Source organism: Aythya ferina, assembly GCF_964211825.1.
Source record: "Aythya ferina genome assembly, chromosome: 1".
Lineage (NCBI taxonomy): Eukaryota > Metazoa > Chordata > Aves > Anseriformes > Anatidae > Aythya > Aythya ferina.
In genome coordinates, this window is record NC_140296.1 from 28331371 (window position 1) to 28403459 (window position 72089).

The 72089-nt window shown below is 41.8% G+C and overlaps 1 protein-coding gene and 1 long non-coding RNA gene across 2 annotated transcripts; both read left to right on the plus strand.

Annotated features, from left to right (window-relative positions):
• Positions 1-10216: 10216 nt before the first annotated feature.
• On the plus strand, positions 10217-14257 carry LOC311430091. The gene is made up of 3 exons (XR_014688548.1): positions 10217-10260; positions 10756-10933; positions 13189-14257. It is a non-coding gene; the product is annotated as an uncharacterized lncRNA (long non-coding RNA).
• A 2822-nt stretch (positions 14258-17079) lies between these two features.
• DLEU7 (deleted in lymphocytic leukemia 7) lies at positions 17080-24817 on the plus strand (the record flags this gene model as incomplete). Its single annotated transcript, XM_084506543.1, has 2 exons — positions 17080-17370; positions 24611-24817. The coding sequence occupies 2 exons, from the start codon at positions 17080-17082 to the stop codon at positions 24815-24817; spliced, it is 498 nt and encodes a 165-aa protein (XP_084362669.1).
• Between the last annotated feature and the right edge of the window lie 47272 nt (positions 24818-72089).

Consider the following 72089-nt stretch of genomic DNA (forward strand, 5'->3'; position numbering starts at 1 on the left):
TTTTAAAATGCAATTGGACAGGGTGCTAGGTAACCTCATCAAGGCTCCCTTATCCCACAAAATATTGGGCCTGATGGTCTTCTATTTTTCCTTGCAATCTGGGCCAGTTCAATGAGTCTTACACAACATGATCACAGATACCACGTGCATATAGGCACCTGTGGGAGCCATGGGAAAAAAAAAAAAAAAGAAAAAAAAAAAGAAAAAAAAAAAGAGTTTTGAACATTGTGTTAAGGAATACTGTGTTCATCACCCATCTATATCACACATCCCATACCTCATACCTGCAGTGTTTCAAAGAGCATGATTAAGAGATCACATTGTGTGAGCCTGGACTTTCAGTGAGTCTGTGCAGTAAACTGGGCACACACAGGCTGAAACATCAGAATTTAAGCATCTCTCATATATTTTTCAAGGTTTGTCTGCTATTTAGCTAACACTGAGCTGTATATTCATTGTATTTTTTATTTAAACACTTCATAATATTTGTTAAAGTGTATTTTGTTAATATTTTCCACAACATTTTGTGTAACAGAAGATACTTGAGAGAAACAACAACAACAACAACAAAAAGGTAGCAAAAGTGCATAAAGATGATTAGATATTGCAATTTCCCCTGTTAAAATGACATAATGTATTTTTAGGCTTTTTTGGTGGGAAAACAGGAATGCAATAGGTCGCAAATAAAATGTTGCTCTCAGCGTTCCTGCTTTTATGAACTGCAAACCAGAACCACCAGCCGTTCCAGCAGCGTGTAGATAAGAACCATCAGCATCAAGGCACTGAGCTGACAGATTCTTGTGAAGCACGTAGCCCCTAGGTACGTGACCTGTATGGGATCCTGTGCTGGAAAATATACAATTCCTGCAACATGTCAGTTCCCCTGTTTCCTGGTGATTTTATTTTTTTGTATATATCTCAGTTGAACATGTGTTATTTGCTGTGCTCTGCATTGACTTGGACAAGCTTTTCTCAGTCTGCTTTTGTGTGCTCTTAGCTCCTTTATTTCCACTATTTTGCTCTGTGAAAATAGTTACTGCTGTTTGCAGTATGAGTTCTGGTAACATTGTTCATCTTGGTCCTTTATGAGCTTGAAAGTGAATGAATTCGGGCATTTCTTTCTCACTTTTTCTAATCTAATGCTAAATTCAACTATTCTCTAGAATTTACTGGGTAGAGATTTTCAAAGAACTGGTCTACCATGCTGGTACACACAAAATATTTATTTACTGCCAAGGCAAAGGAGTTTTTCTTCTCTAGGATAAGTGAATTGGAAGATTTAACAGGAAAAATATGAGAATGAAATTGCTCTGCTATTTTTTGAGGGGGGATGAATGAAGCACTATAACTGAAGAGGTAGCTTAGGGATAATGTAATATGTACAAGGGTTCCATACGGATTTTCCTCCCAACTGATTTTCTGTTTAACTTCACTGCAGCTTTGCTTTGCAACTAGACTGCTGAGACAGGTAAACTACTATGGCGAAGAGCCAGTAAGCAAATATTTGCTGCAAATCCACTGACAGATCACATCTTGGTAATGCCACGGGCTCTCTTTGCATGCAGAAGAGTTGTCCTTTGAAATCTTTTTTCTAGGTCCTTAGAAAGCTCAGTGGGAAATTGCATTGCTTTTTCTGAGTGCTGGCTGAGACCCTCTATGCAGAGATTTCTCAGTACCCAGTTCCGATCCTTCTCTGACAAACATGGGTTTGTAAACACTTGGTAGTCTGTAGCGCTCTGCCTTTGTACTTAGCTGTTGCATCCATAGCTGGTCTCTTCCTTGGTGTACACAGCTGCACAGGAACCTGTATTTATCTTCTTATTCATTGTGCTTTCAACTGTGCTCGGCTCTTGCAAGTGTCTTCTATTTATTATTTTTTCTCTTGAAGCCTTTGTTTGCCCAATTCTTTGATCTCACGCACCCGGATATAAATACTCTCTCAGACACCGTGCTTGGATGGCCAGAGGAAGGAACAGTCTTTGCAAATATGTATTGTGTCTATCTCAAAAATCAGGGAAAGTCACATCCATCGTTATCCTCTGTTTATAAGACAGTAAGAAGGGGGGGAGCCTCTTATCGCTGCACAGAGCAGCTCTGCACCGGGGGGAGGCACTGAAATGGGCCAGTCCTGTGCTGTGAGGTGATGGGGAGCGTATTTATGGGGCTACCCCAGCCACATGAACTCTGCTGCTGCACATTTATGGTTTCTAGTAGAGTGTCTCCTATAAAGACGACTTCTCCATTTCTTCAGAACAAACAAAACATCTCATGTGACTAAAGGCCCATCCCCCCAAATATTGTCTAATTAATTCAGATACAATAAAAAATCAAATGTTTATCAGAATCAATATCAAAACCATGTTTCACATATCTGGCTCTTCATGTAGAGAAGCATAAGCTGAGATCTGTTTTGTTTAGGATATCTTTAAAATGGCTCAAGCTGCAGTCCCAGTCCGTTCCCTGGCATGAGTCTCCCCCCAAGCATGTTTGCTTCCATTGTGGATCGGGCCCTGATGTTTTAAAAGATAAATTTTAATTCTGGAGAAATAGGAATATGTGTACTCTCTGGGGAGATCCTAGTTGTTTTATTTGCCAGTATACAAATTTCCTATATATAATTGCTGCAAAAATTACTGTGAGTTATGTCACGAGTCTGTTATGCAAAGTGGGTAAGAAGTTGGATCTTCACTTTGTGTCATTGTCTTGAATGAAATGTCACTCTGTCATTACATAGGGGATCCATAGGGGAATACGTTAGGAAGCTGCATTGCCTGCCCACGGTGCCTCAGCGCCCCTCGAGAATAATTTAATCTCTGTCCTGTCCTTATTCACATGCTGTCATTCAGGCTTTCCCCAAGTACCTCATCAATGAAGAGTAAGTGCAGCACAGGATTTGGTCCTTTCACTTCAATTTTTACGGTTTGTTCTTATATAAACACATTTCAAGGAGTTTTACAAAAGCTGCATAATTCAAGACAGCTTTTGGCATGATGATAAGGACTGAAAAGAGAGTAGAAAAGAACCTTTCACTCTGGTTTCAAAACGAAGGAGAAAAAGTGTCCCAGGCATCTGAGATGGGAAGTTCCAGAAAAGACTTTTTAGCAGTCCCCTATCCACATAAACAACGAGACAAACGAGCCAGCATGAAATGCTACGAAAAGCCATGCTGGTTCCAGCCTGTATTTTTCGGGGTCTTAGATACTGGAAAAAAAAATGATAAAAAAGAGAAAGATTAAAAATAAAATAAAATAAAATAAAATAAAATAAAATAAAATAAAATAAAATAAAATAAAATAAAATAAAATAAAATAAAATAAAATAAAATAAAATAAAATAAACCTAGAGCTTGTTGGGGATTTTCTGATTGGAGTGACCTTCCAGAACAAAAGGTGTTTTCCAAAAAACTGGAAAGCACTGGTTTTGTAGGGGAAAAATAAATCTGTTTGGGAAATTTAATGAAATATTTAACTTGAGGGTATTTATTTAGCTAGTCAAGCAATTTTTAGACTCACCTGGAAAATTTAATTACAAGTCATTGTAAGAAGCCAGCAAGGAGTCCAAATCATTGCCTAAATGCATCCATGCTGTGTTGTTTGAGATGTGGTGCTGTATCTCACCTGGCTTTCAGCTGCTGTCCCAGACAGGCCCTGGTCTGCCACAGTCCTGTGTCTCATCTGTCAGTCCTGCATGGATGTCTTTGGGTACTTTACAGCATCCCGCCATCCTTGGAGGGCACAGCTGACCCAGCCATTCCTTCCCCGCCACCTTTTTGAGGCCCAGAACCGAAACTCATTCACCAACACGTGTTCTCTGGAAGTCAAAGGTGAAGTCAGAGAAATCTGGTGTACATCTGGCTGTTCTGCTGCAGCACGGCCTGTCTGGTTTCCTATTTACCTGCTGAGCTAATGGCCTGGTCTGGTTTGGGAGCCCTGTGTAACTAGCTCGAGCTCTGCCATGAGAATGACCCACAGAATTAGCTTTACATACATTTCACAAGCTCTGGATGGAAAATTCAGAGCAAAAGCAGACAGATACCTGGACAGAGTCCCAGATCTTTGGGGGGGGGCTTGAGGTGGGAGGGAGATTTCTGTGAGTTTTTTCTGCTTGGGAAGAGATAGGCTTGGTATTGTATCCAGTGCACGTCTTTTTTACAAATGTTCTTGCATTAAGTAAGTATAACCATCCATAATATAAACTCTAAATAACCCACCACATGGTATGAATCTATAGGTAAGTAAAATTAGAAATGGTTCAAATGAAGTCTGCCAGAACCTAAAGTTTTTTTTTTTTCTTTTTTTTTTTTATTTTCTTTCTTTCTTCTTTCTTTCTTTCTTTCTTTCTTTCTTTCTTTCTTTCTTTCTTTCTTTCTTTCTTTCTTTCTTTCTTTCTTTCTTTCTTTCTTTCTTTCTTTCTTTCTTTCTTTCTTTCTGTAATGGAAAGTAGAAAATTACACCCCAGGACTTTTTACTTCTTCCACCTAAATTTCAGTTTGACCATGGGGCATTCAGGTGAGTGAAGATACAGAGGATTCATTGTAAGGTCCAATAGCCCATTACAAGTTCAAACACGTGTGAATTAAGATCTGCATAGGAAAACTAACCACTTCCCCCAACTATTTAGGAAAACGATAGTATCTTGCCTATGTTAGAAAGACCAAAGCATGCATATGTGTTTTACAACTCTATTACCACATCTAATACAGCTTGATTCTTTTTAGGCACATTGCTGTAATAAGAAGTCATTGTGTTTTGTCTAAATTTCCACGTTAAGGAACATATTGCTCTTTGGTCAAGGGGTATTCATTAACTGTAGCAGTTTGTTTGAATCATGTTTTTAAAATGCTTGCACAGCCAAAACATTTTACATTAAATTAACAGGGCAGCAAAAGGAATATTAAACTTGTGTTAATTTTCCTGATGTTGTAATGGGATGTTAATTTATAATGACATTAAAAACCAAATCACCTACAGCAAGCACCAGAAAGCTGTCAGTAATTGAGATTTTATTTTTTTTTTCCACTTCAAGGACTGTACGGTGAGGTACTCACAGAGTCAGGTATAGCTCTGATCTGGGTGGAGGCCAGCAGGGTGACTACACTGATATGCCCATGTCATGCTGCCCATTTGGCCCACATCATTGTTACCCTTCCTTCTAAGCATGTGACTGTCTTCTACCCTCCTGCATCAGTTCAACAGATTTTGGGTGTTTTGTTTGTTTGTTTGTTTGTTTGTTTTTGTTTTGTTTTGTTTTGTTTTTGTCTTCTTCAATTTGCCTCTACAAATTACACACCCTGTCCTGCATTTGATTGAAAAACGCAATGTGAAAGCAGCTACCACTAGATATGGGGAAGAGTGTGCACACACTTCCAGGAATATGAGCCAAATCCTGCAAACTGCAGGCTCTTAAGGTCCGAAGCCACATGGAATGTAATAGCAGTCTACAATGATGCTAGCAAGATAAGATCACGCACCACACAGTCCCCTCTTTCTAGAGAAATTACCTTTATATTTAAACCTTTTGCAAAAGAGCTGCAGAGTTTTCTTTTTGCCTTTGGAAGAAATGAAAATGGAAGGAAAAAAAAAAAAGGAAAAAAAAAAAACAAAACAAACAAACCCTGAACTTCAATATTTCCAGCAAATCTCTAAGGAAATTCTCATCTAAATTATGCAAACCATCAAGTTTATGGTTATGGCTGTTAAACTCAGTTGCTGCCTAATTGTGTTCATGCTTCAGCCTGAGCTGTAGGAAAGGGACTGAGCCATATTATAATTGGATTAAAAATATAGTGTGCCCCATGTAGAGATCCCAGTCCTCTCCCAGGACTGGATGACAGAGGGATTTGGATGGAAGTGAGCAGGCTGTCATCACTTCTTCCTACACTGAAAAACTAACTGCAAATATAAGGCTTTTTCTCCCTATTTGTGTCTCTCTACCTCATCCTGGATTCTTCCAGCCATTCGTAAAAGATTCAGCCTTCCTTCTTCTAGGAGTAGGCAGGGTTGAGACCCTGGGGTTCAGAGACTCTTCAAAAGCTTCCTCAGCAGGGGTGGTCAACCTCTACGGACCTATGCTCTGGTCACCAGCCTTGTCACAGCTGTAGGGGCTGTGAGGCAATGCCATCAACGACACCAGCTGCAACCCCAACAAAAACTGGGATTCACTTGAAAGGCAACCTGGGCTAAAGGGCAACATCTGAAAGCTGGAACAGATGTGGTCTTTTCCAATTTCTGTCAATATGGGCCCCAGCCCAAGGTCTAACTGGATCAATACTGCCCATTTTGTAGGCACCACTTGACTTTCATCAACACTGCATGTGCTGAGTTTCTTCCCAAGCAAACTGCGGCCATACCACCTCAGCTGAAGGTCTCCTGCAGGCCTCAGGTTGTGCCCCTTGCCCTCAGGTGTCATTATAATTCTTTGTAACCTTTTCAGCTCAAAGCTTCTAAAATACCACAAAGCAAGGCTGCACCTCACCAGAGTTATGCTGCTACAGCAAGAGAGTGAGGTCTGTGTTTCATGCCCCTGACTGTGATATACAGGTGTATGGGGGTGTTTGGGGATGCCAAGTCTGCTGGTGTAGCATTAGGGAAAGGTATAACATGGGGAGAAGAAAAGCTGGCACAGGTTTATCCAAAACAGTGTCTGGGCACTTTCTTGGAGTGAAGTCTAACACAAAGCCAGGGAGAGAACAAACCATTAGGCAGTGTGGTAAACCAAGGGTCCAGTACTGGAGCTCAGTCCTGGTCCTCCGTCCCTTAGCACCACAGAAATACCAAGAGATGACATTGTTTAATCTGTGTCTGCTGCCAGCACTTAACATTTGCAGGCAAAGAGGACCTGCCTATAAGTTCCACTGGGCCAAATGCTCCACATCAGTGCTAAATTTGAGCTGCACTGCTTGTGCATGGATGGATAAGAAAAGAGCTGTACTGCCTACTGAGCTTCCTGTGCTGCCCTTCCAGCTCACAGCAGATCTCCAGCAGCAGGAGCAGAGGTGGAAGAGGACTTGGTAATGCAGCGTTTCCCTCTGCCTGAAGCTGTGAGCACAAGTAGGGTCAGTCATCCGTCAGGATCCCACTGGTCCAGGGCCAGAAGTTCAGGTCTGAACCCACTGCCTTGCTGCTAAGGCTCCTGCTTCCCCAGGATGTGCTCGCCGTGGGTCTGGAGCCTCCCCATGTCTGGCAGGAGGGATCTGCAGCAGGTGTGGCACAGCCCACATGTATTTGGCCCAGCATTCGATGAGCTGTCGGTGGTTTTGGTTTTCACTTCCCGTGAGGGCAGTGCTAGGGTCAGAGGGAAGGGCATGATGGCATCCAGAGCTTTACGTGTGTGTATGTGGAACTATAATCTGCCCTGAACCCATTTCTGTGGGTTCAAGCCGACACATTGTTTGTGCACTCGCTGCCAACAGCATCATTTTTCTCCTCTCTTCCAGTCCACATTTCTTTCACACATGGCTTTCTGAAGGGGCTGAATAAAATGAGTTATATTACAGTTTTATTAAATAACTTTGCTCTGTGTTAGTCTATGCCTCGGGATTGGCAGCATATGTCCTATTTCTGTGTATTTTTAAGCGGGAGTGAACCAGGCACTATAAAATGCACAGGGGAAACAATCAGAGTCAGCAGAAGAGATGTCCCCCCCCTGAAAAATGGTGACACCAAGTGCTATCAAAACCAGCCTGAGCCATCTTCAATAGGGCCAGGTTTTTACCTCAACAGTTTGAAGAAGCCTTTCCCATTTAAATGTTCTCTGATTCTGTAAATGAACAATATTATTCATCTTAGGTCTGTCACATAAAGAAGAAAAATGAATGTATGAGTTTAATCCCTTCATTGGTTTATAACCTTAGAACTCAGGCAGGAGAGTCACAAATCCATGTAGACATCCTTGAGTGCTGACTATTGCATTTGGATTTCTGATTTAGTTGAAAAATATATAAAAAACTTGTGTAGCCAGACAACTCCCTATTGGCTACACATCTGTATGGGCTCAAGAGCATCGTATATTTCTGCAAAGATCTGGAATAAGTTGTGCTCAATGAATTGGCCCCTCGTATGCCTGTTTCAAACAGCAGACTGATGAACTCATGTGTCGTGGGAGTGTCAATGGCAAAACAATACCTCTTTGGTCAAATCTAGGGGGAGCTGCCATCATAAATGTAGATGTGTGGATCCAGAAATAAATAATTTTGGGAAGATGGAAATATACTTATAGATCAATATTAGTGACTGCAGGTTACATTCAGCTTTTCAGGATGTAAGTTTGGTATTTTGAAAGCTCCACAATGACTGTGAAGAAAAGTAGCTTCACCAACATGATCTCAGCCATCAAGAAGAGAGTTGCCTGCTCTAAGCCATTCGCCTCGAAACTTCACTCATAGGGAACTTCGTGTCAGTTTACAGCAGGGCACACCACCCTGTGAGCTTGCTTCTCTCTCCACTGACAAAATGGAAAACATAGAGGACTCCCTTCAGACCACAACACTTCAGTTTTATCCAGCTAAAATTAGGAATCTACTGCTACTTGTGTACTCCGTAGGCCACTTACCCAACCCATGTGCATAAACAGCAAGCGAGGGCACAATACTGACGGCAGATTTATTGGTGGTTTTGTTTATACGTACCTTCATCCACATCTTGTTCTGAAGGCCTGACTCAGCCTCTTTTGTTAGAAGAACAATGCTTCTTATCCATCTTGTCCATCTGACCTGACCTTTTTCTGTAACGGTAGGACATTTGTATGCCATATTTCTCCAGTAACGTAAACAGCTCTGTTTGCAGCCAGTAACCCTTCAATCAGCATTCAGGTACTCCGCTGAGTGTGCACCCATATAATCAGCTCACATGTTGCTGTGTGGATTTCAAACACAAACTTTTGATTTTCTTTCATGACTGGGGTTCTTCAAGAGTGGGTAAAAACTGCACTCAGATTTATGAATCCTGCTCTTCACCCAGTCTAATTTTTGGCTCTGCTTCAACCTCCTTCTCTTCCTGTTTTCCCAAGGACGTTCCGCCTGGAAGCTGGGTTCATTAATGTAAAGTTCAGAATTATCCAGGGACTCCCTCCCACCTTCCTTGCCAGCTCACATCCGTGCTGGGAGCCTTGCAGGTCTGACCCTACCAAGACAGGCTCTTTTCCAGCCCCTCCGGTCAGAGCCAGTTCCTCCTCCTGCCACCTGATATCCTGTGTGCAGCACAAGCTCAAGTCTCGCAGCTCTTTTAAGCTTGGTTTCCTCTCCCTGAACTCCTTGCTGAATTTAAGTGACCCCATAATGTTTCCCAGAAGGTCCAGTTATGAGTTTCTTGCTCTTAACACATGAACCATCCAACCATCCTTCAGCATGTCTGCAAAGCAAGCTGCAGCTTGCCCAGGTGAGACTGAGCCTGTAGCAACTCCCTTCATGCCACATAACATGCATTTAGATTTTTAGAACTTGTACCATTTTCATATTCCCACTTCTAGAGATACAGGGCTATATTTATTTTATTTTTATTATTATTATTTGTGGCTAAAATTCATACCACTAATGTTGGGTTAGTTATGGCAGCAGCCTCATGAACATTACAGAATGACAAATATATTGCTAAGAAAAATGATCCCCACTCCCCCATCACTTGTTCCTGTGTGAAAACTGCATCTCAGATTTGTATTTATTTATTTATTTATTTTCTGGGGAAGTTTAAACCAAATCAGCTTCTCACTCCAGTTCACTACACAGCTATAGGGGAGGAAGCAATGCAGAAGTGGGAATGCAAGACAATGTTGGGTGTACGTGGGATTGTGTCTTTCAACACTAGTGCCATTTTATGACAACTTGCATTGTCTATTGAACTGCAGCCCCAGTTTATTTACCTGAAGTTGTCCCTAAGGAAAATGCAAATTGAATTTTTTTCAATGACCTAGGAAATTAAAAGGTAAAAATGCTATTCTATGGTGGAAACTCTTCTGAGAACAAAACTGACACTTCATGTAATCATGTTTTCTTCAGTTCCTGCCAGAGTTTACTCCCCAGATTTTACACGGTTTCAGAAATAACAATAAAAAATAAGAAGAAGAAGAAGGAAAAAAGAAAAAACACCTTTATAGCTCAAAACAGAAGAGAGCTTAATATTTTAAAATAGAAGTATACACAGTACCTGAAAGAGTTAATGCAGAATGATAAAGCTGTACTCCGCTCATCCAGGAAAAATACCAGCCCTTCCTTTACTCCAACATCAACATGTTTACCACTGGGATGGAGGGAAGACAACACCCTAGGTATACTCTTAAGAATAAAGTTATTTTGACCTGCGGGAATTTTCACTGCTTTTACTCTCACAAACATGGTACAGATGTGGATATTAGGAGAGAGCATTTGAACAGCCATAAAGCTGCGACTCGTTTTATCATCTACTCGTAGTCTATACGTGATTAGCCTGCCTTTAGCTCCAGCGGTGTGTTACTCAGCTGCGCTCAGCACTGACATGCTGCAGATGAACCGCTCTCTGCGCTGCTCCCGCGGTGCTCTGATAAACCTCGGCAGCTGTTATTTTCACTGGCTTATGCAGCGCATGGTGGGTGTTCTGGTTGCTTTATAAATATCACCTTTGTGCTTCCAAATGCTTATAAGCACATTTGTTTCTAGCAAAGTATCCCCGCTTAGGCAAAATGTGTGCTCAGTCGGTGTTACATAAAGAGGTTGGTTCTGAGGGCAAAACGTCTGCCCCGAATGACACGTAGCAGAGTGAAAATATTTTTGTGTTTGTATCCTAGGAACGCACACTGAAGTCTAGTCAAGTGCTGGACGCAGAAGGAGCCGTGCTGGTGGCAGACGTTGCAGCCAGTGCCCAGCTGGTGTGCCCAGCCCTCGGCTGCAGAGCCCTGAGCCAGCAGAACAGGCCACGAGGGCCGTCTCCGCCACGCCACTGCTAAGCCAGCCATGCTAATTCAGGTATTCATCATTTTATAAGGCTGACTTTATGCTTTCAGGACAAGGGATGGCCCTCTATAGGGGCCACAACCCTAGAAGAAAGGGAAGAGTCTGGAAGGGAGCAGTAACACCAGAAGGGCTCTTTGAACAATGAACATCTTGAAAAACAGGGTTCACTGTCTCCTTGAATCCTTTTTGATCTGGTCTCCTCTTCTCAGAATGGCAAGGGCTCAAAGAAGAGCATGAGGGTTGACTAAGGTTATGAAATGACTTACATGGCTACACAGATTTGGGTTCTCCAGCCTGCAAAAGAGGTGGTATGATAGAGAACTCCAAAGTCCTGGCTCCATGGAGAAGGATTGACTACTCATTTGTCCTTCCAGTACAAGAATGATGGACCATAAAAAAGCCAGGTTGAAAACAAATGTAAAGAAGTGATTCCTCAAGTGGCAAGTGGGCACAAACTTCATTGCCGAAAGACATTGTGGCTGCAACAATTTTACATGGGTTTAAAGGGAGAGTGGACAAGCACTTGGAGTGGTATCCACTATGGATTATTAAAATAAATAAATAAATAAATAAAATTCAGAGACACAGAAAATGCCCCTAGCTGAAAAAGGTCAGAAGCTGTGGAAACACTTCACAGCCTACTCACCTTTTCTTGTTCATCAACAGGCATCTCCTTGTGGCCACTGTTTTCTTTCTCTCTGGGGTATATGGTGAATGTGGCTCTCCCTTGCCACAATTCAGGCAGACAAGTGGCCTGGTTGGGGGGCAGTTGTAGGGCGAACACAATTAAAGTTCTGGGAATAAGCCTCATTCAGAAATAAAATAAAATAAAATATAAACCCAACACCACAACTCAAAGGATATCCCCTGATACTTTGGGAGAATACAGGCTCATAGTACAGCGATCCAAACCAGTACAGCTGTTCTTAGGCTCAACATCCAGCTACAGCAGTTGACACTTAAATGGCAGAATTCACATGCCTGCTCTCAAAACTGCACTCTGAAAGCCTCTGCTGGTTATCCATGAACGTTTTACATGTCTGAAAGTTTTCTGAGCACCTGCAATTGCTCAGGAAACTTTCTCATTGCTTTTCTTATTAAGCTGCATTAATATCCATTATCCAGGAATTCCTCTGCTTAAATACTCCCGGGGCTTATCCCCATGGGCTGTGCACAGCAGCAGAACACCCCCCCAGCAGCTCCATGCTGGGGCAGCACTAGTAGCTTCCACATTGCTTTGTATAATGACGGAGAAAATCGGTAGCTTTTTGGGTGGTTTTACAGAAGAGATGTTAGTGAAGCCCCTGGCAAATGGGATTGTCTCACTTGCTTTGCCCTTGTGGGGGCCCCAAATCCTTGTTCCCATGACACTGTATGTATTCCATAAATACTTGTACAGAATGCTAAAACAGCCCTTGGACACAGCCAGGTGTCCAGCACCCACTTTTCTCAGAATCACAAGGCTACAAAACCATGATGTCTTCTATGAGCTCTTTGCACAATTAGGCACTGGATCCTCTGTTAGCCCAGCTTGAACAGAATGGATACAGCATTTCCCCAAATAACTTTTCATCTTACAGTGAGGCAACACCTTCAAGAGATGAGTTAAAACCCATCCTCCACTATGGTGGGTAAGAGCAGGAGGTGCCCTAAAAACTTTTATTTTAGCTGGGAACTTTATAAAGCTGGATCCTTTATGGGTCTGGCCTGTGCCACAGTGGATCAGACTACACATCTTTCCTCTGCCCATACTGAGTGCCAGCACTCTCCCAAGAAAAGTCAATATGTATGATGTAGGGACACCATGCAATTATCTTCTCACTAAAGACAAATTTCTTCCTAATCCTCATTAGTTACTGTTTGGATTTTGCCTTGAAACTAAAGGGCTCATAACTTTTATAAATGTTTATTCTATCTCCACAACAGTCTGGAGTTCCCCTTAGCAACATTAAAATTAATACAAATAAATAAATAAATAAGGCGTGATTAGGGCAACCCAATCAAGTCCAAATTAGATCAACACATTCTGTGATCATATGTGGCATATTTGCTGACTACACATTTTCTCCTGAGTCTATGTGCTCCCTATGGTCCTGCTCTCCCATGGCCACCCCACTTGCAAAGAACAGCAGCAACCAGCAGCAATGCAGAACCCAACCATTCTTGGTAAATACCACTAAATCCGGCCAGGGACAAAGGCTTATGAACTCATGGTAACAGGATCATTAAAAATGATTATCAGTTTTAATTTCTGTTTGGAACTATAGGGTCTCAGCCTCCTGCTCCCCTCCTGCAGCCCCAATGCTCAACACGACTGCCAGCCCCATCCACTGCAGAGTGTCCCAAAGCTGTGTGACTGAATGCTCCACTGCTGTGTCTGGAAGGCTTCATCGTCCAAACACTGTCAGGAGGTGCCAACTCAAACAAGAGAGAGAGCAAGCAAGGCGCAGCTCAGGGAAATGGGCTTCTCTTCTCCCCCTGCACCGAAGGAAATGGAGCGGCACGTGGCACCGGCCCGATGGCCCCCCTTTCCCGAGAGAGGCACTGAGGCGGGACAGCTGCAGGTGCAGAAAATCCACGGAGCTCGAGTCTCCCCACAGATTTCCTATGCTCCTTCCAAAGTCACAATGTTTTAATTGATATTTCTTGTGAGAATTCAACAGGTGCAACATAAATCCCACGGATTGTGCTGAATCCCACAAAAACTTGACTTTCATTTTGAAAAGGGTTGGGGAGGGGAAGAGGAGTTTTCTTGCTCTTTCGGTTTTTAGCCTTGAGCTATATGAGACAGAAAAAATGCTGTATTTGCTCAAAGTGCTGCCAGATTAAAATAAGCAGCTATTCATCTTATTTTTCTGAAAGGATGGTTAACTCATTCAGAAAAACTCTTTGACTGTAAAAATACATTCGGTTATAGCAAAAGTATAATAGGGACAAACTTGGCTTCTCCTTATATGTATTAGAATCGGGGGGAAGCTTCTACATTCATCTCTGCCCCTTCAGATATACTCTGCAAAGCAGATGGGCCAGCTACAGTGTCAAGAAGAGAACCTCTGGATTTATGGATACACACCAGAACCCTGTTAAAAGCAGATAACAGACCCGTTCTGCCATAGTTTTAGTTATGAGGTGAGAGGTACTAGTGGTAATGAAGGTAGATGTCACAGCATATGATTTCTTTAACATTAAGTTGTGATATATCTCCTCTTGGTTTACTCTCTACTTGATGGATGGCTCAATATCTTCAAGGCTCCACATGGTACATAGATAAACAATGAAATGATAGGGAAGCAGATGTTGGAAATAAAGACAGACTTCCACTTCTCATTTTTGCAATTGCGCCTGTATAATGTTTCTCTAAAAGAATTCCTGATAAGGGCTTGTTGGAGGGTTTGGAGTTACTTCTTGTTTTTCTAGAACAAAACAAAACAAACACACCAAAAAAAAACCAACAGCTTTTTAAAATGTTAATCCACCTCAAAACGTTGTGACACTAAGAAAACCACATTTCTAGAATTTAGGAAGTGAGCAAACTGATAAACAACAGATCTGCCAGTTCTTCTTCATTCTCCTGTACCTTTCACAAGTACTTTCAGTTACCTTTAATTACTTTTACTCTTTTACCTCAGTCACAGTTATTTGGTTTGACTGCCTGACACAGGTATCGGACTGATGTGAATCCAGCCTGACAGTCCCCTATAAGAAGGAATGGGGGTATACTAACTGACAGCTGTCTATTAACTGATGGGTGAAGTGTATACCTTTAGGAAAGAAGCAAAATATCTTTTAAAATCAGTGTTAATGCTAACATAAAACTGTTGGTAGTAGTAATATAATACACTAACAATGATAATAATGACAAAAAACTTTCTTAGAATATATTGAAGGATCTTTAAGCCCTATGATACTAGTTACACTTAACATTGTGATGCATGTGACTTTTAAAGTGGAAATAATACTGAACTAGGTAGAAGGGTCGGTCCTTCCTGTCTTTGTTATATTATCAAAGGCAAGAAATTGTTTTATTTTCCAGATCAATTTTTAAGATTTTCACTGAGAATGAAAAGTTGAAATCTCAAAAATTTCTCTAAAATAAAATCTAAAACAAAACTAAACACCCGAAAACCGAAATATGAACCAAGCAAGAAACACTTACCTAACTCCTTTGTAGTGCCTTTTGTCTATACTTTGGCTTAAATGCAGACTAAAAATTAAATTGCTTTATTTTGACTTTCTAGAAACTTTTTCCTGATTTTTTTTTTTTTAAACAGAATATTGATGAAAATGGATATTTTTCAACATATAGTGTATGTTGATGCATTGGGCTTTTTTGACAAAAAGACTATTTGAGAGAATTTCCTGCTTGATTCTAAGTAGTCTTTGCTCTCCTCTAAAAGCCTGAGGAACTCTAAAATGTGGCTCTTTTACTGTATGGGTCCCCAAGCATGTCACTGCTAGAGTCAGCATCAATATCCTCAGCTCCCACACTGGACGAGTGAGAGACAGGAGAGCCTCAGGACAAGCAACAAACTGGCCGTGGAGTTGAAAAGAGAATTTTTCCCTGCTTGTTCTATGTTGGTGCTGTGATGTCTTCATTGTGTGACCAAAAAAATAAGTCTCCAAACTGATTTACTTTGTCTTTACACTTAATACAGGATTGATATATCTGATTTTGTAAGAGACAGGGACAGTAAAACCCTTCTCTGAGAATCAGGAGTTGTGAGATGATCTGCTGAGGGACTTAGGTGATGTAAGGGGGTCTAGAAAGAGTGGGGTTGAGCACATCCCTCCTTATTTCCCCCCAACAAAACAGATTAATTTAAATTTATAAAGAACACAAAGCTGTGAAAATGCTACCTAAAGTTTAACTCAAGAGCAAATGGAAAGTTTAGATAAAAGTCTTGCAAGGAAAAATAATGATCAGAATTACAGTAGAAACAGTGAAACAGTTGCTATATGGATAAGGCAAAATATTTGACAAGGAAAACATCTCTGAGAAGAAAGCACAAGGGCAGAGCTATTATAGCCTCTGAGGCCTTTTCCCTCAGACTTCTTATCCTATAACATATTTCTAAAACACAACACCCACAACTGTTTTTCTTCATCTATCAAAGCATAAAATTGCCAGTCCTTTGACCTAACTTAAATCAAGGAAGTAGCAATGTTAGGTTTAATTAAAAACAGCAAATATTTGTACAGCTGTCCCTGGTTTCACAGCACAGAAATAGGTTTAGCATCAAATCTTACAGTTTTAAACCCTCTGGGAACCATATACAAAAACATATAGGATCCTTCTGGCGGACTTGCCAAAGCCAGAAATGCCTTTTTTTGGAGTTATTTCAGGTGGGGCTCATTCAGCCTTCCCGTTTCCAACCCACTGTTTTCCTACTTGGGATTTTTTTCTTTTTTTCCCTGTGTGCCAAATGCAGCACTGTCACGCTGACAGGTTTGGATGCATTTGATGCATTTAGGGGTTGTGAGTAATAATAGCAATAAAACCAAGATAGGCTGAAAAGTTTTGATGGAAATCATGTCTGGGCACTTCCAGTGGTCGGTGTCACTTGGAGGCACCTGGTGTGGGACGCAGGAGCCTCCACCAGATCCATGCTGATCATCCCTGAAGCCAGGAGGGGTTTGAAAGGAAATCTTTTCCTTCTGGCCCTTGCTCCCCTTTTAAATTCCTCATTGAAGCACACTGTAAAATCCTTAAGTACCCAGCTTTATAACACTGCCTTCAGAGGGCAGAGGCCGCTCCTTGAACAGGCCGGGCCAGCGGGGAGATTTACGCCACGCCCTGCTCTTCACCCGGCCAGGGATGTGCAAACCTCCCCAAAAACTGCCAAAATGAGCCTAGGGTGGGACAGGGCAAGTGGCCACCCACTGTGGGGTGAGAGATAAGGAGGAGGGAAGAGGACTAGCAGGGTTTAAAAGGTTGCAACCAGGCCTGGAGCTAGGAAGGGAAGCTGATGGCTGGCCCAGCTGCTCTGCTCGAGTCCCTTGAGCACCAGGCAGGGGCTCTCCACACCCTCTGGCTGGTGTGTGGAGGCAGGGAGGCTGCCACAGCCTCACATCTTCCCCTCAGTCCGCCACAACCTTCCCTGCCCCAAACCAGCAGTGCCAGCAGTCCTGGCCCAGCTCGGTACAGCCCAGGAGGGGAGATGGAGGTAGCCAGGCTTGGCCAGGCTTGGGAGCTGGAAGAAGAGAGAAAAGCCCTGGGGAAAACTCCTGAGGAAGATGAAGAGACTGGAGACCTAAATCCCCTCAGCCCAGGTGAGCCCAGGCCACACAGACTGGCCCAGCCTTGGCTGGTGAGGAATGAGACCCTTCGAGAGATGGCTCTGCGCAGCAAGCTGTCCCGAGTAGTTGATGCTACTTCGAGACTCATAGAAGTAGAGCAGACCCTCTTGCTCCCTCTCATACAGCAGCATCCTTTTCTTCTCCATCCAAAAGTAAGTAAGAGAGACAAAGAAGAAATCATTTTTTTTTCTCTCTCCCTTTTTTTTTCTTTTTTTTTTTTTCCCCAAGTTTTTTGATTTTCTTTGTGCCATGAAGAGTTTCATGCCAACTAATTTTCATTTAAGCCTATAGCCTTCAATACAGTCAAAAAACTACTGATTGTTCAGTATAATTGCATCATGGGGGTTCAAACCACTTCTTATCAGAATGAAGCTTTGCTCACATGCTGAGTAGCCTGGAAAGATTGCTTAGAACTTTTTCAAAAGCTGGTTTTAACCTCTATCCTAAAAGAGCCAAAAAACAACACCAGAAGATGCAGCAATGACCAGTAACCTGCAAGGGAAACACGACCAACCAGCAGAGCTCGTGGCTGTTCCATAATGATACACCATACATCCAGCATGTGAGATCCAATGAACATTTACCTGAAAAAAACCCTACAGTTTTCTGAAAAATGCAATAATTATGTGTATTCACCCAGGAGGAAATTCAAGAAAAAGCCTAGATATGATCTTGCAAGTGATGGGTTTAAGGGTTAGTTAAGGAGTCTGATGTGTCTAATTTCAAGTCAAATTACTTTGGCATTGCCCCAGAACTCTTGCCTTTGGATGAATCTTGATTGTACCATGTAGAACAAGATGGCAGAGCTTAGCCAATTTTTGCTAGCAGAGGTGCATTCCACAGAAACCCCATTAGTAGTTGGCACCAATTGCTGGGCCATTTAAGCTACAGATAAATCTGATCTTTTATGTTAACCTTTCCAGCACAGACCAGCACAGTGTGGAAAGCTGGGGGATAGGGAAGCAGCAAAGAATTAGCCAGAAAGTCTTATCTGGTGGATAAATATTTGTGAATAAAACTTTGCTATGGCTTCTCAGTTTCGGTGATGAATTTGAGATATTGCCAGACACTGTTTCCACAAGTGCTTGATCAATGTGCAGAGTCTGACTGGCTTTGTTGAAAAGCCAGTTTTGTTGTGAAAAATCAAATCCAAGCTATCTCAAGATACAATTCACTATTCAGCCACCAAGAATCAGAAGCAACCTTTGAAACTGTGGGTCCAAATCACCTAGAGATGGAAGGAGTGATATTGGAAGCTGTATATGAGTGTGTTAAAAATCGGCTAAAACTGTTAGATAACCCTCTTCAGAAATGAGGGTACAATGATAGGCTGGACTTCTGTAAAACCAATTTTCCAGTAAGACTTCTTCATTACTTGTAATTTAAAATAAACAAGACTAATGGCATTTATTTTTGTACAAACAAATGCTGGATTTATGAAATACAGCCATCTCAATGAAGATTTTATTTTCTTCCTCTTCTTTCCTAGAATTACTTTAATATTACTTTTGTAAAAGTACGTGTTTAGATACCACTGGGAATATAGTTTACTTTGGATTCTGGTTTTCCTACTCCATTCGAAGTTAATTTATATTTTTTTCACTGAAAACCCATTATCATGACCCATTGAGCTCCAGGACTTTTTCCCCTTCCCTTTTACAATAAGGTTACATCAATTTTGCACTAGTTTTACGCAGACTCTGCATTATGGATAACTGACCCCTTAGCTGTGAGTAGTTTCACTGCTGCAGATTTGATTTTGAAGCAAATTGGATTTCAAGGGATCCATTTATATTATAACCTCTTCATAAATTCAGATGAACAAGCCTTTAAAAATAAGCTCTTAGCCAATGAGTTGGCCAAAATCCCTTCAACATGGAAGCCCATGGTAACATATCCTTCCAGTCACTGTTTTTAGAAGGAAAACTCTGGTTTTATGGCTCAGAGATAATCATGCATGCTAATAGTCAGTATCTGGTACTTCTTGTTTCTTGATGTATTTGTGCCTCTTTCTGGGCCTTCTTGACAATCCTGACTTTACTGTTTCTCATTTGTTTTGGGATTGTTCCTTGGTGTTTTTTTTTTTTTGTTTGTTTGTTTGTTTGTTTTTTATCGGTTTATGGTATTGATATTGGTTTATCAACTGAACTGGTTAAAAAAATAATCATTCTATACAATGCCCCCAAAATAGATAGACATAGCTTTGAAGGAAAAGAAGACTTAAGGAACTGGAGGAACAACACTTAAATTGCCCATTGCCTGAAAGTACTGGAAATATGTTCTGCTGTGTCCCAGTACATGTTAGACAGCATTGGTCCTTAGCAATTAAAAGGTGGATATTAACTTCTAATGAAAAGTGACACCTTTGCAAGAATTTGGAGCAAATCCTTTGCTAGTGACAACGAGCATGTCATTACTGATTTTGCATGCAACACAACCGCAAAGAGGCTGCTTAGCCATGCTGTCTGTGTGAAGATGGGAGGGCGAGAGGCCCCTTTCCCCCTGCCTTGGGACACTGACGACCGCATCGCCCCGCTGCCTGACCAGCTGTTTACTGGCATCAGCACCCACAAGAAACTCCTCGTGCCTTTTGCCTCCACAAAGGCTCCCTGTAATAACGTCCGCGCTTTCTCTCTTCCGTAATTACACACTGCCAAGGCGAACAGAACGGCCTTTTTTAACGCAGGGAGAGATTCGGTATTTTAAGCAGCAATTTGAGTGCATTTGAAAAGGAAAAATAAAAGGTAGAAAGGCTTCCCGAAATAGCAGCGTGTGGCTTGCCCTGGCTGTGCTCAGGTGCAGCTATGCATTACTCCAGCTTTTTGATAACATCCTGTCTCCTTCACTGGAGTTACCAAGGGGTCGCTTGAATGGTACTAAATCAGAAATGTGTAGCGGGTTGGACTGGGCCAATCTTGATGGCAGCCAGCAGGGAGTGGAATATAAATCATACTAAGAAGTTAAAATAGCCGTCCCGTTTGCAAAACAGTCATGGTATTTTCTTTAAAGGGGAAAAGAAAATACTGTCCTTTAGAGGTGCCAGATTGGCAGGGCAGGATAATAAAAAAACTTCTGACTGTGCAAGTTTCTCCTGCCCCTGTGCTGCGGTGCTGCTGCTCTGCTGGCTGTGGAAGAAGGAGAAGGTCAGGTTGGCAGGCTCTGCATCAGCAGACCTGCACATTACCATAATCCCCTTGCCCTAAATCTCCCATTGGGGTGAAACAGTGCAGCTGCTGTGAAGTCAGCCCTGTGGCACTTGTACTGGGAGCAAGTTGCTTTGCTGGGACTTGAGCAGTGGCATGAAGCAGCCGTGCTGAGCTTCCCTCAGGCAGGTAGCTTTCCTGCTGTATTGAGACCCATCCCTGGGGAGCAATAGAGAAAAAAAAAACAAGTTCAGTGCTGACCAGAAAACAGCACAGCATCAGACATTGCTGTGTCTGGCCACGGGTGGACCCAGAGGTATTGTGCTCCCCAGCAGAGCAGCCAGCAAAGTCTGGTGCAGCCAGGCATCTCTGCACAGCATGAGCACAGGGCTCTTCACCTAGGGGATCTGCACTTTTTGGGGAAGAAACAGAGAGGGGATGGCTGTTAATACATGACATATCTAATGGTACTTAATAAGCTTGTTTTCTGCTTGCTGATTTCCTGACACAAATCGGAGATCAGTTCTCAGTGACTAGTTCTTCCTTATGCAAGAGATCTGAAGACTGATTCATAAATAATGGCTTATGGGTGACGGAAATGAGATAAATTGCTTTCATTAGAATTCGCATAAAACAGCAGCAAACTCCTCGCTTGCCACCACGGATTGAACAAATGTGCCAGCCTGCACGTTTTTCATTTTGCAGTCGCTGATATTATGAAGTTGTTCCTGGACCTAATAGCTTTGAGCGTTCATTTTTAAAAGTAATTAATATGAAGGCTGATCCTGGAAAAAATTGCCTCACCCTCCATAAAGTTATTTGCAAGCTGTAGGCATTAATACTCTTTTGTGTGGATATATATATTTTTTTTTTAAATGCTGACAAATGAACAATCTGAAGTTTTTCAAGTGAGGAATTGCCTCCAAGATCTTTCTGGAAGCTCGGAGGAAATATGCCTAGGCGGTTCCATTTTATTAATACGATAGTGCTGCACTCTGCATGCATCTGCACCTGCTGTGTTAGAGAGAGTCTTTACAACAGCAAACCGCAGAATGAACTACACTAGGGGCCTGGGGGATTATTTTTTCTACAGAAATAGTAACTTTACGAGAAATTATTAACGACTCCACCATTTTTTGGTGGTGCATATCTTAGGAGAAATCTTCCAACTGCAACTGTTTTAGAAAATGGGGGGTGAGAGTTGGTACCCATGTGAGGTGGGGCTCATCAGTCCCTCAGAGGCTTCCCTGCAACTTATCTGAGAAGCTCAAGCTGTGTTCCCTTCAGAGTCATCACAGAGAAGGAGGCACCTCCAATTTCATTTCATCCCAAAACAGGCATCTGAGGTCAGATAAACCATTCCTGTCTCTCTCCGTTGACCACATACAGAGTCTCCAGGAAGAAAGAAGCTCAGGCTCAGACTTTTTACCCAAGGGAAGCCACAGAAATCACTTTTTAAATGAGAATTTTATTCCTCCAGGATTTGAGCCATCCTGATAAATTATTCTGGAAAAATAGTGGGGGTGAAGGCAGCGAGTTACCAGGGATGGACATTAGGAGCTCTGACACTCCAGCCCCAGCTCCCAAATTTTGGCCTGCTGACTGCGGAGAGCATCCAGCACCTGGAGCAGGGCACCACCGCTGCCACTGTGTCCTCAGTGGAAATTTTGTCTACCAGGGTGCACGGAGATTAAACAAAAATGTTGAGGGTTGGCAGCCGGCCAGGGTCTAAAATTTGAGCGAGCTGAAGAAAAAGGCAGCTGTCTGTTAGAGCCAGCTGTAGGAGTCTGTTTGATGGGTCAGGTTGGCGCTTCAGAATAAAGTAAAAGATGGAAACAAGCAGTTTGTATCTTCTGTAAAGGAGCCTTTATAAGAGCAGCCTCTTCATAAACCTGAAGCAAGGTGGTGGATAGGATCAATTTTACATTACGGTTCGAAAATAAAAGTTGGGCCATCAGAAACATCCTGAAACTTCAGCCTACCACTGAGTGACAACTGCATGAAACAGACCCAGAGCAGTGGAAAATTTTAAGCCGTAAATTAGAGAGCCTTGAAACCAGTAGGCCCTGCTGTTTTTATTCTGGGGGAGGTTCTTTATTAACTCATCTGTCTAAACATATGGATCTTGACAAACGAAAGCTGCAGGGAGGATCTGCTCCTGTCCTGCAATTGAAAACACTTAAAATCAAATCACTGCAGATATTCCTGTTAGCATCTCCTAAATGGCTAAATACCACATGAACCACTGCTCTCTATCAGTTCAGTTCATAAAGGCCCTGTTTCCTGAAGTTAAAACGGAAAGAATTTTTAGTCTGAAACTTTTGCTTCAGTTAGTTACAGCCCGCTTTCACTGAAAGGAGAGAGATAAGTCAAGTTTTTATTCTCTGTCATGTATCCTAAAGCTCCCATGTGCTGGACACCTGCGAAAGCTTGCAAAGCTAGCTTGTTTACTTAGCGCAATTTATTTGACCTTTTAATATATTTGAGTAAGGATTTTATACCTAAGGCAACTTTACAGAACAGATTTGAAAGGTGACCTTCAAAGGAAACATCAAAATCTTTCTGAAAAAGGAAACTTTGGAAATATATGTTAAAAGGGCTGCTTTTTTTTTCAGCTAACCTCCTGACTCAGGACTCCCTGGCTTTTCAGCACAGGGGCGTACCAGAGCGATGAGTTCACCTTGCCCACAGCAGACCCACAAGTGCTGTGGTACAATACCTAAGGGCCCAAGAATGGTGTTGGATGGCCAGTTTAGATATTTCCATGCTGAATACCTTCTGTTTGCTGGCTGGGGCAGCCATGCGGCACTGTTTTCAATGCTAACCCACATTATCATCCTCCAACTGCAAACCCTTTTTTTCTGTTACCATTATGAAGCTGGGATTGTCTAGGTGAAATGGAGTTCCACTTTCAAAGAAACTGGTTTCTTTGTTCCTTTTAATAACAAAGGTAAGACCCACACTAAGTCTAAGCCTGCAGGATTTTAAGAAAAACATTAAAACACAGTTTCTTCTCAGATAAAAGCACAGGCTGCTACTAACTATAAGAGTAAAAATGTCAAGTAAAGGGGGTAAGAGGTGTCACCTGCTATGGGAGAAGGTTACCTTGTCCCCTACAGTTTGTCCGGACACCTTCATTGTGCACGGGACTTTGTGAAAGCACAGGTTGTGCTTGAGGACACATTTGCACATCCATCTTAGGCTGACAGAGGCTGATCCTGCTGCCAGAAGATGTTTCATCCGCTTCACCTCCAAACGTTCATTCCCACCATTGAGCTGCTCCTCTCTTCACGCTGACACAGTCCTTTCCTAGGTCAAACCAGGCTGAGGAACCACTGTGAGTTCAAACTCTGCTTTTACCACCTGCTCCTACCCCTTTTTGGCAGGGGTAGGAGCAGATGGGTGTAGGGAGAGATGTTTTTCTTTTAGCAGATGTGTGGAATAATTGTACACCAACTCACGAACCTGCATTGGCCCTGCTCAATGGCAGGCAAAAGGTTGTCCCTGCCATACAAGGTCCTATAGCCAGCAGCACTACAGGTCCTTCAAGGGAAAACAGCTCCACTTAGATTTTTTCCAAATCACAGCAGGAAGGGCTTTCCATGAGCTGCAGAGTATGATGTTCATTGGAATGGGTGAAGGAATGCATTTGCCCCAGGCAGTGCAGGTGTTCGAGCAGCACTTCTCACACCCCGCTACATCAGAGGGACTGGAAAGCCTTCTTGTTTCATTGTGGTGTGCAACTGGCAGGGCTTTTGGGGTCACCTGCCTCCATGGGGATGCCAGCCACCTCTCAGATGAGGGACACCACACAGAAGCAGTGCTTCAGTGAGAGCTGCTATCACAAAATGTCCTTGGGAACAATTGGGGGCTCTCCAGAGACATCTGGGTATTACAGTTTCCTGAGGTCCTACCCTTGCCTGTCAGGTTACGGGGAGTTGAATTGCTGAGGACAGCTACTAAAGCTCTGTCTGGTAGAAACAGAACTAAAAAAAATTTAATTGCTGACGCCTGGGGAAGACAAATGACCCTTAAAAGTGAGTAGGTGAAACTGCTACCCAAGACTTCCTGCCAAGAGAGTTTGCAGCAGCATTTAATGGTTACACTACATGTATCTCAAAACTAAAGATGTTTCACACTAAATCAGAGATGAACATTCATGGTTGGGAGGTTTCTGCCTAGAAAATCATGCCTAGAAAGCTTGGGGGAGCATTATTTTTCACTCACTTCTTTTTGGTTTTGCTTTTAGGATAGCATTGAATTTAGAAACATCTGTAGTCACATGGCTTTACAAAGAGAGGGACAGCAATTTGAGAAGGATCTGCGTGAAGCACACCAGTGTTTGAAGACCATCATCGAGAAACTCATTTGGTCACTGGCAGTTTTCCCCTCGGAACCTTATATCCCAGTCCGATCTGCTCTGAGACAAATCCTGCAAAATCTCCTGGCAGTGTGAAGCAGCAGGCTGTTTGGCCAAGGAGCAAGTGATGCATGTGAGCTGTAACAGTCCCATAAAAATAATAGATAACTTGAAAGGTGAATCCTGGAGATCTCACCGTAGCAAGAGTTCCTGCTGACTTCACATCAGTGGAGGCTTCCCAGTGGAGATGATGTTCCCGCAAAGTACTGAATAGCCTTCTTATATCAAAACTCATACCAAAGTCATATAAATGGGAGCTGGGAACATCTCCAGAAGTTGCTCTGGAGGAACAGGAATGTGTCCTTAAATAATAAGGTCTCAAAATGAAGACCGAAAGGTAGAGGCTGAAATGACAACTATTAGAAATCTCTATTTTCATCACAGCTCAGGAGAATGTTTTTCCAAGTAATTATTTATGGAGTGGACACCTTGTAGAGACAGAGAAAGTATAGGGTGTAAGTACGGACCCTTTCACGAGAAGGTATACAGCCTGCTAACACTGCAAGTAAAGACAGCCTGCTAAATCTTTATTGCATTTTACCACAGAAAGCCAACAAATCAATGGAAAGGTGAAGGTGCGGTATCTTCCACTGAGAAAAGAAAAAGAAAAAAAAGAAGAAAAAATATGTGGGACCTATGGGATCAATTGCTTTAAAGCCATAAAAGGTCTTGGTAGATGATCCAGTGGAGGTGAATGGAAAGCAAAGCAAAAGAGGCATTAACACGGTGAAGCAAAGGTATTTATAAACTGAGGTGAAACATTTGTGAAGATTGCTTTGCAGAGCTTTCTCAGCCCCTGTGACTGTGTAGCAGACAGCATAAAATTCTGCTCTCCTACTGCCAAATCAGGAGGGTTTATGAAGTCACTTACTGCTGTCAAACAGCTGCAGCTGTAATGCTGAAAAGAGGCATTCCCCCCTCTTTTTGCAATAAGATTTAATGTCTGTGTGATTGCTGAGCAGGAATAACGGCTTGTAAAACTTTTTTTTTTCTTTTTTTCTTTTTTCTTTTTTTCAAAGGGATAAATTAAGCTCCTTTTAACTGTGATTTGGGTAGTAGTAGGTGAGGGAATTTTGTAGACTAAGAGATAGAAAAGTATCTCTTTCCATTGGCTAGAGGAGTGAATTTCCACGTGTGATTTTTTCTTTCTTTCTTTCTCTCTCTCTCTCTCTTTTTTTTTTTTTTTTAAATGTGTGATCATGAACATCATCAGCTGAATACTTTCCGAGTGTGGTTCCATACTCTGATTGATTTGCCATATTTTATATTCACACTTTAAATGTTACACTGGTGTCATTCTCACAGCTATAATTAAGGCTACCTCAAAACACTTATTCACTGGCTCTTAGTGTGAATGCAGACAACTGCCCCAGGTTGAAATTTTGGGGGATGTTGCAGCTCAGAATTCATTTAAACATGGGAAGAAAAACCATGAAGGTTGGGTCAGAACCATGTATCTCCTTTTTTTTCTTTTTTTTTTTTTTTTTCTTTTTTTTTTATTTTTATTTTTAATGTGACTCTCTCCCTCAAGGGAACTGGGGAAAAGGGCTCTGTTGGCAGCAAAATACGGTGGTGTTTGCCGAAATGTTGTGATCTCCAGGGCAGCTCTGAGCCCAACAGCAGGCAGCAAACAAACCAAGGGGATCTGGGCTGGGTTCGCACAATGGTGTTACACGCATCCCTGCATTGGTATCTGCCGACACTGGCACCACCCTTCATGGCAAAGGGACAGAGGCCTGAAGCCCTGTGAAATGAGCTTTTTTGCCATTTTTGGTTAGGAGTTGAAACCTGGGTGAAAGCAGCTTCATCCCTGAGGTGCCCCTGCTCTGTGCTCTGGAGAGGGATGCCTTCACCCTCCTTCAGTGTGACAGACACCCTCTGGATCCCTGACACACCAGCAGTGGCTTCAAGGAGCTGTTTCTTCATTTCCCACCATTTAGGCAAGTCTCTCTCTGTCTTTCTACAGTTGTTTCTACCAGCATGACTCAATCTGCTCTCATGCACCAGTCCCGTATTACAGTGTTTGCGTTCCTTCAGCAGGGCATTAGCCCCAAACGCAAACATTTTTATCTCCAGGATCATTAAAAAATCATTTAAAAGAAAATCTTCCCCAAGGGTTCTCTACAGTCTTCATTTCTATCCACTCCAGAGTGCCACAGCCCTGGTGTGAGGACGATCAATAGCAAAATCCCATTGACTTCAGCAGGGCCAGAATTAGAGCTATGCAAGGTCAAATCTCACATCATCAGCACTGCTAACGGGGTTGGCATGGGGAAGGTTCTGAATAATAATAAAAAAAGGACGATTTCAACTCCCTTTGCCCAGTCACATGCATGCGCACACAAAATTAATGACCAAGTACAGAGGAATGAAAACATTTGGCAGGTAATTTTCTCTTCAAGCTTCTAAGAAACTAGCAAGTGCTACATATTAAAAGCGCATTACATCTAAAAAAAATACTCCGGCCACAGTTCCACCAAATTGGACAGGTTCCCTTCTGGATGGCTCTAGGCCTGTAGAGATCCCTAGCAGGTAAGAGACACAAGACCCAGAGACTTGGGGGAAATTTAGGCCTTCTGAATATGACTCTCCGTGTTATTTTACAAGAATTACTGTTTATGCTGAAAATTTCCAGAACTCTTTCTTTCCCAAACATTCCCACTTAAAGTGAATATTTTGAGTCAAGGTCATTTAAAAAGAAAACACTGTTAAATTCTTTGAAATTCTGACTAGAAATTTAAGAGTCCCATGGGAAACCTCATCTTGCATCTGACTGTACAGCACAGGTTTTCAGGCCCTTTTCTTGTCTTCAGGACGATGGTGCAACTGAACCAGAGGGCGATGGTTTCTCAGGCCCTGAATCTGCAAACACTTTGAGTATGGTTTCATGGCTCAAAGTGCTCACGTTACTGTGGTTTAATAAGTTACCACCCATCAGCTGAGCTGTGGCAACTGCCTGCGTGCATACAATTAGCTCACCCTAATTGCAAAATGTGCAACCCACCCCCTTTCAGGAGATCAGCGCAGCTGCATGTTTATATCATGTTACCCCTTGGCACGTCTGAGGCTCGAGGCCCCGTTTCATCATACCTTAATCGAGATGAAGCATGGCAGGAGATATTTGCATCTGACATGTCCCTGGGGTGGGGATTCACAGCTCGCCTGGCCTCGTGGAGGACCCCTGCATGGTGAGCAGCCCTCCAAGCAGGATGCGAGCTGCTCTCTGCAATATCGCCTTTGCTACACGGTGGGTGAAAATCAGAGCATTGGAAAGAATAGCCTGAAATGTCTCTTCCTGCTCCCAAAATGGGAAGCAAGGATGGTGCAAAGGAACCTGCTGCCCAGAAATAGCTCTCCTTGAGGAATGGGGGTTATGTCACCATCTCGCGTGTCACACCCACCCCAGAAAGCTTACTGTTCATGCTAAGATACTCAGCTTCGGGTTCTGATGGTGAATGAACACTGCTTGCACCTCTGTGATTTCATATACCCATCTGTGTTTAAAACCCTCCGTATGCGTCTCGCCTTTTCTGCCGTGCTTTCCAAATGGCACCACCTGATTTAGCACAACTGTTGTGCGTATGATCCACAAAACCAGCCTATTTGGCTGGGTTATGTATTTACATCTCCTGCTACAAGGCATCTGATGAAGCAGCTTCCTCCTCCTTGCCAGTCCTTTTGGGCTTCGATGACTCAAACGCTACTCATGGGAGCAGCCCTTGCTTGAACATAGGCTCTTGTTTTCTACTGGGTCTTCCTGCAGTAGCTTCTAAAGGATCAGGATGTTTCCCACCTGCACGCCGTGTTTCAAGCATGAGATATGCTTGCTACAGCAGGAAATTAGTGAGCAAGCAGCTGAACTGGCAAAGAAACCCCTCTCGTGAACTTATCATAGATTTTCTCTGATACGAGCATTTTCCCATTATGCCCAGCACCTGAGGCTCAGGTTAACAAATGAGGCAAAGTAGTCCAGGAAAATAGAAAACCTATATAGTAAGGCAATAAAAATGTACATGCACACCCTTTTTATTACATGTGTAGAAGTACTTTAATTTTATTTCCAATATCTAAGTATCAATGAAAATTCAAGACTGAAAAAATAAATTAGAAGAAAAGGTCAACGATTTTTCAGTAAATGTTTCTTTTTCCCTAAATAAACTTCATGCTAACTGCCCTGCATTTTATTTCAGCTGCTTGAAATAGTTTGAGATTTAAACCAGAAAAGAACTCTGGAACATTTTTCCTGAAGGTGTTAGTTTTTGCTTTGACCAGTCCCATCATCCAGGTAACCTTTTTATATCCCAGTAATAAATCTCACCTGTTGTTCACCTTTGAGCAGCACACCTGCACTCGTGAATCCCTATTTCTGGGACTGCTTTAGCCTTCCAAATCGCACAGCAGCTTCAAGCAAGCACAGCTGCTTGTTTGTCAAACATGAAAGTGCGTTTCCTTCACAGCCAGCTCCAAATACTTAGTCCTAGATTGATGCCAGGTTAAACCTTCAATATCTGATGGACCACCACAGCTAGAAATCGAGTATTTTCAGCAAGTTTAGGCTGTATATCCTATTTCTCAGAAGTGTCTGTCACCATGAGCTCATTCTGACAATTCAGAGGTTGCTACATTTGTGTTTAGTTAGTGCAAATTTGTGTGTGCTACAAATGTGTAATGCCTCACTTCCAAAGCTGCTCTAGGCAAACTTATTGTTATGATTGCAGCCCACCACAGTATGCTCTGGTTTCTCTCTTAGCTTCCTCGTGGCCATCACAGGAGGAGGACCATGCACAAAGAGCACTGTGATGGCAGTGGCACCCAGAAAGCAAAGGAAAGTTGAGCTGTCAGAGTTAAGTTTTCCTGCCAGCCTTTCGGTTTACTCCCTTTTGCACAGGCATAATGCAAATATCTTTAATTCCATGATGATAAACTCTTTATCTGGAGGCTCCTGCTCACAGAAAAGACAGTGTCCACTGAACGAGCAGCTGGGTGGTATTCAGCCGAGCGCGTGGCTTCTCACTCGCTGCCCGCTGCTTTGCTCAGCACGGTGGCGGAGGAGGTGGGAGGCATTGCTCTTCTGCAGAGGAGGAGCTGAGGCACGCAGAGATGACAGCTGAGAGCTGCCACCTGCTTCGGTGTGCCTGGCTGGACAGCATCTTGCCAGAGCATTTGGTGAAAACCCCTCAGAGCCCCCAGCCTTGCTTTGTCCTCCAGTCTCATCCCCGCTGCACTTCACCCCAGGGGGCTCAGCCACTCAAGAAAAAAAAAAGAAGCCTCAGAAGCCACCAGCCTGGATGGAGAAGAAAACCCACAGGGAGCATCCCACGGAGCCCACCAAGCCAGGGACTCCATCCTGGGGACAGCAGCCGAGGATACCAGGGAAATATATTTCCCCATAAATCGTTATGCCTTGATACACATCAACGCACACAGATAAAAATTAGGCTTTCAAACCCATGCCCTGCTTTTAGCAGGGGGGTCCGGGAGCCTACAAATCTCGCACCCCCAGGAGGGGTCGAGGCCCCTCCGTGCCTCCCGGCCTCCCTTCCGCGGAGGCTGCGCGGGGGCTGCGTTTCGGGGGACGCCCAGCGGGTGGCGCCCCCGGGACGCCCACGGGGCTGCGCGGGGCTGCGCGGGGCCCCCCGGGGGGGTGGTGGGGAAAAAATGCCAAATCGATAAATTGTGATGAAAAAAGGAGCCGAATTCGCGTTCCCACCCCCCCCCTTTTTTTTTTTTTTAAATAAATTACATATATATTTCAAAATAATTAAGCTGATTATTGCTATTGTGGTTGTTGTTTTATTATTATATTTTTATTTTATGTTTTATTTTTATTATTTTATTTTTTGGTTTGGTGGTGTGTTTTTTTGTTGCTGTTGTTGGGTTTTTTTTTGGTTAAATTTCCACCCATTCCCATACTATCTGCTGGGAACTCAAATACATCAGGAAGGTTATTTTCAACAATGTTTTTGACTCAGCCAAACTCCAGGCACTGGAAACATCAAAAAGGGATTCTCTGAACCTTTAAGTCCAATTTCTCAAAAATGCCCACTATAAATAGGGTCTGATCTTTCTCTCGTTCTCTCTTTCTTTTTCTTTCTTTCTTTCTTTCTTTCTTTCTTTCTTTCTTTCTTTCTTTCTTTCTTTCTTTCTTTCTTTCTTTCTTTCTTTCTTTCTTTCTTTCTTTCTTTCTTTCTTTCCTTCTTTCCTTCTTTCCTTCTTTCCTTCTTTCCTTCTTTCCTTCTTTCCTTCTTTCCTTCTTTCCTTCTTTCCTTCTTTCCTTCTTTCCTTCTTTCCTTCTTTCCTTCTTTCTTTCTTTCTTTCTTTCTTTCTTTCTTTCTTTCTTTCTTTCTTTCTCTCTCTCTCTCTCTCTCTTTCTCTCTTTCTCTCTTTCTCTCTTTCTCTCTTTCTCTCTTTCCTTCTTTCTTTCCTTCTCTCTTTCTTTCTCTCTTTCTTTCCCTTTTTAACCCATATACCTGCATCAGCTGACAGGTTTATTATTTTACTCACGTACCTGTGTTGGTGAAACCGTGAGCATGGCCATACCTTCACTAGTGGTAACATGTACCATGCTCCTACCTCTCCAGAAAGTAAAAAAAATAAAAAAAAATAAAAAAATCCAATGAAGATTAAAGTTGCTACAGCTGTGTGCTTGTCAGCAAGACTATGCCACTTAAACTGTACCCAACAGGTAAGATTAGGAGTCACACCAATGGGATCAACCCATAGCAGCAGTACAAGAGCACACAAAATGGAGTACTGTTTGGTCTTGCTCATTTTAATGCCAGTTCTGGGAATGCTGAAAGTTTTCTATGTGAAGTCAGATGAAGGAAAGTTATTTGCTGCTACAACAGTAGTCCTTATCCCAAGATGAGCGCAGTACTGCCAGGAGATACACTGCAATACTGATATGTACATGGAGGCAAGCTAGAACAGCCCACTTTCCAAAAGGAGCTGCTAATCATTTTTCTTTTTTTCCTTTTTAAAATAACTGCTGATGAGTCAGGCATGACATGGCTCCTGTAATCTTCACAGATAATTAAGCAATTCATACCTTGTGTCTGTGGGTAGACTTTGCTGTCAAAACTCAGACCCATTCTGGAACTGGCTGAAGTGTTTTCTTTGGGAAAGAAAAATCTCTTGCTTTCTCTCACCTTTGATTAAATAATCTTAAATACCAAGATTTTTTGGTATTTTGGAATAGTAGGGAAATTTGCTTGCGTGGGCCATTGCTTTTGAAGCAGATGAGACAGCTTGTTGCACGACTTTCCTCTATACACATTCTTCTTTTCCACTTGGAGAAATGCAGGAGATGAGCAGAGCAAGAAGCTTTTGATTTTTGTTAGCATAAGTTGACAAAATACAGTTTTGTCAGCTCTGATGTTGCAAAACCCAGTGAGTCTTTCTAGTATGGTGCATTGTTGCAGGAACATTCATGTTATTTTTGAAATCTGTTGGTAATATACTGACAACCAGTGTTCCACACCTCAGCAGTGCTTAGCTATCTGCAATGTCTCTAGCACTGGCTGAATTGTCCCAAAACTGAAATGGATGGACTCCCGATGAAGCCAGGCTCTTGCTGATACCTACCTTGCTGCAGCATCAATGCCAGAGTCAGCAGGGGCAAGGTTTGCTCCCAGCAAAGGTTACACACAGAATTACAGCATGGTTGAGGTTGGAAGGAACCTCTGGAGCCACCAGGGACCACCTGGTCCAACCCCCCTGCTCAAGCAGGTTGCCCGTGACTATGTCCTGATGGCTTTGGAAGAGCTCCAAGGAGGAAGGCTTCACAATACCATCTATCCGTGTTAACAAAATGTTCTGTGTATTGAGTGAGTTGTCTTTGGTTTCATGATTTTTTTTGCATGGACAGCGTTGTCCCAAATACCCAAAGAGCTCTGTAAGGGCCTCAGGACATCTGTGCTCTTAGAGAGTAATATAAAACTTGTGGTAGGGATGAAAGAGGTTTTGGTGTTGAACCGACCATGCAAAAGAGATCCAGACTCTACAACACAGGGAGATAAATTAAACCAGGAAAACATTGAGCTTAGACTCATGGAATCCTCTGTCAAAGGTGAAAAAGAGTCTTTGTCCTCTTCTTCCCCACACTCAAACAGGGTGATTTCTCTCATAACTGCACTATCCAAACCACTTCTTAGATTCCTGGCTTATTTCCATCATTTTAGTAAAAGTGTGTCTTGGTCTGCATGTAATATTTTAAATAGAGGGACTTCTAGAACTTACCAGGCTGGCTAGTCTATAACCACATAGAATAGTACCACAGAAGTAACTCCTTAGTCTCATGCAAAGGGAGGAAAAATTGCATACAGTTAAGAAAATGCAGATGCAACCCAAACATCAGGAGGATTTTTCCAGTTGCTGGATGTTGCAGATGAAGAGTCCCTTCAGAATATACTGATTCATCCTTCAGCCTGGCACATGCTGGACTGATCTGAAGAAAGCAACAGCAGACACTGAAATTAAACAAAGAATCAAACAATGTTCGATAGAAGATTGTTTCTAGGTATTTTCCCTTCTCCCCCCCCACGCCCCCCCCCCCCCCCCTTTTTTTTTTTAATGAGAAAAGCAGTTATGTTAAAAGCATCATGGGGAGTAATTCTGAACTGGCAGAGAGATGGGATAGATGATTGAATAGATTCTTTCCATCTCCACATTTAGTGATCTATGAACTCACCTTTGGGAAACTTTTCTCACTTCAGACTGAGCCTCACTCTCCCAGGGTTGTCATAAGAAGGTGGGCTATTTAACTTCACCTTGAGCAGTGTTAATGCACTTTGGCTTTAGAAGTTTATAAGATGTTTCAGCACTAAGAAACATTCACACAAAATGACTTTTCTCTGATTTGTGTCCTTCCTGGAGGCCTCCCTGTAGTATTTTCCACTGGTACTCCATACTGCAAGCCAGAGATACCACTGGTAGACCAAATCTGCTGCATAGCCAGTCTGATGTTTGCTGCAACGAGACCTCTGCAACTTCCTTGTGTTTCCAGTCCCATTCCTCCAGGCAGGAAGCTCATATGAGGGACACCACTGAAAGACGGTGTTCAGGCCAATTTCCAATGAGAAGCCTGGCTTTGGGACCCCTAGCAGAAGGTCGCCTTGTTGAAGACTGTCAGTGAGCTCCAGGTTACTTGGAAACCCTAAGAAGTCCTGAAGATCCATGCTATTGCAAACATCATGTTAATGCTTATTGAGCGTGGTTGCATCCTCAGCCAGTAATCCTACAAGTTGTACTTTTTCATTAAGGAACCCACAGAGAAGTTCACGTGGCACCTAATGACTCAACACATGGGCTTCTTTGGGCAGGTCAGGAGACAGCCTCTGGAACACGAAGGCTGGGGCAAAGGGGACTGTTGTCCCCAAAAGCAGTGCAGTCAAGCACCTGGGAATGAGGGGTGAGAACAGGTCATAGAAGTGACAGTCAGAGGATATAAGGAAGTAACATGGATATCAGTTCATGAAGGAAACAACAACCTAGAAGAAGAGGGGAAAGAGGACATTCATCCATTTCAGCTAGAACAGGTTGTCATTGCATGGTGCTAAGGGGACAACATCAGCCTGAGGCTCCAGTGCTCTTCAGCTTTTCTTCTCATTAAACCTTCTAAATTAGAGACAGTGTAAATACATGGAAATAATAGCATGTAACATCATTGGTAAAAAACTGACTTCTGAGAGGGAAGAAGCAAGAAACTATCAAAAATTAAGAAAAAAAAATATCAGAAAAGTCTCATTGTCTTTATACTTCCTTTCCAACTGGATCTTTGTGGCTGAGGGAAGGGACACCCAGACCTTTCACTTTAGTACTCTTCAGCTCCAGCTCTGTCACGGGTCCTCAGCACAAGCGAGCTCAGTGGTCCCCTCCAAACCCCACCACAGGCAGACACCAGTGATCAGGAGTCTGTGCTGGTCTTGCCACAGATTTCCTGTGCGGTCTTGGATAGGAAGGTGTCTGTGTGCCTCAGTTTTTCCATCTGTAAAATAAGAATGATGTTGCATGGCTTCACCGGCACAGCTACGTTTCTGCTTAAAAAGCAGTCTGTGACCTTTGGATGAATGGTGGTAATGAGCTGTTTGCCTTATTTATAAGTATCATTTGGTGTGATATAAATATTTTTTTGTATTGTACATAGTATGTTTATTTTGTGCAAGTGAACACAGTCCCAATGAAAGTGAGAGACCGAATATTTTGCTTTCCCACATAACTCAACCAGCGTTCCCAAGTCCTGATCTCTAACACCTCTGCTATTGCAGTCCTGGGCCTCTCTTGAGCAGAAACTGCTGATCGTGCCAAATTCTCTGGTGTTTTGCAACGTGGGCTAACATGCGCCGGGGTTTGGATGAGACCAGTAGGCTCATTTTCACTTAGGGCCTGCGGCAGCACTGGAACTGGAGAGCATAGAAGTGAAAGGTCAGTGTAGCCCTTCCCAGAGCCACACAGCTCCTGTTTGAAAACAAATACAAATATTATATGACTGCTATGATTTTATATATATATATATATATATATATTAAATTAATAGCTTTATTGCTTTTCTTCCTCCCAAAAGTCAACCCTGCACCAAAAGAAATGTTAGATGCTGTATATTTTCATTGCTCCTTATTTGGAGGGTTTGCTGGAAATGAGAAGAAAAACTGTAGACCTATTACTTCTCTATTTTTTTCCAATTTTCTGTGTCTCTGTCTATGTGCATAGTATTAGCTAGTGCTTAGGTGGCTTTCTGGAACAAAGTTGGTGAATATGACCACGCAGTTTGAGATATGAAGGTCTGAGTTCACAAGCAATTAAATTACCGCAGTCTAATGAATGTCTCCAGAGAATGATTAAAGTGAGCACTTAACTGGGGTGGGCTATAAACATTCACACAATCAATTACCATCGCTAAGCTGATGATGAATAAATTGTAAAACCACAATAAATTGACAGTTTGCCATGTCTGTGCCCTGAAGGACATGATGCTATCCCCTTTCCACCTCCCCAGGGGGGTCTCAGCTGCTCTTCTATGTTCCCTCCAAAGTCAACCCATGAGGCAGACACTCATGAGGGGTAAGATGACCCCACTTACTCTGTGCACCTGTTTTGGAATGTTAGAAATCAAATTATTCAATGGCTGAAGATGGTGAGATGAATCTCATGCAAAATATCTAAAACACTATTATTATCAAAACTCCTTTTCTCAGAGAGGGGTAGCCACTGAGTCCAAAGGATCCCCTAGATCTATTTTACCAGTGGCGAAGCAAAAACTCAGAGGAAGAGATACAGTAATTCTAAACCTCAAAGCCAGTTAAACCTCTAAACCTTCTAAACCAGCTGTAGCAATGAAGGCAACAAACAACTTTCTGCTGCTACTTAAAAGAAAGTCAAGAACAATCCTATGCGCCTCCTCACCTCGTAATTTGAAAATAGCCTCAAGCTACCTACCACCACCAACAAAATAAAAACTACCTGAAATCTCGTCTCCTGTTCTTCTGTTTAAAAAGTCTCAAATTTTGTCAGGCTGATAATATCTGACCAGGGGATTTGTACTGAAGAACCAGTGGACTTACCAGAACCATTTCCAACACCCCTCATCTATTAAATATATTTCCGTAATACCTTTTTCCAGGGTGGAGCAGACTTCTACCATAGAATACATAATACAAATGACTACATCAATACCTCACTGCCTGCCAGCAGGGTATATCACTAGCTTACATATCAACAATCCAGATCATGATAGCACCAAAACATGCTGTGAAGATTTTTGAGTGGGACTAATATCCAGCATATTGGCCTGAAGGCAGTGCCAACATTATTACTTCATCCTCAGTAAAAATTTTACTTTCAGTAGTCCCTGTTTCCTCCAGAATATGTGTACAGACATGAGGGTTAAAATTACACCCAACATACCAGGTATTTCATGGAGCACCCATAGAAGAGTATCTAAGTAAGTTCAGAAACTTTGTCACCAAGTCCAGCTTGTACCTAAGATGTACCTAAGACTTCATCATTTGAGCTGGAAACCTGGATTTCAATTCCTACCACAGATTTGATAATCATTGCCCTGCTATTGCTTTGTGTCTGGGATAGCCTTTTGAGGTGTAATTTTCTTGAACACTATGGATAACAGAAAAACGGCAATCCCCCATATATAATGTATATGCATGTATGTATATATACACGTTATACTTAATATGTATTTATAAAACCCACAGACCAGCACAGTAATATACTCAGCAGACGTCTGAGAAAGTTGGTAATGCAGTCAAGCTTTTATATACTACCACCACATTTGCTTTGAGGAAACCATTATTGTTAACAGCCTAATGATCTCAGAAAGATTGTTTCTCAACAAGGTTACTCCTTGAGAGAGACAGATCATGTTTTTGAAGGAGCCATCCAAGCACCACATAAGGAATTACTTCAATACCCAAAGATGACCCACTCAGACGTTGTATCTCCAGTTATTACATACTAGCACAACCTGGAACCCACACAGAAAAAAAGTAAAAAAAAAAAAAAAAAAAAAAAAAAAAAGTAACTACAACTTAAGCTAGTATCTAGCTATAAACTCAGTCCTGTGTTCCAAACCCTTTTCTAAGATCTGATAACAAGACCACTGAAATCAATGCAACATGAAATTGGAGGGCATTAAAGGAGATGCTATATGGAATATATTGCATGGCATTGCCTCACTATGAGCAACATGGTATAAAAAGGTTATCTTATTTCATGTCAAGGTGACAGATCAAATCTCTGAAACAGTGATTTACAAAAGGTCAAATTTGAGTAATGTAATCACTAAAAGCATTGAATAGTGCTGAGAGGTTTACAAAACTTATGCAAATAGACTCCGATAAGATTACTCATGGTTTTCATCTCTAGTTACACCAGAATTACTGGAAAAAATATATATATATTAGGAACTTTGCACTGGAACCTCTGCTGCATGTACTTATTGCAATCAGAAAAGCAAAGATGCATAAGAAGCAAAAATTCTCTTGATTCAGTTTTTGTGAAACTTTACATATATTTGGCTCAGATCAGGAGTGCAAGCTAACCCTCATATCAGAAACCAACCTAATGCATTATAGTCTGCCTGTCTAACATTGCTCTTATTTTTGGTGGTTAGGGTCTTTCCCTAAAACAGACATACAGAGCTGCTGAAGTTATTGTCATCCTGTTTATAACATCTCCCCCTACAGTAGCTGCCTTTTGATTGAAATGAGATTTTGACCTGACAGAATTAATAATGAGCCAAATTTGAACAGCTATTGCCCTGGGTCCCCTAAGCAACATACAGGAAAAAGGCAGAAGAACACAAAATCTCCATAATAGTGACAGAATACCTGGAAGGGGAGACCTGCTGATGGAGCACCCTGTTCTCATGCAATTCTTTCCCTACTTAGCATGGCATATTTGCATAAGGGTGAGAATTAGGTGAATTCATATTTTGTTGCAATTGAGGAAAAGCCTGAATATACTCTGCTGTAGACATGATAAGTGGAATGGCATGATCAGGAGAGATCATGTTTTCCCTCTGTTTTGGATATAAATTGCTCTAAAGATATGAGGAAAGGCACAAGAGAAAGAAGAAAGTAAGAAAGGGGAAGGGAAAGCAAGAAAGGGAAAGGGAAAGGGAAAGGGAAAGGGAAAGGGAAAGGGAAAGGGAAAGGGAAAGGGAAAGGGAAAGGGAAAGGGAAAGGGAAAGGGAAAGGGAAAGGGAAAGGGAAAGGGAAAGGGAAAGGGAAAGGGAAAGGGAAAGGGAAAGAGAAAGGGAAAGGGAAAGGGAAAGGGAAAGGGAAAGGGAAAGGGAAAGGGAAAGGGAAAGGGAAAGGGAAAGGGAAAGGGAAAGGGAAAGGGAAAGGAAAAGGAAAAGGAAAAGGAAAAGGAAAAGGAAAAGGAAAAGGAAAAGGAAAAGGAAAAGGAAAAGGAAAAGGAAAAGGAAAAGGAAAAGGAAAAGGAAAAGGAAAAGGAAAAGGAAAAAAAGAAAAAAAAAGAAAAAAGAGAAAGTAAAGTTCTTTACTGAAGTAATTCAATAAAGAAAACAGTCAAGAATGGTTTTAGGAGGAAAAGGAGGAGAGAATGGGAAAGAAGGAGAGGAGTGCTTGGAAAGAAAGTGTCACTTGTCCTCTAGGAGGAAATTATATGAAAAACTCTTCCCAGAGATTAAATGAATCCCTTTATCTCCAGAAATGATTGCCACAGAGGCAAAATCTCCATGAAACTTGAATGTCCATCAAAGAAAACAAGAACGAGAAGGAAGGGTAGTCAATCCAGCCTGCTGAGATCGAAGCATGCCTGAGGGGTGACACTGCCTCAGTCATGGCTGTGGAGGGAAGCCCGGAGCAAGCCATCAAGAATGGAGCTCACATTCAATGACCCTGAGACCAAGCCATGTATCAAAAGTTAAAGTTCATCCCTCATTACCATGACTTGTTTGCTAATACTTCACTCAAAAGCATTTTACAAATGGAGAAGGGACATGTCTGCAATGTGCTTTTCTCTTGACTTGTCCAAGGAGGAAGTTTCTCTGCCCTGATGCTCAGTTCAGACACTCAGGGCAGCAGCAAGTATAGTGCATATCATCAATATGAAAGGAAGGCTGGATAGTTTTAATACAAAATGAGCATCTGAATTATTTCAAATGTTCTAGTATATATTAAACTGCATTATTTTCACTGCATCATATCCTCATGTCAGTTGACACACCTATGTGTAATATTTCATTCATCTACAAATACAACATCTCTAGCTCATATTTATGCTATTTTTAATCTACTTTTCAAAGTTATCTTTCCAGAGAATCAAATTTCTAAATTTTTGTACAACTGAAATTACTAAAACTATGTTCCTGAGCTGTATCTCATTAAGGGCAAGCATAAAAACAAATTGGGAATTTTTTAGTATAAGCAGTTTTCAGCTTCTAAATGAACAGGGAAAGGCTTGGAGATTTTTAAAAAATAAAATATCTCCATGTTTTCAAATCTCCCTACTTAAAAAGGGCTTATCAGATCAGCCTGAAACTTTCCAAAAATATTCTTCTTTGCCAAAAGACCACACGTGAAGTTTCAGGTGGGAAAAAAATTGGCTTAAAAAAGGAGAAGAAGAAAAAAATATAGGGTCTTAGAATAAAAATCAACATGGAACTGCTACTGTAGTTCCATTATAAAGACTCATAAAAACATTTCCAGTTGCTCTCCAGTAGGTCTGATTTCCATAAGTAAAGCCCCACTTTATTTCTTCCACAGTTCCTTATAGGTCTTTAAGGAGCTATGAAAATTCTCTTGCCAACAGGGAATTTCTTGCAGAAATAAAGTATCTTAGGAAACATTTTTTTATAGATCTGGAAACATATTAATGATTAAAGGCCTGATCCTTCAGAGTTGAGTGTTTGCAGTTTCCATTGGCTTCTGTAGGGATGACAGATGCTGGGCACCTTTTAGTATTAGATCTAACATTTGCGTATCTCAACCCTGTGATTGTACCAGATTCATGAAACCCTCAGTGCTTGCCCTCCAGACCACACAGGGCAGATAAATGTGTTCCAACCCAAGAGTTTCAAATTCATGATTTTAGTCCTTACAATCATGGGACTGACTTAAAATTCGTGAGCTTTTTCAGTTTTTATGTATTTTTTTTTAACTTGCTGTTTGATTTTGTTGGTTTTAGGTTTTCTCCTCAGGGTTGGAAAGTCAGTTTTGTTTTGCATAGACCAAGGTTTTTCTTGTCACTGCCTGTCTCCTGCAGCTGGGGTTAAAGAAAGACACCAGATATGCCAGGACTTAGTGTCATAGTCCAGGACATGATCACAGTTGGTGCCAGCTCCTCCTCAATCATCGAAGAAGTTTTGGTGTACCTCTTCTGCACAGTCACCTTCACGCTCCCTGTCTGCAAGGGATTTAGCATCTTCCAGGTCCGACGCTGTGCTCCTGCCCGCAGCATGCAAAAAAAAAGCATCAGTGGGAGGCAGGACTGCAGCTGCTGGAGGAGCTTATTGTATCTGTCAGCAACTGTACACGAACCCTCTCTACTGTAGGATAAAATCTGACAGAGAGGCATAAGTCCTGACAGAGCAAGTTTTATGTACATTAAAGTCCCCATCAACCTGTCAATGCATAAATGGCCATATGCAATGTAAGTGATGATTAAAAGTGATCCAAAAGAAAGCATTTTAAAACCAAATGAACTTGCTCACAGCACCAGATCTACACCAAAGCCTCTCAATAAGTTAAACTGTTTTTAAGCTGCAGAGATCAGCAACAAAAGGTCTGACTGCCAAAAGGCATTTTAGACATTCAGCAGATTTCCTATTAAAAAGTAAGATAAGAAACCATCAAAATGTACGTTAAAAAAAAAAAATAAAGAAAGAAAACAAACATTGGACTGTGTAAAACTTGAGGAATCAAGCAAAGCTTGTCCTGTTCATGGGACGGCTTCCAGAGTACTCTCCCTCTCCTTCAGCTTTTGTGCTTCTCTGTTTATGACAAAACAGCTTACAGTGGGAACAGATAAATTCAGCCTGCAGCCCAATAGCAGCTCCTCCTCTCAGAAGCACATTTATTTTTCTTGCCACCTTTAACTGCTTGGTTAATCTTTGTATAAGACTCCTTTCACTTGTTCTTTATTAGCCAGGCAGGTATTTGTTATGCTGCTTGTTTTATCTGCCCTCCAAGCAGATCCTCAGCTCTTCACACACAAGGATTTGCTTCCTCACTACATATTTGCACAGCACCAGTGCAGCAGAGCTGAAGCTTCCAAGTGATACTGAATACAAAAAACAAATACTCCTGAAACCATCCTAGAACCATGCTGATGTCCATTTGTCTGTTTACATTATTAAAGCTGACAGAACGCAAGGGAATGAGAAGAAAAGTTGCATATTGCAAAAGGAAGGAAGGGAGGAAGGAAGGAAGGAAGGAAGGAAGGAAGGAAGGAAGGAAGGAAGGAAGGAAGGAAGGAAGGAAGGAAGGAAGGAAGGAAGGAAGGAAGAAGGAAGGAAAGAAAGAAGGAAAGAAAGAAGGAAAGAAAGAAGGAAAGAAAGAAGGAAGGAAAGAAGGAAAGAAGGAAAGAAGGAAAGAAGGAAAGAAGGAAAGAAGGAAAGAAAGAAGGAAAGAAAGAAGGAAAGAAAGAAGGAAAGAAAGAAGGAAAGAAAGAAGGAAAGAAAGAAGGAAAGAAGGAAAGAAGGAAAGAAGGAAAGAAGGAAGGAAGGAAGGAAGGAAGGAAAGAAAGAAAGAAAGAAAGAAAGAAAGAAAGAAAGAAAGAAAGAAAGAAAGAAAGAAAGAAAGAAAGAAAGAAAGAAAGAAAGAAAGAAAGAAAGAAAGAAAGAAAGAAAGAAAGAAAGAAAGAAAGAAAGAAAGAGAAAGAAATAATATCAGCCACTAGCAGCACTCCATTTTTCTCATACTGCTCCCTGACCCCTGGGTAGTCTCCTTCTGGGGAAGCACTGGAAAAAGACCCTTATTTTTTCATGGATGAAAATCAGCTTTCTGTATTTCTTAAGACAATGACAACATTTTAGTCAGTGTCTTATATTGCCCCATCACCTTTCTGTCAGATGACTCAAATCACATTGCAATTTTGTGTCAAAAATCTTATTCCTGATTTACCTTATATACTGCTAAGATCAACAGTTGTGCCTGTGCCAAATGTACCTGCTAGATGTCCGTATAAATGTTTGCTCAAGACCTACACAAGTGTATGCACACAGAATAAATGGCTGTGGATATTTATCAGGCTGCTGCTAGGAGTGGCCTCATATTTTTGGATAAGCTTCAGATAAAAGCCTAAACATCTGGATACTTATAAAAATCATCCAGAGCTCCTGGATGTCGAGGTTTTCTCTCATTCATTTGGATGTGAATGCAAAATTGTCAGTGGGCACAGAAGTGCTGTAATGTGAGGGGTAATCAGCCAATGGACAGAAATAGGAATCATATGTCTTTCCAATAAAACTTGCTTTTCTACCAGCAATCCTCAAGCGGATCTCCCACACCTGCAGATGAGGGGTTAGGCTGCTGTTACTACCATTCAGAACTCCTTTAAAACTGGATTTTTTAATTTTTTTATTTTTTTAAAGACAGCTCTCGCAGCTTATAAAGCAAGGTTTTGGCTTTAGCTAATGAAAAGCATTAGTGTACTGTGGGAGGTGGAGAGAGAGAAAGATTATAATTAAATCTCTGCACTCCTCTCCTGTCTCTAAGGGCTTGGATAAGAAACAGTTCTGCTGGGCAGCTGAATTTGAGCTAAATAAGATAGCTGGGGGAGGGAGCCTTCTTGGTGGTTTCATGTAGGCTTGCACATGTGGTAGGGCCAGGGAACATTTCTGATGAAAATAAAATTGTTCTGGGCTTGATCCAGCTGAAAATACCGACAGCCTGCCGGGCTCTGCAACTTTCATAAGGTTGCAGATCCTGGCTCCTAGCAGGAAGCTTGGCCCAGCTGCTGTGGAAGGCCCAGAAAGCAAAACAATAGCTTTATGCCTGAAAGTTGCACATCCAATTGAGAGAGGCAGGAGGACTTGTGCCAACACGCTCCCTCTCCTCCAGAGGTTGAGTTCCTTCTTCTACCTTTCATCTCCCTGACCCACACCCTGCGGGTGCAGCCAAGAGGCCACTTGGGAGCCCAAAGCTGGAGGCAGAAAGGGCTGGTGGGTCTTGCTATCTCCCAGGCTGGTGGTGATAAGAAGTAGTGGCCTCCCGCAGAAGGAACATGATTCTCCCCTTGTCCTCCCATAATGCTTTTTTTTTTAGGAAAAAAAAAAAAAAAAAAAAAAAAAAAGTATCTTGAGTTTGATTTGGAAGGGCAGATATTTTGTTGAAATGATTTGTGGCTGATGTTAATTTATACAGTGCCCTTTACGTACATCACAGACCAGTCTTTGTAACAAGTAAGTTTGTTTGAAATAATATAGGTGCCACATGCTGAAAAAAGACAACTATTGAAAACAGAAGGCTAAAAGCCTCTCCAGAATGTTTGAAAACTTTGGAGGGCATTTGATATAAAAACATTTTTTTGGGGAGAGAGGGATGTTGGATGCCATCGCTTTGCATTGCCAAGGGATGTGTTTAGTGCACTCTCTGGCTGAGACAGGAGACTGAATCTATGGTGGACAACAAAGACTAAGCAAATAAACTTGGCCAGATTTTGGAGACATGGACACTAAAAATACTTCAAACTCAGTGCTATAGAAGCAATTTCTGCAGCCACTGGGATCAGAGACTCAGCTCTGCATCTCCTTGGCTGTTGCACCCCTTCACCCCCAAATCACTCATGGGTCAGAACTTCCCACATCAAGACAAGGTTGTTTGCTCCAGGAGCAGAAGCAGGCACAAAAATGAACAAACTTGGTTCATGTTTCTGATGCACAACCAAATCCAGCTCCATAATTATCCTCTAAGCTTCTTTTAAAGGGGAAAAAGCAAAGTTCCTACCAACACACAACCCTGATCTTAGCAACTCTGTACCTTCCTCAGGGATTTACTGCTCCAGAGGAACAGAAAAGCCCATAGTCATACTGATTACTATGGAAAATTATTTTTCTCAAAAACTTGAAAGGGTTGATCACAAGTGAAAAAAACAAAACAAAACTAAACAAACAAACAAACAAAAAAAACACCACAGAATAAAATGAAAATGACAAATGATGTTGAAGTAAAACCAGGTGTCCCTTATCATCTCTTTAACTGCTGATTAAGCCATTGTACCTTGGCCACTTCATGTGATTTAAATGAGCAGTCATTAGTCCCAGCCCAAAGAGTACTTAAACACATCTTAACTCTAAGTATCTGCTGAAGTAACTGTGAGGATTTATGCCCTGAGATGTTACCCACACACTTGCATGCTGGACCAAAGCCCTAGTTTTCCTTTTTTTGAACTAGCATGGCAAATTTTATCATGACTGTGGAGTTAACTTTAAAATTTGCCCCCGTGCATTCAGCTTGCCACTCCTATTTTCTGCTCCAGCGAAGCTCACTAAAATATTTCAGCCCTGGTTGCAGAGCAGCCTGATTCTGCACTGTGGAAATCACTGCTTTTGAATTCAGTGTATTCAGGATCAGGCCAAAGTGAGGACTAGAAAACTATTAAGTACTTCTATGGCTTGTATTTTCACAGGTTCTCAGCTTCTTGGACTACAGCATGGTCCTCTTTTGAAGGACTTATTTGAGCGTGTGTATATACTATTTATATATGGACACACGTGCTCACTCCATGCACAATGTATGTGCATATACTTATGTTATTACTATGTCACCAGAATTGTGCAAAACTGTTATCTGATCTAAGCACGATCCAGCGTTACTTTTAACAATGGAAACCTTGGCTTTCCTTTGCAGTTCTCTTCATTGAACTATACCAAGACAGCTCTATTATCAGAAATAGAAATAGGCACGTAATCCAAATGACATGGAGCCCTGTTAAACACAGATAAGAATCTCATTTTCTATTATACACGGGTAACTTCTGTTCAGGACAAAAGATGTCACTCTGATCTTACAGCAGGCAGATGCACTGCTTCCGAGCAGAGAACATAAAAGGCCTGCCAGAATCTGTGCTCTTTAGTGGGATTTATATCCCTGCAAGTGGGCCTGCTTGAGTTGGAGATATACTTTTGTACATCCATAATGGGAGCTATACTTCTCTCCCTAAATGCACATATGGATATGGACATGACTGCATAACATATAAAAATGTAATAAAATGTTTTGCTTGCGAACATGCAATAAAACACTTATACTTCATTTTATGGGAGAATATTTGTGCGTAATCTGATTCTTACATTATAATGTGTTGCAAATTCAGTCTAAATGCTCTCTATGCAGTGGTTTTTAAAGTTTTTCTGCATGGCAGGGTGATTCATGAGGTAGGACTGGAGCCCTTTGCTCTTGCAAATGCAATCCAAAAACTGGTTCGAGATCTTTGAAGAAGCCCAGGGTGGGCTCAGACCTGGGGCTCACTGCTTTGCTCAGCATGCCACGGGATCTCAATAGCATCATTCAGGAAAGGACCACAACCAAGTTCCTAGCTTCCATGGGAAGTCCAGGGCTTTCTGGGAGAGTGACCTTCCCTTTGACCTGCCTTGCAGCTGGCCACCTTGCACATCTCCATTTGCAGCAATGTCCCCTCCATGCACCAGACCTTCAATGTGCTGGCCAGGGAAGGCATAGCAGCTATTAAACAAATGCTGTGGGAAGGCCACATCTCCCTCCACACCCCATTAAGCTGCTGCTTTTTGCTGTAGTGCCTGCTTCCGTAATTGCACCAGGAAGCAAAGTGTTGCCTAGTGCCTTGGGCTGGGGCAGCCTGAGGTATTTCAGACCAAATAAAAGCTGCCACATGATGGAGTCAGGACCATTTGCAAAAGGTTGTTAGCACAGAGTAGAGAGACAGGAGAAGGGAGTGACAATGTGAAAAGGAAGGGGAAGAGCACGAAAGTGTGAACATCATATGCCAGGTGCATGGGGACAAGGATGCATCTTCACACAAGGAAGGAACTTAACAATATTGCCTGGGGATCACTCCCTCTCAGGCAGCCTCTTGCAGCAGGCACAGCAGATTTTGCTGTACACATGCATATAAATGCATGTTGCTGCATTATCAACAAGCTTCCATGGAGGAGCAAAAGAGGTTGCTTTTTCCATCTTAAAAATAATTTCCTTATTGTTATGATGGTACACAATGACACTGTTCTCTCAGAATTTATGTATTGAATTCCCCTTTTTTAGAGGGGACCTAAACTTGAGTGACCTGTGGTCCCACCATCTATGTACTGAGTCCTCTTTGTTATTTGTGCTTTTTGGAGAGATTATGCTCCCAGGATTTATATAAAGAGCCTGCTTTCTTAGAGGGGATTTCATATGACCCCCTGGTCCCATTATTTAAGTACTAAGATTCTCCTTGTTAGAGGTGGCTTTAACCACCATTTACACACTCAACTCCATGAAATAGGGCTTTCCCCATCCATGTCAATAAAGTTAACTTTTGTCTGGGCACTTTTCCCAAACAATGCAATGAAATGCATTGAAATGCAATGCAATGAAATCATGCTTGAGAGGCAACGCTCCTAATTTTTACAACACACTTCCCAGGCTGGTTGTATCCTCCCGTGCTGGTGCCATGGTAAGCACTGCACGAATGCAAGGGTGAAAATGACATGGGTTGTGCAGCCGTGTCCATGCTGTGAATCCCACCAGCCAGCACATGAGCATGGGGGAACAGGAGGACATCCAGTCCTCTCCCTTCATCAGACTGGGAACAGAACAGTCGTGGTAACCTAAAAAATTGTGGTGGGTTCCTTAAATCAGAAATGCCCAGGCGAAATCCCAAGTCACCTCCACTGAAAACTATTATGACAAAAAGAATTAGCTTTGAAATCAGTGTGTCCTCTCCGTGCCTCCCCTTTTTTATCCCAATCTACATTCGTGAATTCTATGTGCTGTGTATGCAGTTGTGTTAGAGGTATAAGATTAAAAGGTTTAGGGTGTTCAGGGAAATTATGCTTAAAAAGAAAATGTGAAAAATGTTTTTATCTTTATACAGAATAAATACTAGCACAGTTTTAACTATGTGTGGAGACAGTTTCTTACAGACCTCAGTGATCAGAAAGAAGAGGCAGGAGAAAGTATAGTGAGAAATTGAGTGATTTAGAAGATGTTTACTGAATGGACCAAAACACTTTAACTCCACAAACAGAAAAAGGAAGGAGAAAGGTAACTAGGAATAAAGCAATAGTGAAAACATAGCACATATGGAAGGAAAAAGGTGAAGGTGTTCTGGTTTTGTTTGTTTGTTTGTTTTTAAATTAAAAAGCTTAGATTGAAGAAAGTGCTTTGTTTGACCCCAAAAAGAGATATCTTATTTGCTTTTCAAGTATAAAACATTCTTACAATAAAGATAAAGAAAATTTTGAAATAAAATGCCTCAGACTGAAAAGCCAAATATTCCATATTAAAAATGCCAGGCCAGTACTTTTCCGCGCTTTTTAATCTTTTAATTTTTATTATTTTATTTATTTTTAGTCTGTCCCTGTACTCATACATATAATAGATACACGTGTTTTCAGCTGAAATAATCTGATGAAACTAACAAGATTTCAGAAAATATCTTGGTCTATTTCCATTTGTATTTTTCAGTTGGAAAAGAAGATTTAAGGAAAATTTTCAGTTGGCTGTAATAACGAAATAGCAGGTGATAATACATTGCCAGCCAAGATGGTTTAAAGAAAAATAAACCTTGTAAAACAAACTCGTTTCACCGTCTGATCATGGCTCATTGATAAAAGGCATTGCATTAATGTAAAATACTTACCGAAAGCTACTTGGTTTAATCAAACCATGCATCTGTGCAGCATTGCAAAATACAGAATCTGTGAAGCAATTCTGGAGTAGGTGAAGAACTGAATAATTGGCAGATCCCCAAATATCAGTTTCAGTGGAAAACCACAGATAATGCAGATGTTTATAATGGAAATGTGCAAATTAGTATTGGGCTTGGCGCTAGGCTATGCTTCTTTTGGTATATTAAGGGGAATGTAAATTACTACTGGAAATGACTTAATGACCTAAAACTGGTAGAGTGGCACATAATGGTGATGGCTGGGCAGATCTACAATGTTATATGAAGCTGACGTACAAAACCCATGTGTTTTAATGCAGGCAAAAAGTGAATTCCACATGTAGGACCAAGGAGGGCAGGGATGGCCACAGGGCTTGGGAAGGCAATGCCGCAAAGAAGGGCTTAGGACTCATGGATGTGCAGTTGTGCTGGAGTTGCTGCTGCAATGTCGTAGCTAAAGCAAGCCCTAAATGCAGAAAGAGAGGAGCAACCAGTGGAAATACGGATGTAATTTTACATTTGTACATAGCTGCAGTGACACAGATGTTGGAACATTATGTACAGTTCTGGCTGTCCTGTATTTATAAAAAGATGTTGAAAAACTGAAGAAGATGCAGAAAATGAGCCAGGAAAAATATTCGAAGACTGGAAAAAAAAAAATCTACACAGTGTAAGACCTAAAGACCTGATCAAAGAGAGTAAGAAGAGGTAATTTGAATATGCCACAAGTACTTTCACCACAAGACACTACTCTGGACCTAAAGTGAAGAAAGCTACTGTGATGGGCAATGGAGAGTAAAAATGAAGCAAATTCACGAAACGAAACAGATGTTTGGGAAAGCTGGAATAATTTAAATTATTGGCCCAAAGTACCGAAAGTCTTTGCTTCAAGTCTGGATGTCTGCATGGAAGACTGTGATTCAGAGAAACTCCAGGTAGGCAATGTGACATGGAAGTAACTTGAGTTAGAAAAATACAAAACCAAGACCTATTTTATCCTGGGAAATGGGTCTTGATGATCTAATAGCCTTTCTGGGCACATCTGTATGACTCTGACTCTATTTCTATGGATAAGACTTTGTGAAGCAGACCCAAGTCTCTCTGCACATCCAATTTACCTTTTTGGCAGAGGACCGAGAGGAGAGGTAGTTGTGGAGCTCTTGCCAAAGCTAACAAGAAGCGGATCTTATGCAAGACAAAGTCCTGCTTGCAGAGAAATTTAAGCCAAAGCAATGTATAACTGCAAGCAAACAGTGAAGTCATAAACACCCTGGAGCCCATTTCGCCTTAGGTGCCTCGCTGCTATTGCACAGGGTGTAAGAGATGGCTGAATTTGCTCGGGGCTGCTGGTTGTGTGTCTGTGCCTTGGTTTTTCCAATGCACCATGTTTTTGGGTGGGTAAATTCTGTGACACTCTTGTACCTGTTCTGTAATACAGTCATTATCCCACAGTGCTCATTTAAAACCAGATCCAGATCCTTCTGGAAATCAATGGGATTGTCTCCATTGATTCCTGAAGGCTTTAGTCGGTGTGTTTGAAACAGACCCAGCAACAACCTTGTGCAGCCTAAATTTGTGTCCACAGTGGCTTGCTGTACCCAGAGCTCCTGGCACAGTTTGAGAGTGGCCAAAGCCTTTGAAAGATTTTATTTCCTACTCCTATGCTTCCTAACTTGGAGTCTCAAGCACAATTTATATAAATGACAATGCAGGAAAGGATTTGGGGATGATGTTTAAAATGGTTCAGAATTTGACCCTCAAAAAATTGTTACCTGTTAGAGGGCTGGAATTTGCCTTTTCTCAGAAAAAACACTCTATCCCCACTTTGTTGTAAAAGTCCAAATATCCTCAAAAGCATCCATTATGTGCTTTAATTACAAAGCAATGCTAATGGCATGGAACACCTCTAGTAGCAAGAGGGAGCATCAGACACTTAATGGCACAGGCACTTCAGCTAACATGAAAACCTAGATGGGCAGCCCTGCTAAAGCCAACGGGAAAACTTGCCTGGAGAAATTCACGAGTGTAAAGTTCGCAGGATCAGATCCTCTGCAGAGAGTTTCTTTGTTTCCAGAGATATTTTTGTGCTTCACTAAGTAAAAAATGTCATCATATTTCAAAGTGAAATTTTGCAGGCCATTGATCTAGAATGTGAGCTAGTTCCTTTGGGTATTTTGGAAAATCAAAAACAACATATTTGTTTAATTTAGAAAAATGACTTCTGTCCAAGGCTGTTTCTAAAGAAACATTCATGACAACCTGAAACTTGCAAACTCACTACATATACGTGCCAGGCATAGCCTAAAGATAAATAGCTCAATATTTTGTGATATGAAATCTCCCTGAACAAGTATTTTGCATTGGATTGTAACAGATCTTGAAAGACTTTCCAATGTCCTGGAAAAATAATCAGAGTTTTAAAGGGCTAGTAAATATATATCTTCACATGATAAGTTAGCAAGTGTTTCAATAAACTGTAAAGATTTCTTCTAAAAATTTTCGTACTTAGTCATGGAGTGATTAATCATGTTGCTTTTTTTCCAAGTTTACATTAAAATAATAGTAACTAAACTTTCCAAAACAGTAAAACATTGTCATTCTCATGCCAATACGAAAATCCAAGGACATTAAAAATTAAACATGATATCTCCAATCTAGACTTTGATCCCAGTTAGGTAATTTTCATGCTCTTCAGCCTTTCTCGATCACCTGAATGAAACCTTTCCTCCAGAAACTGAGGGTACAGCAGCCGTAAATTCTTCCAGATTACAGATATACAGAACAGGAATCCAGGTCTGTAAATTGTGCTTAGTTGTTGGACAACATCTGTCTGTGTTATTATATAGTGTAGAATACAATTTGCAGGAATAACAATGTGAATTATAGACAAAGTGATAGTCTGAAATGACTAAAGAGTATTTGATCCTGTTAGTGTCTTGTGGTCACAGTTTTAGAGGAGTTTGAGTGGAGTTTCTCTCATATTCATTGTTTTCTCCTTTACTCTTTTTGAATTATGTATCAAACTTGAAAATTGGCAAAAAATGTTTTTGTTGACAAATTTCATTCTTTTGTAATAAAACCCTTCTTTTTGTTATTTTAAATAGACCTACTATTTTTTTTTTTTCCTTCTGAAAAATGGTAGAACCAATGGGTGGAAACTGCATGGATGGAGATATATTGGACATGCATGTATTGGATATAAGGACATGAATGTGGGTGGGATGGTGAAATTTCTCCAGAATGGTTACCTATCCCAAGGACTAAATTATTTTATTTGTTTATTTATTTATTTATTTTTGGAGCCAGTAACTAGCACAGTATCCCAGGGCTCAGTACTAGGTCCAGTCTTGTTTAACAGCTTCATTAATGATCTGGATGATGTGGAAGAGGGCACCCTCAGCAGGCCTGAAGATGACACAAAACTGGGGGCAGTGGCTGATTCACCAGAGGGCCACACTGCCATGCTGATGGATGTCGACAGGCTGGTGAAATGGGCTGACAGGGACCTCCTGAAGGCCAACATGGAGAAGTGCAGGGCCTTGCGCCTGGGGAGGGGCAACCCCAGGCACCAGAACACGAAGCTCAACATGAGACAGTAATGGGGCCTTGCTGTTACGGAGGCTGATGGTGTCCTGGGCTGCATTTGGCAACATATTGCCAGCAGGCCAAGAGACATGATCCTTCCTCCTCTACAGAGAGCTGGTGAGGTCACATCTGGACTACTGTCTCAAGTCCTGTGTCCCCAGGAAATATGGGGAAACATATGAGAAACATGGACATACTGCAGAGAGACCACTGAAGGACCACAAAGATGAGGAAGGGCCTGGAGCACCTCTCCTGTGAGCAGAGGCCGGGAGAGCTGGGACTGCTCAGCCTGGAGAAGAGGAGGCTCAGGGGGATCTCCCCCAGGGCTGGGAATCCCCGCAGGGAGGGGGCAAAGAGGCCGCAGCCAGGCTCTGTTCAGGGGTGCCCAGCGCCAGGCCAGGGGCAGTGGGCACCAAGGGGCAGGCAGGAGGCTCCCTCTGAGCACCAGGCAGCACTTCTGTGCTGGGCGGGCAGCTGAGCACCGGCCCACGCTGCCCAGAGAGGCTGTGGGGGCTCCTCCTGGGAGACCAAAAGCCATTTGGACATTGTCATGGGCAATCTGCTCTGGGTGTCCCTGCTTAAGAGCAGTGGGTTTGGCCCAGATGACCTCCAGAGAGGTCTTCCTACCTCAGCCAACCTGTGGTTCTGTGATTCTTTGAAAGTTAGCAGTTCTGTAGAAGTCCAGGTCTGGACATGTGCATGCTGATGGAACAGCAAATTCCTGTTTTGCAATTACATCTAGAAAGAGAAATTGCATCTAGAAAGAGAAATGTTTTCCATTTGCTGCCTCCCCTCCCACATACCCAGCCTGGGATAAGGGTCTTATTCAGTTCAGGCTGAGAGATGGAGGTTCAGCGGGATAATAGGAGTTCCACAGGCTAAAAGAGAGATAGGAGGCAGTGTGAGGAGAAACGGGGGGAGGAGGTAGGAGTCCTGGCATAAATATTTAAGCATTCAAACTGTTGCAAAACCAGGCCTTGTGGGAATAAAAGCCTTGTGTGATGGAAATACAGACTCCAGGATGATTACTTCTGCTGCCTGCGAAGTCAGAACACTGAAATAGGAAAATGATAAGTGAAGAAGAGTTATGAACAGCGAAGACAGAGGCAGTCCAGGCGCGGGTACACGCACATGCATTGGGCAGTTGGCCTGGGCCCATTGCTGAACCAGGAACCTGGCCAATTTTTCCTTTTTTTTTTTTTTTTTTTCCTGGAAGAAAAGAAGGGAGGTTAAGCTGACCGGAGAAAGCAAAGCTACCATAGCCTTTTGTGGCCTGCAAAGCTGAGCACAGACTGTCATTGTCAGGCTGTGTAACACAGTCTACTTTTGTTGTTTACTTGCAGCAAGGCGTAAAAGGAGCTGCTCTAAATTATGCTCTGTGACAGAGAGCCAGGAGAAGGGCTGTGGTGGGAGGAGGCTCCGCTTTCTTCCTCAACTTTCACTTTTGATTTTCAGCTGAGCTGGAAGCACGATTCACTATTGCTTTTTTTTTTTTTTTTAAATGCATGGACCCCAGGCCAGGTCCTCAGCTGGGATAAATCAGATCTGCTTTCCTGTAGCCTGGGAAGGTATGAGGATGCTCAGCAGTTCAGGATATGGCCCGTGTTGTTTCTTTTCCCTAGTAAAAATCAGACCACCGCATTCATGTGCTCAATCATCACGTACGTGAACATTTTTCAAAAGCACAACTTCCCGGTGACCCAGAGTGCCTTTAAATAAAGAAGTGCTATTGGACCTTGGCAGTGTGAAAGGAGCAGTTGAAATCCCTGTCTTACCCAGCTGTTAGACCTGCGTTTGATTTCTGAAAAACCTATAGAGAAAAAGGGTTAAAGGAGACCGTATAAGAAGTAAAAGAAATAAATTGAATGCACATGTGCAATCATTATTCATACTAACGTTCCCTGTATTACTTCATAACACAGCTGTATACACAAAAAAACAGTCCAGTTTGGTTTCTTCCTATTCGAGTCTTATTAATTTCTGTTTAATGGAACACAAATGTTTGTGCTCTTCATTTTGACGAATGCAGCCTAGCAGTGTATTTGTTAAGCATTAGCTAGGGTGGTTGTGACCATCTAATACAAATGTCTCTGGGCCTTTCATGGCTCCTGACAGGACATCTTTTGAGCATGACAGTTGCCATGGGGACTGGTGCAATGCCTATTTGGAAGGAAAATTGGGAGCAACACTTGTTACGTCAAAAACTACATCGGGGATGGGGGGGGAGGAGAATGTTTGCTTCTTGTGCTGACACTTAGCTGCTTGTTTTACCCGCCACCCACACACTTCCATCACACAATATCTCTTTCAAGCGCAGAAGTCAAAGTTTGCATCTCCTATCGTTCCAGCTGGAACAGGCAGGGGCTGTGTGAAATGAATATCATCGCGCACGGGGCCGGAGCGCTGCCTGGCTGGCTCTGCCCGGGGCTCTGCAGCACAGCGGCACCGAGCGCTTGCATTTTTCCCCTCAGTCAAAGGCTTTGCTGGGCTCCTCAGGACATCCTGGGATGATGCGGGCATATCGGTCTAACCAACTTGCTCCAAGCCAGCAGATTTATTGTGGGTTTGTGCTGGTGGGAGGAGGATCCGAGTGTGTGCATATCACAATTTCCATGGTAGGGCAAGCAGCAATATGAAATGCTGGGATCGCTGTTTGCTCCCTGTGTCCCTAGACCACTTGTGAGAAATCAAGGAGAAAACAACCCTTTTTTGTAGAAAACAAGTCCTTCCTCCTTCCATTATGAGCTGCCTTCACAGGCTCTTGCTGTATATCCCTCAGAAGCCTGCACATTTCTTCCATTAGGAATTAGCCATCACTATATTTCTCACTGAGTTGTTCTGTTGGCTTAGACTTTCAAAAAACCCCAAAACCCAAACTGAAAAAAAGCACCACCCAAACCTCCCCAAAACTGGATACCAGCCAAACAGTTGAAGGGAGAGATGCCAAGGCCTCTCTACCGGGGCCCAGGTTTGGGGGTGCATTTGCAAAGTGGTCGAATGTCCTGCTTTGGGCACTGGGACAGCAAAAGGTACAAAAGGTACAAAACCTTCTCCATGAATGAAAGGCTACAACACCTTGCTAATAGCTCATAATGCCCACATGGAGAGGTCAGGACTGATGGGGAACTTGGTCCTGGAGATACCTGGAGCCCAAAAGGTGGTATTTACAGCCCTGTGTGTTTTTCCTGCATTCAGTAGGGACCAGGTGCCCGCAGCAGCATTTTGGGCTTGCATTTTGGGGTTAGAAAGGCCATCCAGAACCTGTTGAGTCCACGCGCTAGACATCTTGGAAACAGGACAACTTCCCCAGCATCTGGATGAATACAAATTATCTCACATATGGAACAGGGACAGAGCAGTGGAGTTGGCCTCTGCTTTGCAAGGGGGGTGGCTTCGGGGTTTTTAAGTGCTGTCAAAGCACTTTTTCATTCTCCTCACTGGCAGGTTGTGGACGTGAAATGTGGTGCAGGGAAAGAGGCAGCTTTGACACACTCGCAACTTTCCTGGCCACGATCGGTCTGCGGTGTTTCTCGATGGGGCCTCTCTGCACACACACTGCCCAAACTGCAGGCAGCAATTAATTTCCAAGGTTTTATTTAAATGAAAAAAAAAAAAAAAAAAAAAAAAAAGAAAAGAAAAGAAAAGAAAAGAAAAGAAAAGAAAAGAAAAGAAAAGAAAAGAAAAGAAGCAAACCCCAAAACCTCCTAGAAATAAATGCCATTATGTGCAGCTGTAACAATTCTCCCTCCCCCCTGTTCAGTCGTGCATCCACAGCTGTCTGTAAACTTGAACTTTCTCCACTGCTGCACAGCCTGCTACCACTTGAACTGCTTGACTAATATCATCATGTAGCAGCAGCAGCAGATGTTATCTTGTCTGGGGAGAGAGGTTTCCAGGTCTGAATGCCAGAGCTGCAGTGGGGGCTTTCACATTCGCCATGGAGTTGCACCCCCCAGGAGCCATAATACAGATTTTGTGAGCCCCAGGTAGCACCAGAACCTCAATGTTCTCCTCTACTCTCCTCCTGCTTTCCATCTCCTGGCTTTTGCCAAAGCCAAAAGGCCACATCTAAAAGGCATGGGAGTTCCACAAGGCTCTCTCTTGTCCCTCACCTTGCCCACCACTGGGTCACCACTTCACACATATGCAGGGCTTGTTTAGCCCTGTAAGATGGCTCTTCTGCATTAAAATAAAATGTGTGAAAGTCCAAATACTCTTAGCTTTTCTGCATTCTCAGGTACTACCAGATAAGGACAAAGATTTCACTAACTTTTTAAGTAGATGATTTTTCTTGTCTAAATATTGATGAGTTTTTATGCTGGTTCATTGCACACTACATCAAAATATGGAATCAATTCTACACTTATGCTTATAAAATAATAATATCGATATGTGTTTTATTTCAAAAAGCTTTTCGTCATGTTGTAGATACACCTAAAGAGACTTAGGACACATGAAAAACTAGTATTGCAGCAGGTCTCAGGGCTAACCTTTGGTACGTGTTTGCCTATGGCAAACATGAGGCAATTTGAATTAATTTACCTGTCACTGCCTAGTCACATCTTCCATCACCATAACTTATCCGGATATCTGATCGCTTTGTTTTGTTCAAAGTTTAGGTCCAATTCATTCTCTAGATTTATGCATGCAATGGCACGCACACGTCTCTTAAATTTAGTGAGAAGTCTGTCTCTGAAGAAAGAGCTCCAGACGAAAGGTCGATACATTTCTACAAAATCTTTGTGAAAACTACTCTGGAGAAAAGCATTCTATAATAAAGCCAGTAGGAATTTATTCTCACTCTTCCTTTCTGTACTGTCTGAAAGTACAGTTTCCATAAAAATCTAAACTTAATTAAAAAAAAAAAAAAAAGATAGATTTTTATAATATCTGATAAAAAGGTGTTAATTTATTACTTTTACAATTAAAACAAATTTGAGTTTTCAGAATTTCATTATCCTGTTCTGAAGTAATTTGATGTTTAAGCTTATTATTTTTACACAATTTCATGGCATTTATATCAGTGCCAAAAATCACAAGCAGGAGACACTTTCAATAGAAAAGAAGATCAAGCTTTTAAACATTAAATAGCACTTGCCTCTCTATGATTTTTCAAGATAATTAAAATAATAGAATACTTCAATTAAGTAATTATATATTATCACTAACAACACATCAAGAAATACTGTAAATAATGAATATAAAATGAAAATCACATTACATTAACTAAAAGAAAATTTACAAAATTAAATTCTGAAATGAACTTTTGTAAGCTATCAAGTGTTTCCAGTTTCCAGTTCATGGAAAATTTCAGCTGTATTTGGTTATGTTCTAAGTCTCTGACAGTCTCAATAAATCTTAGATCTCAGAGCAGGAAAATATATGTCATTTTGAAAGAGTACTATTACAATTAAGTTTGCTGTCTCATAGAGATTCTATTAGACAAGGAGTAAACACCATCCTAATTGTTTATTAGGAAGAAACTCTGCTTTCCAAACACTCAAGATAACTGCTTTTTGTTCTATGGCAACCAGGTTTCGAAAGAAATGCATTTCATTGTTCGGCAGCACAAACCTCCCACGCATTTTTGCTCTTTCTCCTGCTTGAAATACTTCACAGAGCTTCAATGTGCATACACAAATTCAAAATCAATCCCAGCACAAATGACCATTGATGCCTGGGCTGGCTGACAATCGTGTCTGCTTTTCTGCCCAGGGTCCAGGTGTCCACAGAGACATCTCAAACACCCCAAACTAAAGGAAATTTGAAGCCCCAGAGGTGGGCTTCACCTCAAGTGACACTGCAAGCTAGCAGGGAAGATCTCTGCATCTGAGCAAGTTGCCATCAGCTCTTGTTAGAGTTGGAGGAGATGAGCAGACACTCTGGGGTATGACTCATTTAGATATTTAGAAGTGGTGGGGCTTCCCTCCTATGACCACACAGAGAGTCTGCATGACACCACAGGTGCAAACATCTGCCTCTGGACAGATCAAGCCCTCCTATGGTGCTTACCAGTCAGTCTGATTTAGCAGAGGGGTAGAGTGACCAATTCCCTTGGCCATTATTAGGAAATTAAAATCTTGTCTCTAGCCAAAAAAATCTCCTTAGGCCTTACATATTTTTTAATGGTGCCAGGCCATGAGGTCCACACTCAAATGTCCTCTCTTCCAGGCCATACTCTATTTCACATAACCAGAGGATGCCCTGTTTACAGCATTTTCCTTGGCACTAGAAGGATGTGGCTTTCTCTACAGCCTCATCATAGGAACCAGAGGACAAATTGCTCCTATTTATTGAAAAAAAAAAAACAAAACAAAACAAAAAAACAAACACACACACACACAAAAACAAACAAACAAAACAAACAAACAAACAAACAAAAAACAGAACAAAACAAACAAACAATAGTATTTCTACCATTACGATGAAGGGAATAATTTGTAAGGAGTTAGATTCCCTTTTTCTTTGCAGACAGTCAGAGATTTCTTCCATATTCAAGTTTGATTGGCCATATTATAACTCTACAGGGGAACAGTCTTCATTGAGCCAGCAGAATGGAGAACACAAACACATGTCTACATGAGTCCAGACAGGGCCATCAGTCACCTCACTGTTACCATTTTTTCCAAACTCAGAGAGCAGTCTTCATGGCCAGGCAGAGGGCTAGAAAAGCCCAATGGGGATCTGAATCTCTCAAGCAGAAAATAGTTTAGGGTAAGGTAAGAGAGAGTCAGATCTCGGAAGCATTAGAAAAGGATAAATCTTTGCTTTCCATGAGTTTCCTGGGTCTTGCTGAAGGCAGCAGCCCCATAAACATTACTCAGCTGAACATCTTGCTATGCAAGTGCCAGGGTTGCATTTAGATTTCCTCTGCCCATTGCAAGAGTAGCCTTGATTACAAAGAAAGTGGATGTCTGGTACAGTTCAAGGGCCCTGATGCCAGAGCCCCTATGATGTTCTGCTGCTACCATCAGCCCTTGGTTTGTCTTGCTCGTTTAAAATAAAATCACTGGCTGGTGATTAACAACACATACTCACACAAAAGAAGAGAAAACAGTTATAGTCTGATACGTCTGCTAGGTCTGCATCACTGGTAAATGAAAAGAAGCATTGTTTTAACTGGGAAGATTGCCATCAGAGACTGAGAGCTAGGGTTGCATCCAGACAACACAGCACAGGTTGTCCAGCTAACCACAAGATATCAGCATCCAGATATCCTTGAGGAAAGAAATGGGAGAAAATGTGTCTGGGGATGACACATCTGTGAAGTTTCCTTTTCTGGGTCATATGGCTGAATTGCTTAAGCAGGACAGTGCTCTTGACATACCCTTGGAATGGTCTCTTCCTGGGCTGGCCACTTTCCCTTCTCCTTCTGCAGTCCTTTCTTCCAACACCAGCATCATTAAGTGTAATTAGCTTCCTTTTCCACAGCCGAGGTCTGGATTTATGCAACTTGGCGTATTCTGTTATTTCAATCCATTTTTCTAGCCTACGGGCCACTTATACCAACACTGGCATTCTCAGTTAAAGCTGTTCAATTGCTTAATCCCATTGCAAACCTATGGCTACTGTCCCAGTTACCTGCTACTGAAACACATCAGTGTGAACCAGCTCCTCTATCCTTTCGAGGAAATAAAAATGCAAAACCAAATGAGGGTAACAGAGTTGTCCTATTTCTTATCATTCCCTTTTCCCTTTGGTTCATCCAGATCTGTCTTTTTACGAGCTCTTCTGTCCTCTCCCACATGTCTTAGATAAATCCACAACCCAAGGTACGGTGAAAACCCCAGGCATTCACTTGCAACTACACGGGGACTCAATTCAAGCCAACGGTAAACCATCCCTGCCTCATGTCTCCTCACGTCCATCTCTTAGGATTTTCCACCCCAGTGCTCTAGAAAACATTCACACAAAGTCCTTCTTCATGGGGTTTGTTCAAGCTACTTCATTCTTATCAAGAGCCACCTGTGTTCCTTACTCAACAGACATACCCTTAGGTTTTCTCCTGCCCTCTCTATTGTGAACATTTCTATACAACTTTCTTCCAGTAAGTGATGCTATGAGGCTTACAGCTCCCTTCTACCAAAGAATTTTGTCCTTTCCCTGTCCCAGGACTTTGTTTCAAGATAAAATGGTGAGCAGGAAAAAGCTGAGTTTGGTCCTCAGTGTAGCCCAACAAGGTGAATTTTCTTTGTATTTGTCCTGGTAGGGTATATAGTTCATGTACTTATCTTTATTTTGCATCCCAGCTCACGCTCCTCAATGAATGTGGTCCAAAAACCTCCATCAAATATATAGATACTGGCAACAACTGTGAGTCTGATTCCATCCATGTTCTATATTAGGGAAGCACTCTGAATGCAAGGGAAAACATTTCTATATCTAGTCCTATTTCTTCATTCTCAGAAGAGGCATGATCTGCAGTTACTGAAGAAGCTTATGCCATATGGTCCCACCTACATGATCTTCCTTCCTGTTTTCACAGTATGTTTTGCACGATTTAGCCACTTTTTTGTTGTTGTTTTGTTTTGCTGCTGATGTACCTACAGTGATCCAACTACAGCTAGCTTCTTGTCCTTCAGCTGTAGAAGGATTGCTACACTAACCATTCTGTGCCTGTGTGTAACCAAGCCTAAAGAGGGGTGGTCATTTTTTCCTTAAAATATTCTCAGTCCCATCATCTGTTTCGTCTCTTGTTAGTATTGTTAACACAGTTCTTGTAAAGAACTTTGCAGTTTCACAGCTTTGTGAAGCATTGGAAGACTTCTTTTCTTTTCTTTTCTTTTCTTTTCTTTTCTTTTCTTTTCTTTTCTTTTCTTTTCTTTTCTTTTCTTTTCTTTTCTTTTCTTTTCTTTTCTTTTCTTTTCTTTTCTTTTCTTTTCTTTTCTTTTCTTTTCTTTTCTTTTCTTTTCTTTTCTTTTCTTTTCTTTTCTTTTCTTTTCTTTTTCCTTTCCTTTCCTTTCCTTTCCTTTCCTTTCCTTTCCTTTCCTTTCCTTTCCTTTCCTTTCCTTTCCTTTCCTTTCCTTTCCTTTCCTTTCCTTTCCTTTCCTTTCCTATCTGGTAAGGTCACAACAAGATTCACTTTACTTTTTCTGTTGCTGTCCCCACATACTAAATGCAAATATGTTTTTATGTCATCAAGAGGGAATGTTCTTAAGTGGGAAAGACAAATCTGCAAAATTGCAAAATTCAGGGTGTGCCAAAAGCCCTGTGCGGAATTAATTTGCCCCACCCCTCATCTGTAAGTGCCCACAATAACTAATTGTTTTTTTCTACTATATTGAGAGAAGGCAGAAACTAAGATAAAATAAAAATAAATAAATAAAATAAAATAAAATAAAATAAAATAAAATAAAATAAAATAAAAAAAAAAAATAAAATAAAATAAAATAAAATAAAATAAAATAAAATAGCAAAACAGAGCAAATCAAAATTTAAAGAGTGCAGTGACAGGAAAATATGAAAAAATAATTAAAAAAACAAGAAGTGGAAAAATAATGTAAGTCATTACCTATTTATAGACAAGAGACTCAATTAGCTACAACACTGTCATCCAGCTGAGGGTCATGTCCTGAAATGGCTATGGAACATCCTGAAAATTTCCTGAACTATTAGAAACTCGGGTTATTTAGTCTTCAGGCCTGATTAAAGAAAAGATTAATCACTTGCTGTAGAATGTTTTATATTATACCTGCTGTGTGAGGGTTTCTCCATGATTTATAAAGATTAGTCCAATGACATAACTCCTCTGTCAAGCAACTATTATTCCTGCTATACAGAAAAAAAATATGCATTTAGATATGTAGAAATTTAGATAATTTTAAAATACTTTGTATACTGTAATCTACTATCTCATAATTATAAATATATATACATTGAATTAAAATGAGAGAAAGGGTTCCCTGTAGTTTCATGTAACAGTCTACAGTTTCTCTTTGTTTCTGTTTTATTTTGGGTTCTGTGTTTCTGTTATTTAACTTTACGTATTATAGTTAAAAATAAAAAATATAAAGAAATCTGTCTCCTACTCCACAGCCTATAAATTCACCATATTTAGCTACACATTAAGAAGGTTGACTGTGAAGTTCCCTCTTGTTTGTTTCCCTCTTTTAAGTAATTATCTACCAGGTTCCAGCATAAAGCCTTTCATATTTGTCTATCATTAAGAAGAGACACAGTGAATGATCAGCAGACTTTGGCTAGACTCTTTCCAAAATGAAAAGAATCATTCTACTGTCATGACCATACCATTAAGATATTCATCAATATTAGGTCAGGAAATGAGCAGAAGATTTTTTGGCCTTTTTTGTAGTAATTTTTGGTAATATTATTTTTTTTCCCTGAAGTATGGGCAGAAACTAGACTAGACTTGGTCACTTGAACTGTGGGCTCAGTCCTGGAAATGCTTGGTAATGCCTGGTTTTGCAAATCTGAGTAGTTTCAACCAATTCTATGGGAAACATTACCATGTGTAAAATTTACTCAGATTTGTAAGAGTTTGGGGGCTCACATTCAGAAACAGTGCTGCAGGCCTGCTTAGGGGAACAAAATAGAACAGCTGCGCCAAATATGTGCTGTTATTATTATTATTATTATTGATTTAATCTGTCCTCTGCAAAAATAAAATTATGCTAAAAGGGCATTTGCCTAAACTAACCTTGAGAAACAATTAGCAAATGCAGCACTGAAGCACAACCAAGGATTTCTGACCTTCTGCCACCCCAGAATTTGGTGGCTGGAAAGTACAGAGCTGGGGACTCCATTGCCCCAGGGCAAGGGGTGTCCAGCTGACATCCAATCATGTCCCCTCCTGCAGTCTTGGGCTGTGCAGTGGGATGGGCTTTTTTGTTCAAGGCAAATACCATTGCACATGGAGAGAGTCTGCCTCTGTGCTGAGGGGCTACCTGGAATTCATTCAGATCTCATTTGGTATAGTCTGTGAAACTTCACTGCTGCTGGCATTTCTGGTAGCAAAAAACAAACAAACAAACAAAAAATTGGTCTGTGCAAAGGGGGAGACACAGGGAGATGAACTCAAACTGCGGAAAACCTTCTGTGGAATGAGGTAACTACTCAATCTCTATTGAAAAGGGGCAAATATGAAAGAAATGTCAAAAGACACCATGGTTTTCTATTTCCAGAAGCAACCAATCATGCCTTAATTAAATCACTAATTTTAATTAATCTTATTTAATTAATGACACACTTAAAAAACAAAAATGAAGACACAGTAATTTGCTCATTTTAAGAAATTATTTCAGTGAGTCAGAAAGGAGAAAATACAATTTTCATAGAATCATTGGAAGGGACCTTAAAAACCATCCAGTTCCCTCCCCCCTGCCATGGGCAGGGACACCTCCCACTAGCCCAAGTTGCCCAAAGCCCCATCCAGCCTGGCCTTGAGCACCTCCAGGGATGGGGCATCCACAGCTTCTCTGGGCAGCCTGTGCCAGGGCCTCAGCACCCTCTGAGTGGGAAGTTTTTGTGTAACTGGTATGTAAGCATGGATTGATTATTCATTTCAGCTCATTAAGTTTTGTCATTATATTTACTGCTATTGTCTCTATGTCACAGGGCTTTAAGACTGTGACTGTGAATAGTGTTCCATGTTGTACATTTCATTTGTTTTCCCAGAGTGGCTGGAAATACACAACGTTATATTTTTACGCAGATCTCAAAGATGCAGGTAGGCCTGTGTTGCTCTTCTATTTCTACCCTAGCCAGGAACTCCACCAGTGTTTCAATGTCTGATATTTAATAACACTTATTAAAGTAAAGGGAAAACCTGTGACGGACTTTCTAACTGCCAAGTGAATGGAAAACACAAGAAGTGTCTTGACTAGATAACAGATCTTCACACCTTGTGGCAGATGTGTTGCGTACACAGAAAGTGTAGTGACATTTTTCCAACCATGAGAGTCTCACCTCCTGCTAAAACATCAAAGCGAACATACCTGGAAAATTCTCTCAGATGAGGAGTGTGAATTCATCACAGATTCCTCCTCAGCATCTGCCTAGACTAAAAAGCAGATCCAGAGATTGCTGTGGCAGAAGGGAGGAGGATGCAGCCAAACCTGAACTTTCTTTCCTGAACGCTGCCATGAGGTAGGGAAGGCAGCTCTAGACAACTTCTGCGATGCTTCTGCTTTTCTTTTCAGCTTCTCTTTCATGGAAATGACCTTAAAGTGCTGCTGTCCCTTTCACTGGTGGCACCCTAAGGCATTGGCAGGATGGTACTAAGTTGGCTATACCTGTTCCTGTTCTTGTATACTTGATTGAGCACTCCTAGCACTTAAATACAATGCTCATAGGGCATCTGTTTTGCACTACTCTCTTAAAATCTCTATATAGCTATATAGATATTATTAACCACTACTTATGATATAATGTACATGTAAGACAGGCCATAGTGCAAACACATTAGTGATGCACAGCACTTTTTCAGTATAGAAGATAGTCAGGGTCTGGCTGAAGGCTTGAAGTTACAGCAAGAGCAGACCAAAGTAGGTTGATACTACCTGAAAGAGGAAAATGTTAAAAGGATTAAGGAAACAGCATGTTTTTCCTGCAATGTGGAAAAGGACAAGGCCTCAGAAGGCAGCACAGGGAAAAGCCTTGAGGCCACTTTGTGCTCACATAGCTTGCAAGGAGAGACCCTTCCTATACCCAGATTTCATCCTCTCTTTCGAGCTAGAGAAAACAAAACAAAACAAAACAAAACAAAACAAAACAAAAACAAAAACAAAAACAAAAACAAAACAAAACAAAAAAAAACAAAAACAAACAAACAAACAAACAAACAAAAACAACCTAGAGCTAAAACCCAGAGCTTCCTCTCCACCCTCTGTCATTATTCCAGGGGGTACCACAGTGTGTGCTCTTGGCCTGCAGTTAAAGATCTTCTTTTTCACCATACTGAAACAGGCTTTTTGCCCCCTAAAAATCTAGGATAAAATGCTGGTATAAAAGCATCAACTTTTATTGAGCATGGAAAAATATCATGGGCCAGCAGAGCTGTGCAGCCACTCTGTGGCCACATGCATGTACAAAAACCACAGTGACCAGCTAAATTGCGTACATGTGGTGGACAGAAGAAAGTGGAAAGCTGGCTGGCTCCAAAGCACAAGGCCATCTTTTCTCATTTCCATCCAGGTGCGTGGGAGAACTGCAGGTCACCCCAGATGTTCACCAGCCCTTCAGGCTGGCCCCTTCCCCAAGACTGCACTCCTGAGGGTAGTTTGCACCAAACCTTGCCCATGGCTTTGCCTCTCCTTCTGTTCTGAAGATACCATGGAGCAACATCTCATGCCATAAAGAGCTCTATTAACTTCTCAAGGACCTCCTTAGAAAAATGGGTGGTTCTGCTGTTGCAGACCACTCTGTGATAGCCCCCTCACAGGAGGGGCAACAGCATCCTTATGGGACATGGGCCTGACACCCTCCATATGCTCTGCCTCCATGTACCTCCTCTGGGATCCTCTTCTATTTTAACTACTAAGGATATATGCCAAATAAAGGCAACTTTAATTTCTACCACAAGCTAAAATCATCGATTCCAGTAAGCAGTCCTCAGACCAGCACTAGTACAAGACTAATTAGTAGTAGTGCAGCTTGATTTTAGCTTCAGTTTTGACAGCCTCGAGAAATTAAAAATTATGAGATCCCTCCTCCCAAAATGAGACTAGCTCGAGAATCAAGAGATTTTGTTTGTAAGCACTACTCAGGCTTCTTTTATTTACATTCAAATCTCAGAGTTTCCATGTCCTGTGCCCACTAGCAACTTTTTGCTCCTCAAATGCAAGGCTTAATCTCCATGTAATTGCACGACCGTATAAACTGAGGCTTTATAAAAAAAAGCCTCATTGTCATACTTCTAATAAAATCTCAGAAGCCAACCACATTGTGAAAATGATGAGAAAATGAGTTTTTTTTTAAAGACAAAAACCTTATTTTAGTCAATAAGGCTTCTTTTTACTGGGCTTTATTATCTTTTAAAGATTGACATGAAGAATAATATATCAACCCATCTGAAAAAAAAATAACAGTAAGATATGAAAAATAAATGTGACCAATCATTTTTTTAACCTTTCCCACCACTTAGCTCTAAATATCACCAGTACTGGCAACACAAACGTTAAGTACATCTCCAGAGAGATAGCATTAGCATGTACTAATAAAAAAGAAAGGTGGAACAAAGAAAGATCTTATATATTTTTCTCTTTCTCACATATTTACAAAACTTCTGGTTTTTGAAAGCAAATTATTTTCAATTTCTATTGCCAAAAGTAAGGACACTTCAAACGGAAACATACCTGAGCTTACTGAGGTAACCATATGCAGTGCTTTGAGCTTTTGAACTTCTGAGAAATGGGCCTGGAGTTTATAAATAAAGTGAGCAGGAATAAGTGACTGTGTGGTGAGTGATATCCTCGCATGGAAAAGTTAGGGACATACACAAGTGTTTATAGTGTCAGGAATTCATTTTGAGTCCTGTGGAAATCCCTAAAACAAAGAAGCAAGTTCCATGTCTTTGATCCATGAATCACACAGCTCTTTGCATACACTGACTAATGACCATGCATCAGCCTTGTGTAACCATCGCAGTTTTTTTGCTAGTCCTTATTTTACAAGTGGTAAAGGTCTATCTGGAGAAGGCAGCAACTGTTTTAATTTATGATCAGTGTTGTATCTGCTCCAAGGTAAAGAAAAGGCTTGGAAACGAAGTCTAAAACATGGTGAACTCCATCACCTCATGCTTCCCATGTCGGTGGTTGTCTCTGCTCTGGTGGGATCTTTCCAATAGCTTGGGCCTACAGCACAGCTATCTAAATGTTAGACACCTAGCCAAGCCTGTTGTCTGGGTTCTCCTTGTAGGTGATGGACAGACAGGAACCAGTCCTCCCACTGGTCTTGAATAACTATGTAAGAACGAGATAAATATGTCCCATCTCTCCCCCCCTCACCCCCAAAGGTTTCTCTCTCTATATATTGATCATAGATATGTGAGTGACTTAGGCAAGATACTAAATCATTGGGCAGCTAAAATCAGGCTGAAGGAGTTTTACATCACACTAAGAAAGACTTGGCCTCAGATGCCCCACAGTTGCCAGCAGCCACATCCCCCAGAGCATTCACAGGCATCTCCTGACTAATGGGGCACACTGAGATCAAAGCTGCCAGTGCATCACTGCAAAGGCACCCTGTGTATTTAAGTGCTCTGCTTTCAGTGGGATCTAGAGCTTGAGCACAGCCTCTTTTAGCATGGGGTGTACATCAAAAACGCAGTCAGATCTTAGACATCTGGCAAATATATATATGCTTAATTGAGAGAATAAACATTCCCCAAAGATCCAGAGCCCTGAGATTCAAACCTTGGCTGTAACTATTTGGCTTTATTCACAGGCAAAGTAAATGCCATCTATCACAAATACCACATTAGAGTACATATAAAAGAACTAAAACAGATCAGAGTTCCATGAAACTGAAAAAAGACATATTTTTAAAAGGATTTGGAAATGTAAGATTACATTGTCATCCTCTCTCCAAAAAAAAAAAATAATAAATAATAATCATAATAATAATGAAAAGAAAGCATGAGAAAGAAAAAAAAATATGCAATTATTCCTGCTGTGTCATATGAAAGCTAGAAGAATTTAATTTTCTGGTCTGTTTGTCCTAGCATGCTTCCTTAGGCTTGTCATCAGTTCCACTGGAACATAGGAAATGTAAAAGATATTTTAATACAAATTACTGTATTTGATTCATTCCATTCTCCTTATAAAATTGTCTGCTGTAAAATTATGTCTAATGTGAAACAGTTATAATTTGCTTGCTACTCACTGTATTAATACCTATTAAAACTGACCACAGTAGCACTCACCCAGTTGTTGCAACATGCAAAAGCCCGCAAGATTTATTTCACTGTGTCTGGAGAGTGCCAAAGCATAAAGATATATTGAAACTTAAAAGGTCTAATGTAACTATTATATAGACCATGGGCAAAGCTGTCAGTCAGCTCAGAATGGCACAGCCAGCTATTTCTGAACATCACAGACCCCTTATAAATCTGTTTCCAGGATGTTGCCTCTGTGCGTTCCACCTGTCACAGGATATTTGGACCTCAGTTTCAACACTTGTAGCATCTGTAGACCTCTTGGAGCACTAAAGGGTTCACTACATGAAGCAAATGAATTTAAGAGAGCGTCCATAAACTGCGCTAGAGTCATCTGCAAAGAGCTCTTGTGAACAGCCCGTTTACCATCAGTCCTAATTAAAACCTGGAATCTGACACCGGAGCTAGAGCCCTGCACACAGAACAGCCTCGCTGACAAAACAAACCCCCTAAGCAATGCCACATGGAAGACTGATGGTCTCCAGTAGGACCGGCCTTTGGTGATAAGATCAATGGGGAGGCGAACATGACTAACAGCGTTTCAGCACTTTGATACTCCGGTGATAGGCGCTATAAAAAACCTCAGACAGTTTGTATCAGCCCACACTTGCCAAATGTGGCAAAGCGCCAGCCGAACCCTCTCCCTTGATGGACAGAAGCAATGCTGACGATGCTGTTTTACCACAGACCAGGGAGTGGTGGACAGAGATCTGTGACAGAGAAGTGATAAAGTGACAATAGCCTTTTTGCTCCTGCAGGAAGCGCTTGGAGCTTCACATGGAAGGATGGAAATTGCAACCATAAAAGCGAGCGAACTGGCCAATAAAGATTATTACAGGCCTGCTAGCGTGCAGAGTGCTAAAAATTTGCAAACTTCAATCCTTCCCGAGTATAACATGTAGATCAAACTGCCTCTTACTGCTTCCAGCTGTGGGAGGCTGAGCATATGCAGCAGGAAACCTGCAGCCGCGTGTAAAGGGAACAAGGCACCCATATGGTGTGTGCTCAGACACAGAAAGCTTGTGCTTACGGCACAGTACATCATGCAGTGCTGGCTAGATGACACGTGGGACTCAACAGGGAAAGAGGGACTGCTGCATGTGAGACACCATGGTACCTTGTGCTACCTGAGATTAAAGTCCATTTTTAATGAATTTGGAAGCGTCCAGACCTTGGTCTGGCTCCCTGTGTGTGGGACACTTGCACAGAGGAGCTGTGGGGATGCATCGTGGGGCAGACAAAGCTTAACTGCAAGGAAGCCCTGTAAATCTCAGCAGTGGCTGACTTGTGGCTTGATCCACAAATCATTTAGGCAACCTACTTCCACTGCAAGGTTGTAAACACATACATGTTTCCTAATCCCCCTGCCCCTCCTAAAACCAGAAAGCATTTACTCGCCTGCCTGGAAAGTCTCCTGCACAGCAAACAGTCTCTAAGAAGGGTCTGGTTTAAGAATTTAATCCCTGAAAATGACATACAGCATTGGTTTACACCAGATGGAACAGCCATGGGCACCCAGCTCTGGCTTTGGGATTCACCAAGTTCTTTTCTAGAGCTATTCCCATCAGCTCTTACACCTTCTCAGCTTGCTGCCTACTGGGGATCCCACTCTCTACCAAGTAGATGTAGCGGATGACTTTCAGCAAAGGGGTCCTGAACATGAGAAAATACACCAGCTGGGGCCTTGTGTGAGTCCTGTAGCTCTTAACACCTTGTCTGTGTGAGAGAACTAAGGATGATGGTTATCCTTTGCCCAACTCATGGGCAGCCCACCCCATTATGTGATAAAGCACAGGAGAGGCCTGATGAGAATAGCAACTGCGTGAGTATAGGGTGTGAAGATAAAATGTGAACTTCAGATAGGAGAACCTCAGCCATCATATATTAACACACCAGCCAGTGTATTAATATACCCTGTGGTATATTGGTATGTATATGTGGTATAATGGTATGGTATATTAACCATATCCATCGCTGTCCCCTGGAAAGGAGGCCTCTGAGCACAGGATGGACTGCATTGTACCTGCACTGTGAAACTCTCCAGGGGAGGGTGACCACATCCAAACAATTTGGGGGAATAGTCGACGTCCCATGCTGACTCCCAGACTTAGGACTGTCTGATGTATTGGTGGTTGGAATGGGCTGAAAACATGCCTGGAAGGACCCTCACAATTTAGCAACATAGATGACTGAGTCCCAGTGCCCAGAAATGTTCCTTGGCATTGTTCAGATTATTAGCACATGCTTTGCCTTTGGGATCTCATCACCATGGGGATTAGTTGACGCTTGTACCACTGCAATGTGCTAATTGCTACTTTTAAGAATATGGTCGTCTGAATATTGCTGCAGGAGGCAAGACAAAAGGAGCAGTAACTTTGAGAACTGTGAGTGCATTAAACACAAAGACATTCATATAATCAGCGGAAGTAAGACATCATAATTTTATCACACGTGTATTACAGCAGTATGAAAATCAATGTGATCAAGAAAGCATTAAAAGTACCATTTCATTACCTGGCAAACCTAACACTGGGTGTATGTATACCTCTTGCCTTTGAGTGGCATTCTTGATACACTCTTGTAGTAGGGACATGTGTACACCCTTACGGCCTTGTGAAAGAAAGAGTGAAAGGGGAACGGAATATAAGCAGTAGTGAGATAGGAAATGCCACTGCAGGTTATACAAATGCCTTCTGCAATCTGGTAGGCTGCCTCTGGCATTTGTTAGCACAGATGCTTTAAAGAAAGGTGGAAAACCCCGCAGAGCAAACAGTTATGCAAAGACTTGCCCATGGAACAGTTACTGCTTGACTTCAAGTGATGCATTATGTCCCAGAGCATGACAATTTATCCCAGCTTGCATGACTCCTACAATTCTATTCCAGCTTGCACAAGAGTAGATATGATGATTCATACACATTATTTGGTGCTGCTTTTAGAAAGGGAATGCTAACTGCTCCTTCTAACTCCTTTGACTGATTGTTGCCACTGCAGTTATTATGAGTCTGGTGGCCAAAAAAAAAAAAAAAGGTAGAGGTGTGTGCTCTGGTAGCATCGTATAGCACATTTACATTTGTGTAATTTCTTCCTGACTTAGAAAAAATCAGGATCTGCAAAGGGAACCACTTGGTATTAGTAACGCCTGTCCTGCCTTTTAAATACATAACTTACAGGATGAGCTGAACATTTTTTCTGTTTGTGTTGTGGCATGACACCTTGTGACTCTGTGTTGAGGAGGAGGAGCAGGTGGGGTCTTTGGTGACTTTCCACTAGCTGAAGGTTTTTCTTCAGAAAGCCATGCACACCTGCCACCCTCAGCTGTGAGCCTCCAGACACCTCCAGCCTGTTGCTCGTTGGTTTTGAGGTCTCTCCTGCCCCGTGGGTGGGTTGACTAACGATGTTCCTCTGATCCTGCCATCTCCTCTTACCCGGAGAGCCACACAGCTCTCGGGGCCCATTGATGTGGTCCCATCAATCCATCATCATGTAATGCGGTGTGGGCCCTGACGCACCCCACCATGCTGGCTTCCTCACTGGGACTGCAGACCTTGTTTCCATTTGCCAGCCTGGATCTCTGAAGAAGGAAGAAATGCTTTATGAGTCATCACCCTCAAGAGCTTTACACTTCAAGACATAAATGTAGAAGGATATTGTTCAGAGGCCTTTCAGTTTGCTCTGAAAACTTGCAAATTCAGGTGCAGAAACCAAAATCTTGAATTTCTCTATTTGACTATGTGGAAATGATTACAGTAAAATGCTGATACCTGCAGAACCTTCCACATAATTTTCACAGCTAGGAAACAGCGAACACAAAGACCCTCAGCTCAGATCTGGCACAGAAACTGAGCTTGCATTTTCCATCATATGCTTTACTCTTGTTGGTGCCAGTAAACTCCAAGCAAGTTGTCTGCAATAGCAAGTCCATGTGTTGCATAAGTATAAATGACATGTTTTTTATGAAGGATTCCAACAGACTGGCTACATCAGAAGGGGAAGTAAGTGGAAAAGATGACGATAATGTAGTTCTTAACCAGCATGTAGCAGAGGTCCGAATGTATCCGGCTCCTAATATATTGTGGAACTATCTGGTAAAAATTTATGCATGCTTTTGGGCTCCATTTCATCCACAGATTAGAAGCACTAAAGTTGCCACAGGAGAGGCCAAAGACATTAGCGAAATAACACAAGTACTCCACCCTTGGAAGATCTGTAAATACAGTACTCCAAAACCATCTGTCAGCTATCCAAACCACTGAAGGAAAGGTAAATATTAATAACTGCTACTAACATCTAGAAAGAGCAAACTGGGATTTCTCCTTGGTGATGGCGAGTACTTAGACAAAGACCATCTCAACAGCTCCTTCTTCTGTGACCAAAGTGGGAAAGAGGTGGAGAGAGGTGGGATAAAAAATGAGAAAAATGGAGCCAACTCCAAATGTTAGAGTCAGCACTGAAAACTTCTGAGTTCAAGCAAAACAAAGTGACTTGTATTTTCCCTGTCTTTGG